The 72,089-nt window shown below is 32.7% G+C and overlaps 7 protein-coding genes across 7 annotated transcripts; 5 read left to right on the plus strand and 2 right to left on the minus strand.

Annotated features, from left to right (window-relative positions):
* Positions 1 to 2,578: 2,578 nt before the first annotated feature.
* LOC25484430 (ethylene-responsive transcription factor ERF096) lies at positions 2,579 to 2,932 on the plus strand. The gene has a single exon (XM_013613238.1). It carries the CDS (start codon positions 2,579 to 2,581, stop codon positions 2,930 to 2,932), a length of 354 nt encoding a protein of 117 aa, XP_013468692.1.
* A 4,230-nt stretch (positions 2,933 to 7,162) lies between these two features.
* On the plus strand, positions 7,163 to 7,525 carry LOC25484431 (ethylene-responsive transcription factor 14). Its single transcript, XM_013613239.1, has one exon. It carries the CDS (start codon positions 7,163 to 7,165, stop codon positions 7,523 to 7,525), a length of 363 nt encoding a protein of 120 aa, XP_013468693.1.
* A 7,697-nt stretch (positions 7,526 to 15,222) lies between these two features.
* LOC25484432 (ethylene-responsive transcription factor 14) lies at positions 15,223 to 15,585 on the plus strand. Its single transcript, XM_024775041.1, has one exon. It carries the CDS (start codon positions 15,223 to 15,225, stop codon positions 15,583 to 15,585), a length of 363 nt encoding a protein of 120 aa, XP_024630809.1.
* Positions 15,586 to 21,564: 5,979 nt separating this feature from the next.
* On the plus strand, positions 21,565 to 22,605 carry LOC25484433 (ethylene-responsive transcription factor ERF098). The gene has a single exon (XM_013613241.3). It carries the CDS (start codon positions 21,907 to 21,909, stop codon positions 22,339 to 22,341), a length of 435 nt encoding a protein of 144 aa, XP_013468695.1. The 5' UTR covers positions 21,565 to 21,906; the 3' UTR covers positions 22,342 to 22,605.
* A 2,844-nt stretch (positions 22,606 to 25,449) lies between these two features.
* Positions 25,450 to 39,811, minus strand: LOC112418613 (uncharacterized). The gene is made up of 4 exons (XM_039831056.1): positions 39,637 to 39,811; positions 26,968 to 27,210; positions 25,998 to 26,789; positions 25,450 to 25,892 (listed from the first exon to the last, which is right to left on the minus strand). The coding sequence occupies exons 1-4, from the start codon at positions 39,809 to 39,811 to the stop codon at positions 25,450 to 25,452; spliced, it is 1,653 nt and encodes a 550-aa protein (XP_039686990.1).
* Positions 39,812 to 46,043: 6,232 nt separating this feature from the next.
* LOC25484435 (ethylene-response factor C3) lies at positions 46,044 to 47,388 on the plus strand. The gene has a single exon (XM_013613243.3). It carries the CDS (start codon positions 46,176 to 46,178, stop codon positions 46,815 to 46,817), a length of 642 nt encoding a protein of 213 aa, XP_013468697.1. The 5' UTR covers positions 46,044 to 46,175; the 3' UTR covers positions 46,818 to 47,388.
* A 13,830-nt stretch (positions 47,389 to 61,218) lies between these two features.
* On the minus strand, positions 61,219 to 63,150 carry LOC25484438 (early nodulin-75-like). The gene is given in 2 exon segments (XM_013613246.3): positions 61,219 to 61,453; positions 61,456 to 63,150. Coding segments are annotated over 2 exon segments (1,704 nt in total). The 5' UTR covers positions 63,125 to 63,150; the 3' UTR covers positions 61,219 to 61,418.
* Between the last annotated feature and the right edge of the window lie 8,939 nt (positions 63,151 to 72,089).

The raw sequence follows: 72,089 nt of genomic DNA on the forward strand, positions 1-72,089 counted from the left end.
TGCAGGATAAAATTTAATTTTTTTATGATTTATGAAGCAAGTGTACATAAGCTTCCAACGATATTTCCTTAAATAAAAAAGTCATCAAATAATTTATTATTCCCCTTTAAAAAAATTATTTTTTAAAAATAATCGTTAATTTATCGATTTATAAAATAAGTATATCTGTATATTTTTATTTACATGTCTACCATAGAAACTCCCCTATTTCACATCTTGTTGCCATTCTCACCCTAAAAATATTGTCTTAACTATAATGTAATTCAATGAAATGTAGTGATTGGATTTGTAAAATAAATGTAGTGATTTGACCCGGTCAATATCTAGATTGTGCGAAAAACAGTTTCCATATAAATGTTGGTAAATAGTTTTAAATATTCTTCTCATTATTATTATGATTTTAATTTGACCATATCTCACTATTTTAATCAAAAATATAGTAATCAACTTATGATTTTAATTTCACCGAGTCAAGATCCGTTGACAGCAGATGTCAACGGATTCGTTGACACCAAATCACAACTATTTATTAAAATTGATCTAAAGGTTCATAATTATTTACTTAAACCTTAATGTGATCTCTGTTTGATTGGCTCCCATAATTAATGATTGATTTTCTCTTTCATATCTCTCGTTGCGAAAAATAAGTGATTATCCTTCATCTTCTTTAACTGATCAAGCATGTTTTCCTCACAACAAACCAAGTTCCATTTTTATTCATAACCTATTTCATTTTTCATTTTTTGACAAGATTAATAAACTATTTCATATCACCATCAATAAAAAATTAATTAATTCATTCATTCATTGAATTAAAAACTGGAATCCCATGCCAATAATGATGAAATATCATAATTCTTTCAATTATCTATTTCTAAATTAGTTTTTTTTTTTTACCAAATTTTTGAATTAGTTTTGTTATGTCAAGAACGTTCCTGTGCACATTGTAAATGCCTTTTTTTTTTTTCTTCAGAACATGAACCTACAAATTTATACTATTGGCATGTGGGTTTTTATTTGTTCAAAGAAATGGTGTAATTTTAATTTGTGGATGTCGAGAAGGTTCCTCTCCAAATTCCACTTTTAGTTGTTGTTTACCTCATTCTCTTCAATAAGCTTCCCCTTTTGATTGAATTTAATATGTAAAAAGCAAATAGACATTAAAGGAGGGACAAGAGACGATTGTAATCTGGAAACATAATCACAGTAGCGTTAAAGGAAAGATCAATACAGTGTAAAAGGAGTCCACTCAAGTTATCACGTAGATAAATCGTAGCCGCTTGATTAAAAATGTAGACGGATAGGATTTGGTGTCAAACTAAAGTTTGACACCTGGTGTCAACGGATCCTGACTCAATTTCACCGTATCTCACTATTTTGGTAAAATAGTTTTAAATATTCTTCTCATCATACATATAATTTAATTAAAAACACTAATCAACTTACTTATAAATAACCTTACCTACAAACAACAACAAAACCAAGAAAAACTAACCAAATTCCTTCAAAACAAAGAAAAACTAACCAAAACAAAATTATTAAGCTACCATGAACAACGGCGGACATGTACGGTATCGAGGCGTTGTCAGCACGCCTTGGGAAAGTTTGCAGCTGGGATTCGTGACCCTAACAGGAACGGTCGGAGGCTGTGGCTTGGATGCTTCCACACTAGTGAGGAAGCGGCTAGGGCTTATGATAGAGCTGCTTATAATATGAGTGGTTCATCAGCAATCCTCAATTTTCCAAATGAGTACAATATTTCTGCTGGTGCTGGTGCAACATCTTATAGCAATGTGTTTGAGTTTGAATACTTGGATCTAGATAGCTTGTTGGAGGTTGTTATTGATCATGCGAAGAAAAAGAATAGGGACCCTGAAAATCCAATATACCAGCTAGTAATAAACATTATATTCAATGCTACATATGTTACTTACTATACAAACTAGTAGTAATTATGCACGTCTGTGTGTGTAATTCACCTAGTTCATATGGTGATTTAAAGTGCGTAATAAAAATTGAGTTTTTGAATGTTGATGCAAATTAATGTTCATGGGACTTTTAATTATTAAGAGTGCATTCATTCAATTAATCATGGCTTGTTTGCATGTTTACCGTCACTTTTCCTTTTAACAGATCAAAGTTTTGTGTTAATGGATTAAGCATTTGTCCTCCTCTCCCTTTTCCTAATTTTTCCGCTTGTGTTGTACTTCCGTGCCAACGTGCCATTCTCGCCCTGAAAATATTGGTTAATTAAAATATATTTCATGAAATGTAGTGATTTGATTTTTCAAAAAAAAAAAAATGTAGGGATTTGACCTTATCAATATCTAGATTGTGTTACAAACAGTTTCCATATATAAATTTGGTAATTTTTTTAAAATATTCTTCTCAATATTATTATTATTCTCATTATTATTATTATTATTTTAGTTTGAACATATCTCACTGTTTTATTCAAAAGAGTAGTAAAGATACACATAGAATTTAATTAAAAACTCTAATCAACTTACTTATAAATAACCTTGCCTGCAAACAACAAAGCCAAGAAAAACTAATAAAAACAAAAAATTAAGCTACTATGAGTGAAGACGGATCAAGGGAAGGGACCAAAGACGACGGCGGATATGTCAAGTACCGAGGCGTTCGTGACTCCAATAGGAAAGGTCAGAATAAGGTGTGGCTAGGAACTTTCAACACTGCTGAGGAAGCAGCTAGAGCTTATGATAGAGATGCTTTTAATATGAGGGGTTTTTTAGCAATCCTAAATTTCCCAAATCAGTACAATATGTTTGCTGGTGCTGCTTCTGATGCCGCTTCAGGTTCTGGTTCATCATCTTCAAGGATTGCTAATGCTGGCAATGGAAGAGTGTTTGATTTTGAGTACCTGGATGATAATTTATTGGAGGATCTTCTTGATGATAATTTATTTTGACCCTGAAAATTTAATATACTAGTAATAAACATTATAATCAATTGTACTCATGAAGATAATGTTACTCAATTGTACTCATGCAAATTAATATTCATGTGACTTTTAATTATTAAGAGTGATTTCATTCAATTAGTTATGGCTTATTTGCATGTTAACAAATTAAAAGTTCTTTTTTATTTATATTTTATTTATATATATTTTTTTTTATGGTGGCCAGGGTTCGAACTGTAAACCTTGCATGTATTATACATTGTTCCTACCAATTGAAATAAGCTCACGAGGACCAATAAATTAAAAGTTTGTGTTAATTGATTAGGCATTGTCCTCTTCTCCCTCTCATTGTTTTTTTTTCATAGAAAAATTATCTGCAGATACTTCTTTCGTTTCACAATAAGGGTCATATTTATAAAAAAAAAAAATGTTTAATGTGCATAAATAAAATTGTCTTTCACAGAGAAACTTAGTTGTAGAAAATCGTGAAGAATTAATATAGAAAGAGTTGTGAGAGAAAGGCAGCAACCCTATGGCAAATGCGCTGACTGGGGGGGGGGGGGGGGGGGGGGAGGGGGGGGGGTGTCGTAGGTAGCAGGGAGGATGGTATGTGGCGAGCAGCGGATCCCGTTTAGGGCTCGGGTGGGCCATGTCCTACCCCGCCAAAAAGAATTAAATATTTATAGGAGAAATTATTGAAATATCCTTGACTTTTAAATAAAATTACTTTGTTATCCACCATCTTCTTCATCTCAATAGGTTTTACTATCACACTTTTACGTCACTCGAAATGCGTAGATAATTATTATGAATTTTCAAGGTATGTAATTTAATTTTTTTTTTTAATTTTTTGTTGGCTCTGCCATTAGTGACAAGTTTGCAAAGTCAGGAAGTATTTCAAGTGAATGGTCGAGGACATGACCGGTTTCAGGATTTCTTGAGGAAAGGAGGAAAAATCACCAGAGTTAAGATGACAACGCGATTCAGAATCAATGGTTGATGGTTATGGTTTCAAAAGGTTGAGCGGGCATGGGTTCAAGTTTAACAATGTAACACAGTCGATCACAGTGTGCCTTTAGTCTTGACTGCATCCCACCCCAGATCACGCGCTCAAACCGATCTTCCCTCACATGTTGAAATGGTTCGAAATGCGGATTTTAAGAAAACTTTGCGGGTGAATTAAGATATGGATTGTTTGGATAATGAGAATGGAGGAGTACCAGGTGTTTGTAGGAGTCAAGGATTTAAGTTATAGTTGTTAGGTAAATGGTGTTGGAGGATGTATGTGGATCCATGGGAGTTTTTGATGGGGGCGTCGGTAAAGGTGGGCAGTTATGATCTTTGTGGTGGAAGAAAATATCATCTATTCGCCGAAGAGGTGGGTTGCTTGTGGGAAGTTAGTTTGATTATAACTTAGTGCATGTTGTTGGTGGAGGGTCTAAAATGTTAATTTTGTTGGGTACATGGATGGATGAGGGAAGGGTGTGTGATAGGTTTAGGTGTATGATTTAGCGGAAATTGGTCGTTGTCTGTTGCAAAGATGTGTTCATACAACTATGTGGTTGGTGGAGAGGTTTGAAAATTGTGACACCATTTATTTTCGGCTAAAATATGGTTTTGGTCCCTGCAAATATGCCTCGTTTTGATTTTAGTCCCTGTAAAAAAAATTTGTTGTTTTTGGTCCCTGCAAAATATTATTTTTTTGGAAATAGTCCCTGCAGGGACTATTTCCAAAAACAAAATATTTTGCAGGGACCTTTTACAAAATCAAAAGATTTTGCAGGGACTATTTCTCTAATAAATGGTTCAGTCATCATGTGCCACGTGTGCAAATTATCACAAAAGTGGAGCCAGGGACCAAAACCAAAATGAGACATATTTGCAGGGACCAAAAACAACAAAAAAATTTTGCAGGGACTAAAACCAAAACGAGACATATTTGCAGGGACCAAAACCATATTTTAGCCTTTATTTTCTTGGGAGGAGGAGCACGTGGAGGAATGTAGTGGGCTTTTGAATAACCATTTATTTACATGTTGGATTGGAAGATGGATGAAGTTGGCATCTAGTGTTGGACAAAGGTTATGTTGTTTTTTGACGTCTATGTCATGTTGTCGACAAGAGATATGAATGTTCAAGCTGTTAATAATGACACGGTTTGGAATAAATCAGTTTCATTAAAATGTCTCTTTTTGCTTGATGGTTACTATGTAATCAGATTCTTATAGGAGATAAATTGGTCTAGCGAGGTTCTAACAAAATTCTAGTATGTGTGTTAGTGGTTGTGGGTCAATGGAATGTATTCATAATCCGTTTGTGTGGTGAGATTTCTTTGGGTCTATTTGGTTGTCGGTAAGGCACTAAAACAAGGTTCATTAAATGAATCCTCTCTGTTTGACTGATCATCTTTTCCATTTTATCAATCCTAGAGGCTTCCCAAAGAAATAATCGGTCTTTAATACATGTGATTTGGTTAATTTTTTGTGGGTAATTTGAAAGGAATGAAATTGACGTTTCTTTCGACAAAAGAAAGACTCAATACATCATATGTTTGATAAAGTAAAACTATTATCTTAGTTCTGATTGAAAACAAAAAACTCAATAACAACTTTTGATCTCACCATTGATCGTGGAATCCTTTTATGGGTTTGAGAATTGTTTCTTAGTGATAGCTTTCTTGTTCATGTGTTTTGTAGTATTATTTTGTAATTGAATTTGTGAACTCTTAGTTCTACCCTTGCACTCTTGTGCCCGATAGAACCTTTCATTTGGTTAATATATTTTATTTTGGCTTATTAAATAAATTGTTTTCAATCATACACAAAATATAATACCATGAAATCAACAAGTATTTCTCATTTGATCTAATAGTAAGTTGTCCACCAAATAATGAAAACCAATGTATATGATGCAATACATATATCATTTGTGTACCATAAAAATAACAACGTATTGAACGATTGTGTCAAAATAAGTGTTATTGTCTTTTTTCAATGTAATATTAAAAAAAAAAAGGTATTATTCCAGTCACAATCATGTCAAAATATAGTCATTAATGCTACACATCCGAGGCATGACCATTTTAGAGACATTTCGGAGACTTGAATATAGTCATATTTGTATTCTTATAAACTTTGTCATTTTATGCTATTAACATTGTTGATGTAAGCTTGTTTGGAGATTCATCCATTTTGTTTTTAGTGAATTTGTATTTTATCGATTTACTCTATCAATTAGAATGAGTACTTTAATAATTGTTACTTTTGTTTACATTATTGGTTTTTTTTTTTCTTTCAAACCTAGTGGCTAAAATTTCATCCTTAAAGGTTAATAAGTTGAAAATCCGCAATTTAAACCTCAATTCCTGCATATATAATGCAAAAATCTTACCAACTGAGTTATGCTTATTAGTATCCAATGACTTTTTTTTCAACAAAATATGCGTAATTATTTTATGACAATTTAGTCGGGACACTTAAAAATTCTCATAGATAAACGATTTGTTTGTAGAAAAAAATTCTATCACTTACGATTCTAATAACTAAATCTTATTTTTCTTTAAAAAAAAAAACTAGAAATCTTATTCACATGTTTATTATTTTGAATCACACCCGATCATTAATTTTTCTAAATTCTTATTATTCATCATTACACTAAAAAATATTCAATAGAGAAGACTATTTTAACAATACACTAAAATATTTAAGTGTATCGGTACACCCAATTTTCAAATTAATAGTTAAATGCTTATGAGTGTATTTTTTTTTTTTTTGTGGTGGCCGGGGTTCGAACCTCGAACTTTACATATTATTATGCATTATCTATACCAACTGAGTCAAGCTCATGTGGACAATGTTTATGAGTATATAGGTATCATAGAACGTCCCCTATTTTACACCTTGTTGCCATTCTCGCCCTAAAAATATTGTCTAATTAAAATGCATTTCAAAAAAATGTAGTGACTGGATTTGTAAGAAATTTTTTTTAGTGATTTAACTCGGTCAATATCTAGATTGTGTGCAAAATAGTTTCCGTATATAAATTTGGTAAAATAGTTATAAATATTCTTCTCATTATTATTATCATTTTAATTTGACCATATCTCACTATTTTATTCAAAAAAGTAGTAAAGATACACATATAATTTAATTATAAACTCTAATCAACTTACTTATAAATAATCTTGCCTGTATTCAACAAAACCAAGAAAAATTAACCAAAACAAAATATTAAGCTACCATGAGTGGATCAAGGGGAGGAGCCAAGAACAACGGTGGACATGTCCAATACCGAGGCGTTCTCTACACGCCTTGGGGAAAGTTTGCCGCCGGGGTTCGTGACCCCAACAGGGAGGGTCGGAAGCTGTGGTTTGGATGTTTCAACACTGCTGATGAAGCGGCTAGAGCTTATGATAGAGCTGCTTATAATATGAGTGGTTCATCTGCCATCCTCAATTTCCCAAATGAGTACAATATGGCTTCTCATGCTGGTTCAACATCTTCAAGCAATGTGTTTGCGTTTGAATACTTGGATCTTGATAACTGGTTAGACTTGTTGGAGGTGGTTGTTGATCATGCAGAGAAAAATAATAGGGGACCCTAAAAATCTAATATACCAGCTAGTAATAAAAATTATAATCAATGCTATTCATGAAATAATGTTTTTTTTTGAGAGAGAATTCATGAAATCATGTTACTTAGTTTTCTATACAAACTAGTAATTATGCGTCTGTGTGTGTAATTGACCTAGTTGATATGATGATTTAAAGTGCGTAATAAAAATGAAGTTTTTGAGTATTGTTGCAAATTAATGTTCATGTGACTTTTAATTATTGTTAGTGCATTCATTCAACTAGTTATGGTTTGTTTGCATGTTTACCGTCACTTTTCCTTTTAACAGATTAAAATTTTGTGTTAATGGATTAAGCATTTGTCATCCTCTCCCTCTCTCATTGTTCTTTTTTATTCTAAATTTGATGTTAGACTCTATTTCCTTGAAGCGTAGATAAGATAGTGCAAACAAATATTTAATGATAAATTTAATGAATAGTGTTATGAAGATGATGTTTTCAAAAATTTCTTTAACACTCACTTTTTTTTTTGAGTAAAATTCATACGATCTCCATCAACTTATATAAAACTCATTTAAAAAGTATGAGACACACATATATTTTATATGATAAAAGAGTGAGTGTTAGAAAGACGTTTTCTAACTCTCCTTAATTCGACACTTATTACTTTAAAGATATGTGTGGTATACTCCTTTCACGTCACAATTAGGGTCATATTTGTAAAAATGTTTTTTTTTTTTGCCTTTCGCACCGGTTTTCGACCCACCATTGGTGGGTGACTAATCCGGCTCGTGCGTAGAGGCATGCGCACTGGCCAAGCATTGTTTCCCCTGGAAATCGAATCCGATATTCCCCGGATACGTCCTTGGAAGGAGCTCCTCATCACTGGAGCCCAAGCAACTTGGTTATATTTGTAAAATTGTTTTGCTAAAGCGCTTAAGTAAATTGTCTTGTGTTATATTCATGTGTTTTTCACCGTTGAATGTATAAGTCATTTCATATCTCATTAGATCTAATGTCAGTTATTTATTTGATGGTAGAGACCAACTTATACATGATGCAAGACATATCTCACTTGTGCACAATCTCTTTGCAAAAAATGCTTGTCTCAAATTATGTGTTTATTTCTTTTTGAATGCTTTAAACTCTATACCTCACGTGAATTTGTCAAAAATTTGTCTATTGATAGAGGTTTTTTCTAAATTACTCTCTCTTGTTTAGGGGGTATTTACCCTCTCATAATATCAACTAATCAAAATGTAATATACATTGACAACATTAAATGTCAATAAATGAGTCAATTTTTTCTAAAAAAAAAATCAATTTTAATCAAAAGGTAACTTTTAATACTTTTAATTTTTATTTAATTATAGACAATATTACATTAGAGGTCCTTTATCTTATTTATTTTTAACACTTTTGTCTTTTATCTTTATTTTTTTCATTCAGGTCTTTTATCTCTCATAAAAGCACATATACATCTTTTTTCTCATTTTTTTATTAAAAAAATGCATAATTTTATTTTTTAAAATATATTTTTATTAAAAATGAAAAAAAAAAATCCAGAAATATGATGAAGATGTTCATCATCTTCATCTTCTTCCTTTGAATCTTCATAATCTTCATTGAATAAAAAAAATTTCTACAAAATATATCTACAAATATCACGAATTAATGTTATGTTCACCTCAAATCTTTTCTTAAACACAAAAATCAAAATCCTATGGAGAATTTAGTTTCATCACAAAAAAAAAAAAAAATTAATTATATAAATTGTCACACCGTATATTATTATTATTATTTTCTAACTCGATATTCAAACTCGGCATAAAAATAACTCAAAAATTGAGAGCAGCTTTGCACATCAATTTTGTTGTTTCCAGAACAATCTTAACTTCCGTAAAACCTAACCCTTCCGCCGGTGACAAAGCCTCCACCATCCGCCTTACAACATTTGTGAAATTAAGGTTTTGATTTTTGTGTTTAAAAGAAGATTTGAGGTGAATATAACATTATTTATGAATTTTTATGAATTTTGTTTAAAAGAAGATTTGAGCCTCCACCATCTTCATCATATTTATGAATTTTTTTCATTTTTAATAAAAATATATTTTAAAAATAAAATTATGTATTTTTTAATAAAAAATGAGAAAAAATATGTACATGTGCTTTTAAGAGAGATAAAGGACCTAAGCGGGAAAAAATAAAAATAAAGGACCAAAGTGTTACAAATAAATAAGATAATGGAACCCTAATGTAATCTTGCCTTGATTATATTTAGGTGTTCAATCATATTTAATTTAGACTACATGACTGACTTAGAACAATTAAAATTTCACATCAAATTTCTTTCATATGAATGTCCTTAAGTTTATCATTTACATTCATAAAATTTCTCATTCCCATTTCGATTGTTCAATTTTGTCGTTCCAAACTGCCGCATTTTTCAATTTTCGTGAGAAATATCGTCATCGTTCGTTTGATTTTAAATATCTTGAGAATTGTCGTTATTTCCAGAACCACATCACGTATGGTGACTTGATTTTTCTTTTTGATTTGATTTTTCTTGGTTGTGAAGTAGTTAATTATATCAATTGAGTAAGTCATCCGTTATACTTTGATGACTGCTAGCAGGTGTTGCCGCTGTGATGTTGTGGGAGTTTACTAGCTCTTTTTTTCTGTTGCTGCTGAAATGGTTATGTCATGAGGCTTTTGTTCTTTTGTTTGGACTTTAAGGCTTTGGCTGATAGTGAGGTAGGTCTATGCGTGTTAGCAGATTTAATTAGGTTGGCTGCTTAAATAAAAAAAAAAAAAAAAACTCACGATACCAGACGCGGTTCTAGAAACAACGACAATTCTCACTATAATTGGAAACTATGGCAGTTTAGAACGAAAAAATTAAACAATCAAAATGGGAAGAAGAATGAAAAAGAAACAAGAATTGATCAATAGGGAAGAATAAAGAAGAAGAAATTTGAATGAAGGATATGTTTTTGTTCTCACGTTCGGGGTTTTGAAATGGAAGAAATTTTATGAATGTAAGTGAAGAATTTGAGGACATCCAGATGAAAGAAATTTGATGCAAAATTTTATTTGTTATAAGTCATGTAGTGTAAATTAATTAAGATTGAACACCTTACAATAATTAAATAAAAATTAAAAGTATTAAAAGTTACCTAATGATTAAGATTAACTCTTTTATTTTTAGAAAAAATTGATTCATTTATTTGACATTTAATGTTGTCTATGTATATTACTTTTTGATTGGTAGATATCACGAGAGGGTAATTACCTCCTAAACAAAAGAGGATAACGTAGATTTCACCATTGATAGATGATCTCACATTTTAGTTAATTGCCTAGGATGCTACTAATAAGACATGATACATAGTGTTTCTACTCCCCCTCATTCCCATCCTTTTGGGTAAATTCCAATTTTGCATCAATTATTATGGAAAAAGTGTAATGTCCTGGATTTTGGTCCAAGACATTACGCATAAATCATTTTCATTTTTAAAAAATCACTACTACTTTTATTTCTTTAAGAAAAATAAGACTATATTTTTCTTTTCCTTCAATCGATCGGTAATAAATTCTTAATAAAACCTACACGAAATTCTTTACATAATTTAATTAAAATTCTTAAAATAAATATCCTTTAAAAATCTTTTCTAAAGATACAATTAAATCAAAAACCCAGTTTTTTAGTCCCCGCGTACACGTTCATCGCACATCAAACTTCATACATCATCTTTGATATCTACAACATTATATTAATGTAAGGGTCAATTTCCTTATCCAAATTGATTCATACTCAAAGCACCAGAAACAATGTCATAAAATAGATAATATCAAAACTTCTCAATCAAAAAGAAATAAGAAAAGTACATTTAAGTCATATCCTTTAAGAAAATTCACACACATTTTCCTTGTATTATAATAGTTTAATCACTTATCAACACACAAATATACAACTGACTCAATGCAATTATGCGTAAGATGCATGCTCTTATAACTATATGATCCGGATATAATTCCCGCCACTAAGACATCCACACATAATATAATTGCAATTCCCGCCACTAAGACATCCACACATAATATAATTGCAATTCCCGCCACTAAAGCACCACACAGATGCATATGCTATGCATGATTATGAAAATGTAGACTAAAATCCACCACGAAGACACCACATAGAATATAATTATAACCCGCAACTAAGACACTCCAATGCAATATGATATTTACCAGCCACAAAAGCACTACACACAAATAATTATATATCTCATATCACCAAAAACATAATCAATGACAACATTTTCAATAAAACTCACATTTATATCCATCAGCCCAAAAATATACCCACACATAAAAGGAGAATCTGCCTTTCATCTTTTGAGTTAATATATTAAGTCTTACCCACACATACATATTCATGAGTAATAAACAAAGTTCATTCTTATAGTTCATCAACCTAATTCTTTCTGACTATTGTAGAATACATTAACTATTGTTGGTTAGCTACAATAATTAATTAGCTATACATATACTACAAATTTAGATTGTTACTGATCTTTTTAACCGTACAGGAAGATAAAATAAAGCTTAAGCAATTTTTGCTCCAAGAAATATATATAGGCACATATATGCTAACATTGGACTTTTACTATTATATTTGACCGTAAGGAAGGAAAATAACACCACAAGTATTTTTCTCCAGGAAATAATATAGTACATATATACAAAAAAAAAAAAAAAAAAAACTGTTATTAATTTATTCAAGGATTTCAGGTACTATATCATCATTTCTAAAATTTATATCCAAGATAAAAATGAAACATATTGAGTCAATTCTTGGTAAGTGCATGTAACCAAAAAACATATTCTTGGTAAGTGCATCAATTGCTAATAATGATCCATTAAACCATCATTTTTATTTTCACGGTTATGCCAAATTCATAACCACTATAGTACTTTGTTTCTTCAAATAAATCCGCATGTTATCACAATATCTAGCCTCACACTCTTGCAAATTAATCCTTCAGTAGAATAGAAAGAAAAACCATCACCCCTTCACCTCCTTCACGTTATCTCTCTCTCCATTTTTACATTCATCAAAGTTGATTTCTTAAATATCTTTCTTCTGCGTGAGAGTACTTATTTCCCATACGTTCTTACTAAGTGCCAGGACCATGTTATGAAATGGTGGTAGAAATTCTAATCGTTTAAAAAGAGAAGTAAATATAATTAAAATATATATTAAAGTTGTAAAGATTTGAATTTATAAAGTTTATATATGAGGACATAATTTGAAGTGATGTGTATAATGAATGTTTGATTTTTTTTTATTTTTTTTTTTTGGTAATAAAAGAGGGCTGACGCCCATGTTTGATTTTACTATGTGTGTACATGATGATGTGAATTTTATGTTATTTGTGATTAATGTTTGAATCTTTAATATGTCTGAAAGTAATGATGTGGAATTGAGAAGACATGATTTGTTTCCTACCATGTAGTATATGAATTTTCTCTTTGTAGTTGCTTAAGTGGCCGGTGATATGCATTTGAACATCATTTTCATGATATAGCATATGCATTTTTTTGTAGTGCCTAAGTGGCCGGTGATCTTTACTTCTTTGTGGTGCCTTTGTGGCCGGTGATATTATATCCGAATCATGTAGTAAATAAGAGCATGTATCATATGCATAATTGTATTTCAGTTTGTTATACAATTGTGATTTAATAATTGATTAAACTCCTTTATTGTAAAACAAATTTGTATGGATTTTTATTGAAGTATATGACTTGGTTTTATTTATATTTTTTATTTTTGATCGAGTAGTTTCGATACTATCTACTTTATGACATTGTTTCTTGTGCTTTGAGCATGAACCAATTTGGATAAGAAAATTGACCCTTACATTAATAAAATATTGTAGGTGTCAAAGAAAGAAATATGAAGTTGAGGTGTGATTGAAGCGTACGCGAGGACAAAAAATGGGTTTATTAAATTGTATATGTAATTTTGAATTGTATTATTTTCTAAATTTTGAATTGTATTATTTTCTTCTGTTAGAAAATAATAAATTATAAATGGTAATTTCCTATCAATTTATTTTAATAGTTTATCTTTCTTTTATTTTCATTCCAATAGTTTATTTTAAAAAAAAGAGCATCATATTTTCTAAAGAAAACGAATAATTTTAATTAATTTCTTGGACCAAAATCCAGGGCGTTACATCACGCAACTAAAAAAATGTGGTTACACTGACCATATATTGATGGCACAAAAGGGTGTACACATTGATGGTGTCTACCTATAATTGCTATTTTTCTAAATTCTTATTATTCATTATTACACTAAAAAATATTCAATACGGAAGACAATTTTAACAATACACAAAAAATATTTAAATGCATCCGTACACCCAATTTTCAAATTAATAGTTAAATGCTTATGAGTGTATAGGTACCATAGAAGCTCCCCTATTTTACACCTTGTTGCCGTTCTCGCCCTAAAAATATTGTCTAATTAAAATGTATTTCAATGAAATGTAGTGATTTGGCCGTATCAATATCTAGATTGTGTGACAAACAGTTTCCAAATATAAATTTGGTAAAATAATTTTAAATATTATTCTCATTATTATTATTATTATTATTATTATTATTATTATTATTATTATTATTATTATTATTATTAGAGTTTTTCTATTTACACCCATGTTTTTTTGGTTACACCCAAATTTTCTTAAATTTTTTTTATAATACCAAAATTGCCCTTTTACATAAATTTTCTTAAAACCCTAATTTTATTCATTGTCAGTGAATTTCACCCTCTTTCACCCCACAAAGCGATCGATCAAACAATTTGATGTTCAATATCAATCTCCATGAAAATTAAAGAGTGAATCAAAATATTTTTCATCCATACTCAATTGGATATAAGTAAGTGAATTTCTTCTTCTATTTGCTAGTTTCAATTTTTTCCTTCAACTGCAATGATGCACTGTACGATTACGGTTTTAATTTACATTGGCAAGGTTAACTTAAATTCAGTTTAAGTAGGTTCATGTAAACTAAGTTTACATGAACCTACTTAAACTGAGTTTACATGAACCTACTTAAATTGAGTTAACATGAACCTACTTAAACTGAGTTTACATGAACCTACTTAAACTGAGTTTACATGAACCTACTTAAACTGATTTTACAAAATCACAGAACTGTGAATCGCAGAACAAGGAAAACACAAAATTAGAACTGAGAACCCATAACAAGAAAACACAATCGATTGAAGAACAACACTTGCTAACCTGATTTGCTTCGAATTTTCTTTGAAATCATGAATGGACGTGAGAAAGTATGGTTTTGAAAATCTTCGCAAAACACAATCGATCGATTGGAGAATTATGGTTTTGGAAGAAGGGTTTTGGGGTGTAACCAAAAAAGAAGGAATAGGCTTTTTGAAAATCAAATTTTATGAAAGGGTAATCTTGTCATTTTGGGGTGCAACCATGATTAACTAGGGTGCAAGTAGAAAAACTCTTATTATTATTATTATTATTATTATTTTAGTTTGACCATATCCCACTGTTTTATTCAAAAAAGTAGTAAAGATAAACATAGAATTTAATTAAAAACTCTAATCAACTTACTTATAAATAACCTTGCCTGCAAACAACAAAACCAAGAAAAACTAATCAAAACAAAATATTAAGCTACCATGAGTGGATCAAGGGGAGGAGCCAAGAACAACGGCGGACCTGTCCAGTACCGAGGTGTTCTCTACACACCTTGGGGAAAGTTTGCAGCCGGGATTCGTGACCCCAACAGGGAGGGTCGGAAGTTGTGGATTGGATGTTTCCACACTGCTGATGAAGCGGCTAGAGCTTATGATAGAGCTGCTTATAATATGAGTGGTTCATCTGCAATCCTCAATTTCCCAAATGAGTACAATATGGCTTCTCACGCTGGTTCAACATCTTCAAACAATGTGTTTAAGTTTGAATACTTGGATCTTGATAACTGGTTGGACTTGTTGGAGGTGGTTGTTGATCATGCGGAGAAAAATAATAAGGGACCCTGAAAATCTATTATACCAGCTGATAATAAACATTATAATCAATGTTTTTCATGAAATAATCTTACTTACTTACTATACAAACTAGTAGTAATAAAAATTGAGTGTGTAATTCACCTACTTGATATGATGATTTAATGTGCGTAAGAAAAATTAAGTTTTTGAATATTGTTGCAAATTAATGTTCGTGTGACTTTTAATTATTGTTAGTGCATTCATTCAACTAGTTATGGTTTCTTTGCATGTTTACCGTCACTTTTCTTTTAACAGATTAAAATTTTGTGTTAATGGATTAAGCATTTGTTATCCTCTCCCTCTTTCATTGTTGTTTTTTATTCTAACTTTGATGTTAGACTCTATTTCCTTGAAGCGTAAATAAGATAGTGCAAACAAACATTTGATGATAAATTGAATGAATAGTGTCATGCAATGGCGGAGCTAGAAAAAAATGTTAGGGTGGGCCACTAAAATTAACTATTGAAAAATTGTTTAAAGTCTCGCAAATTAGACCTATAATTGAATTATTTAAATTTTTCGGGTGGGCCACTACACCAATTTGCGGGAATTTGGATCAACCGAAACCTAAAACCGACATAAAATTGCATAAAATCTCGCAAAATAGACCTATAATTGAATTATTTAAATTTTCGGGTGGGCCACTACACCACTTTGCAGGAATTTGGATCAACCAAAACATAAAACCGACACAAAATTGCATAAAATCTCACAAAATAGACCTATAATCGTTGATTTTTTAATTTTTCCGGGTGGGCCGTGGCCCACCCCAGCCCATGAAGGGCTCCGCCATTGGTGTCATGAACATTATGTTTTCAACAATTTCTTTAACACTCATTCTTTTTTTATTAAAATTCATACGATCTCCATCACTTTATGTAGAACTCATTTACAAAGTATGAGACACATATAGATTTTATATGATAAAAGAGTTAGTGTTAGAAAGACGGTTTCTAACACTCCTTAATTCGACATTAAATACTTTAAAGATGTGTGTCGCTGGTTCCGGTTGTTCTTCGCAACCGGTGGCACAATGTGTGCTCTGTTGGTATTCAGGTTATTTCCTCGCACATTTTCCGTGAAGGGAACCGTTGTGCTGACAGGTTGGCTGCTTTGGGTCTCTCGGTTGTTGGTGCGGTTTGGTTGTCGGTTCTGCCTTCTGATTTGCAGCATGAGTTTTATGCGGACCGTTATGGTATGCCTCGATTTAGATTTCCGTAGGCGGATGTTTTTTCATATTTTTTTCTTTTGTCTGTTTCTTTTTGTTTTGTTGTTTTTCTTCGAGGTTTTGGCCTAGTCTCCCCTCTTGTTCCCCCCCTTTTTAATAAAATTTGAGATTGGCGGTATAGGATGGGAGTTCAACGAGGTGCCAACCTAGTTGGGATGTCGTTGCTTCTCCTTGATGTTTGTCCTCTCTCCTGATTTAGCGAGAAAAAAATGTGTGTGGTATGCTCCTTTCTCGTCACAATTAGGTTAAACAATTTTATTATTAAAAAAATAGACCATATATGGTTTATTTTTTTATATGGTCTAGTTTTTATATTCTTCTCATTATTATTTTTTTGAGTAAATATTCTTCTCATTATTATTAGTCTTATTATTACTTTATTAAGTAAAAAAATAGTATTACATTCATTTGACCATATCTCACTATTTTAATTAAAAACATTATTATTAGTCTTATTTTTTTTAGTATAATTATTATCAGTCTTATTATTATCACTTTTATGCGTCAAAAAATATTATTACTTTTTTTTGGTCAAGTAGCCTAATAATTAGATTTACACACATTATGTGTGAAGAAAAAATATTATTACTTTAATTTGACCATATCTCACAATTATAATTTTTTTTTTTCATTTAACCGTTTCTCACTATTTTAATAATTAATAGAATTTGTGCTACAATTGATTCATTGAAAGCATTATAATAAGTTCATGTTCTTGAGAAATAAAAGCATCGTAGAGATGAAAAGGGAGAAGAGTAAAAGAACATAAAAAGGGTTTATGAGGGCAAGGGTTTGATTTTGAAAATTTAATTTCACAATAAGGGTATTTTAGCCATTTTAAGATGTAACTAGATCATTATGGGGTGTTACTAGAAAAACTCATAATTAAATTGCGAGATACACATAGTATTTAGTTAAAACCCTAATAACTTTACTTGTATAAAAACAATTTATGAAATAAGTAGTGCATATGAGGCTCGAGTTTTTTCTTTCTTCAAACAAGGCAAAATGAGATGTATATAAACATCAAAACAGTAATCCCTCTAGTACAAGGTGTGTTAGAGAGATCACTAGAAGTTTACAACATTACAAGTAAAATAAAAGGAAAAATCAACCAATGCTCAAACAAGCAAAGGAGCTTCGCCACCACATATGATAGCCAAAAGGAAAATTAGCATACTTAGTCTTCAGCCATCAAAAAGATATCATTTTTACTTTATCTAATAGTTGCATGATTGACTTTTTATTAAACTTAAAAAGCCTATTATTTCTTTCATATCACAAAACCCACACCGAAGTGAGCCATAGTATCTGTAAGAAATTATGGCGAGCAAGATGACCTCCTGTTGAGTGAGGAAACTAAATAAAATGATCCAAAATAAGTTATGGTTCGGTCGAGGAAAAGCCAATCCAAGACCAAACTAGCCACCAAAGAGAACTGAATACTTCGCAGTGAAGGAATAAGTGTTAAGCTGATTCAACTTGACCACATCCATTCATGCAATAATTATTTTCTTGAGGAATAATGTCGCATCTGACCAAATTATCCTTTGTCTGCAACCTGTTGCGAAGGAGACACCAAGCACAAATAGAAACCTTCAAAGGAACCTGTTTATGTCAAACACTATCCAAAACAACATCCAAATTATGATCTTCCTGACTTGTGAGCATTTGATAGACCCCACAAACAATATAAACGTCCCCTTGATTTGGAAGCCACATTCATTCATCCGGATTATTAACCTGTAAAGATACATCAAGTAAGACAGCTCTACACTCCTCTACCAACTCTTTCTCCAATGCAAACAACTGACACCACCATTTCCAAGCTCCTCCCCCTTCACCCCAACCTAAGGACAACATTTCCGCCACCGACTTCCCTTTAAAATCAAACAAAAGGTAGAGCCGACTAAATTTCACACTCAAAGTAACCTCTCCTACCCACCTATCAGTCCAAAAAAGTGTATGGACATCATTACCCACCTTCCTTCTCACATTCTCCCCAAACCAACTAATTCTCTCTACTCCCATCCATCACGAATGCGCCCCACCTCCCTCCACCAAGACGAGCATAAACTACTCTCTGATTCAGACGCCCTTCTGTCATACCATATCGGGCTGCCAACACCGTAAACCATAACTCATATCTATCAACCAACAACCTGCAACATCATTTCCCTATCATAGAAATATTAAAATACTTCATCCGCCCAACTCGAAAACCACCATACACCTTATTCTTACAAATAGACTCTCAATCAACCCAAGTAATTTTCTTATGATCCTCACACCCACTCCCAATTTATTTTTATTTTTTTTATGAAAAATAGATTTTATAGAGGAGATGATGTGCCCGTTTGTTTTAGATTCTAAGAAAAAGGATTTTTCTTTGTATTTCTATAAATATATTTTTTTGGAAATTTAGTCGAAAATAGTACAAGTTATTTCAAACTTATTTGGTATAAGTTAAAAAACAGATTTTGACATTCATTAACTTAAATGTTCATTGTTCGAGATTTTGCATAGTAAAAATCACATATTTTTGCAAAATGACATTTTCCAAAAATGATTTTTATGAAAAGTTATTTGAAATAGCCTTTTTTTTTTTAGAGATTTTTTCAAAATTTAGTATTAAAAAAAATTATAACAAAATGATGAAATACTTAGAATGACATTTTAAGATAAGTTGTTCAAACGGATTTTTCATGTGTACCTTTCCTTGAAAATTTCTTTGTTAAAAAAATTCTAACAAAAACATATTACACTACAAAAATTTATTTTAAAAAAAGCTATAACAAACGAGCTCGATATCTAACAGAACTTTGAAGAATGAAAGAGCATACACAGACAGAGAAGATATGACAAACTTCAAGAAACAACCGTGAGTTTTGTCGAAGGTGCTAGTCTTTTATAACACAATGCAAGACAGTCTAGTATGCTTATGTCATATGAGGCTAATAATGTCGAATTGCTTATTTGAGTGTGATAAACATCCTTGCTTTGTATGAATTCATAATTTTAATTATTTAGTAATAACAATCTTAATAAGTTAAGGATGTATGTGTGTTTCTTTGTGTATTTCTTTAAGATATAGGTCAAATCTAACCTTGTTTTAATTTTGAAGTAGATAGTAGCACGACGAAAGTAAATGAGAAGCCATGCTATGCTATTGACCACCCTTTGCTGACACAAACACCTCCGTTCATTGCCACCGTCACTTTTTTTAGGATAACAAGCTTATATCATATCTTTCATAATAGTCAAAAAATACAATCAGGTATCAACTCAAATACTTGAGGATTAGGGGTATATGTAACCTTCCTAGTTAATTCATAGGCTATTACATTGCCTTCTATAAAAAATTCTACCGAGGAGTTTGGACATAGTTATTGCATAAAGCAATACAATCTATTAAAATGAAACAAAAATAAGTTAAATCAACAAAAATAAGTTTAAATGAAACTTGATGGGCCAAAAACACAATTAAGCAACTTATTAAAAAAAATCTACCATTATTTTCGCACCTAACTCAAAAATAACATTATTCAACCTCAACTCTGATGTTCACTTGATAGCTTGTACTTTTGGCTTATTAAAATTTCCATGATGGTCCTGAGACACATACCGAAACCCACTTTATTAGATGAACACCCTCACCGTAATTAAATTCTTTTAGTAATCACTAATTACTAATTAGGGTGCATATTGCTAAAAAATAAATGGCTTGACCATCTACAATGGTAGGTGCTTAACTTATTTAGCACCACATTAAATAGGCACCTCCATTTTGGAGTAAAATATATGGGTGCTTATGGAGAAAGGATGGAAGCACCCTCTCTCTCTTCATTTTGTTGTTGGTCCTATTTAATAAATCTTAGTAAATTAAATAAATTTTGTTGAAATTCAATGATATAAAATTATTTGTGGAACCTATTTAATAATTTCTTTTGAGGTGTTGGGTTGGAGAAAATTGATATTTATCAAATATTATCATAAAATTAATGATGTAGACACAAGGGATCCATTTAAACACCCAATTTAAGGTGCTCTCTTGTGATGTCAGCACAACTTCAAATATATTGTGTTTGATTTACTTAAAAATTATTCATGAGACTTGACAAAATGGGGGATAAGATAAGAGATTGAACAAAATGGGGGATAAGATAATCTTGTCTCTCATTAAATTATTAGAGAAATTTTTGTCCAAGAACGATCTTAAGTACTAAAATGTCATCTTATTTTCTAATCAAACAATACTCTCCCTCCCGCCCTCCCTTCTCATTGTTTCCTATTAATATTTACATTCATAAAAAAATTGTAGTAAATTTCATCTTATTTTGTTTATAGTGTCCATTGTCCACTAAACATCGTAGTAAATAAAAAGTTGTCTAACACATAAAAGGCATGTTATGTGTTTTTTTCATTTTGACAAAACATGTTATGTGGTTTTGTCTTGTAGTTACTATTTTGCAAATTAAACGACGTTAAATATTTTATCTAATCTGCATGTAGGATATATCTATACATCTTTTTGCAGAATTTATGGATTCTATAAAATCTGTGGGGGCATAAAGATGTCCACATCGTTTCAAGAAAAAAATAAAGATGTCCACATACCTTGAGATACTCCTTCACGAAAAGTGTTGTGGTTAAAAGCAAAAATGGAGTGTTGCTAATGGGTGAACTATATATGGATACAATGTCGATCTGAAAATCTATTTGATTCTCTAGTCTTAGTGTTTGAAAAGATTTTGCCCTAGTTGCATATTGTTAAGAATCATTTGTACCTGCTCACATGCATAGTTTGCTGCAGTTCACGTGATCAAAACTTAAACATTGTCGAAAGAATCGAATTTTATTTTACAGACAAACACTACTCTTTCAATAGAGAACTTTCTTTGAAAACAAATCTTGGTCAATGTAGCTTTCTAGATTGAAATAGAGAATCACTATTCACCTTATAGATTCCACACTTTTTAGCGTATAGATGATAGACTACTTATCTATATATAAGCATCTTAGCAACCACAAAATCAAAAAGCATATCAAAAGTTAGACAATTTGCACACACAAGAAGAAACTATATGGAGGATCACCAGAAGGGAAAGCATGGAAAGGAGGAGAAGGGAAAGGAAGAGGTTCGGTTCCGAGGCGTGAGGAGGAGGCCGTGGGGGAAGTACGCGGCGGAGATAAGGGATCCATCTAAGCAAGGGACAAGGATGTGGTTAGGGACATTTGATACGGCTGAAGAAGCAGCAAGGGCTTATGATCGAGCAGCTTTTAATTTGAGGGGTCATCTTGCAATTTTAAATTTTCCTAGTGAGTATTATTCTAAAATAAGAGGGTCACCACCATATCCACCTCATTTAGCACCACCACCCTACACCTCTTCATCATCTCATCATGCTGGTGGTAGTTCTTCTGGGCCACAGCATAGGCCCATTTTTGAGTTTGAGTGTTTGGATGATAAGATATTGGAGGAACTTCTTGGGTCAGAGGAGGTGAAGAAGAAAAAGTAGGGAGAGTGATTAGTACAAAATCATTTCTCTGAGTATGTTTTATTTAATGCTTTGACTTTTCTCCTTAATTACTATCTCCTCTGATGCTATTTATAAGAAACATTTGATTTTTTAAATTCATTGCATAATTGATGTAAATGATCTGATCATATGCATCAATTATTCAATGAATTAAAAAAATCAAATATTTTTTATAAATATGATCAAAGGGGGTAAAGTGTAATAACTGAATCTATATTCTGCTTTAAGTATTAAAGGTTTAAAAAATGCTTACAAGAGCCGCAAGGCGAAAAGCATATATGTTAAAAAATTGAATATATAAATATTATTTTGGAAGTGCTGGATTCAATATTTTTTTTACTAGAACTGCTTTATAGCATTTCATTAGAAATCAAAGAGTAAAATGCACGGGGATAAATCAATATGAGTGTGAGTTAGCCGATAATATGGCTACGTGCCCTACATCGTGAGTGACATTATTTGTAAATATAAATTTAATAATTTTTACATGCTTTCAGAATGTTTTCAAATTATGTGATGTCATGACGATCTCTATGAAAATAGTCCGCCACTTTCTTTGAATCAAGTTCAAAATCAACATTATGCAGTTGTTAATCATGTAATAGCATGATTAGTTATAGATGTGGAGGGTTTTTATATTTTTTTATTAGTTATATAAATATTATACCAATTTTTGTCTATTACTTTCTCTCTATTTCTAAATTCACGTCGTATTTTTACAGTGTACATTATTCACGTAATTTATTATGACTATATTTTTAATTAATATATGAATATAAATATTAACATGTAAGATATTGTTCGATTTATCTCAATAAATATTTTAAAACTATCAAATTTTTATGAACTTTTATTATAGATAATTAAAGATATTAATGATTAAAGTTGTACATTGAAGTGGTCGAGTGCGACATATTTATAAGAACGGAGGGAGTACGTGTCATTCTTTTTCTGTTGTTTTCTAAATCCTTTGATTTTTAGGAAAGTGGTCCTTATAATATGAATCTAAATCAAAGCAAATAAAGTCTGTACAAAAATGTCATTATGACCATAGTTAGGGATATTGGAATATATAGGGATTGAGATTCAAACGTGAAATTCAATATTGTCGTTTTGGTGTTGTTTTCGATTGGCTCGTCGTTTATTTTGGGTTGCTTTCAAAGTTAGGTGTTTCGGTATTGGATTGTGTTCAAGTTGTGTCCTTTTTCGGGCTAGTTATGTTTGCGCTACAACTCTACATGAGGTTTTTGTCTTGATTCTTGTGGGCTGATCATTTTTGCTTCGAGATCGAAAATTAGTGTTTAGTTTCAAGTTTTTGGGCAGGTTGTGGTGTATTCTCCGGTGTGCTGTGAGTTTTAAAGGATGCCTTAGTGATTTGTTTATGGATTCTGGTAGGCTGATCGTTTGTTATTCGAGATCAAGAGTCAGTTTCTAGACTCGAGTTGTTGGATTTGTTTGGTGTATTGTACGATGGACCAGAGGTCGATTTGTAGGGGCTCAACCGAAGAAGAGAATGTAAGGTGTTGATGTAGGGTTTTGGTGGGTTGATTATTTCTTTTGGATGAGTTTTGATGCGAGTAATAAGAGATAGGAGTTTGGATCTCATTTTGATGGTCATCCACGATGGAAGTCGAGAATTTGGCAAAAGCTTAGACCTTGTTGTTGTGAGGGGTTAGGCTTTGTTTTTGGTGTTGGTTGTTACTTTTTGTATAGTTTTGGTGGTAAACCTTGGTTGTTTTATTGGTGTTTAATATCTGAGGTGTATGAGTTTCATTTGGGTGTTCCACCTTCATACGACACCATTTGCTTGTTGTTTTTAAGTCATGTGGGTCTTTTTTTTTTTTGTGGTGGCTGGGGTTTGAACCTCAGACCTTGCATATATTATGCATTGTCCCTACCAGTTGAGCTAAGCTCACGAGGACAGTCATGTCGGTCTCTATTTATCTTGTGTTGTGATTTGATTATTAATAAATTTTGCCGTTAAAAAAAAAATGAAATATTGCCTACAAAAAAAAAGTACTCCCTCCATTCCTTTTCTTTTGATGTTTTAGAGCTTAAACTTTTTTCCAAAACTTTTGATGTTTTAGAATTTTTAATACTTTTTATCCAATTTTACCCTTGTGGAAAAACACACTTTAATAATTAAATAAATTGAGACTATTGACTTATCACAATTGAATTAAAAAATGGGTTAAAAAATTCACAAAGAATACAACCGCCGAGGAGTACTACTTCAACTACCCATGCACTATTTAAAACTCACCATCACTCCATATACATGCATGGAACTATAAAAGACAACATGGGTAAAATTACTCCATATTCATTCCCATTTTAAATCAGCCATGGAAGCAACTCAAAAAGAAACCTATGCAACAGAGAGAGAAAAATTGTTGGAGATGGTAGTTGAGGATTCACTTGAAGGGAAAGTTGATTATGAGTTTGATACTGCAGACACAGCGGGGTCCAAACTGCACCCACAAGCAGTGGAGATGGTAGTTGAAGATTTAGTGGAAGAGGCAGTTGAAGAACCACCTCAAGGGCAAATAGTGTTGGATATTGATCTAAATCTTCTTGCTGATATTGGATTTGATTTAAACAAGTTTGCTGATGATGAAAATCTAACTCCCAAAGAAGAAGAAGCAAGAGATTGTTTGAAAATATATCTTCCCCGTTTCTACTAAATCCCATTGCAATCTATGTTCCCTTTACTACCCAAAAGTGCATGAAATACATGTAGGAATGAAGTCAATTTTTATTTTCCTTGTCTTTTATGCTTTCAGTTTTAATTTTGGATTGTTGGATTTAAACATTATTGAAAAATTCTAATGAAAATGGTTGGATTTAATTATGTGTTGCATTTTTATGTTCCATTTTTTTTTTTTTGGGTTAGAAGCATATAAGTGCTCATGTTCCATATGTGTGAGTACTTGATTCACACGTTCATGATATTCATATTATCCCACAAAATAAATTTTTAAATTGAAGAGACAACAATTGCTGGAATTAAAATGAAAAGAAGTACACAAAGTGAAATTATTTGCTCAAGGACCTAAGACGCAACAATTGTCTTTCTTGGAACAAAATCTAGTTTAAGAAATTGAGAACCTCTTGCACCAAATTAAAATCACAACTGACATTTGTTGGTAGTTGTCCTTGTCTTTCCAACACCTTCTTTTTCATGTGTGAAATTCTAAACCTGTTTGATCCTTTTGCTTTCATGATCTCATCCATGCACATTTGTAAAGTCAAGAATATATGATTTGACTTAATCGGTGAAAATTCATCAAACGACATCTCCACGGCATTAACAAGTTCATCAATAGTTTGAGATACCTTTTTTTGTTGTAAGGACTGAATAGCACGAAAAAATCCTAGATCAAGAACATTTAATTCAGGCGAATTCGGAGGCTGACACATTAAACGAATATCAAATCTATTTTTCTTAGCAGCTTCACAAAATTCTTCATCATCGATATCAATATGTGTCCTAGCGTTGTCTTGTTGAATAAAAATCGGATTTCCAATATCTTAAATCGGCCATTTGTCCATGACAGAGGGTAATACTTTGTTTATATAAAATGATCTTATAATAGCTCTAGTGACTGAAAGGATTGGTTTAGTCTCCATTATACCAGCCACTCTATTAACACTAGTCCTTTTAGCAGGCTCTCTTATGACAAAAGGAAAGACGCCAATTTTTCCATCGAATGTTACATTTCTATGTGAATCAAATCTTGGGCGAGCTACGGCAGCCAAAAACATGACCTTTGGGAGAAAAATTTTACTAACACAACTACGTATCGGATCATCTTCATCTTGCAACAAGTAATAGTTCTCATTTTTTTTTGTCATAGAGAACCACTTCTCATCAATATGAATAATGTTGTACATTTCCACAAAAGTTGGATTGTTTGGTATGCTATTGGCATCAATCATTTTAATGCAAAATTGTAATCTTGCTCTTTTGTTTTCTTCCTTCAAGAAAGGCTTTATAGCATTTGAATGCTTCCGTATTTTCCCGGACTTTATTAGCCGAAAAAACGTAGTCTTTTTGACATCTAAGACATGTGCTAAAGATTCAATCGTTGTCCTTTTATGCAACGGCACATCACGAATTTTTTCCAAATCAATTTCTACTCTCTTTCGACCACCTCTTGACATTTTGTGGGATACATCAACATGAGCACCACAATCTTTTGCTCGTTTCCAAATGCGTTGAACGGATAATATAGGAACCGAAAAATGTGATGACACCTCTCGTGTTGCATTTCTGCCCAACTTCCCATCAACACTCTTTTTCAATAACATCTCATATATGTCTCTTCTTGTATCGTTGGACATGTTTTTTCCTCTCTTATTGATAGTAACCACTTGTGGTAGTGGCAGGTCCTCATTAGCTTCCTCATGATTATCAATAGCATCACCTAAAAGAAAAATAATGAATTTGGATATATAACAACACATGCAATAGGTTTTCAATTTTGATATAAGGAAATAATATTATAAAAATTTATGATACAAGTAAATAACGTGAAGATGGTAGTAGTAATAAGATAGAGATTGGTGCAAGAAAAATAAAATAAAAACTGAAATTGTAGATACCATCAATTGAGTTTTCTTGTTCCACATCCCACTGGTTATTGAGAAAGTCTTCAAACTCTTCATCCGACTGTGTATATTCTTCTTCAGTTGGATCACTAGATAGAAATAGAGGAACATCATCTTCATTAAGAGGTGGTTCATTCAAGTCTAGTGAATTTGGAGAATTTGCCTCATAGTTGAAAAAAGGAAAATTTAAATCTATTGCAACTAACGGAACATTTATGTCAATATTTGCATCCATAACTGAAATGTCAACATATGAAGTTCAATTTTATAAGCATATTTGAGGGATTTGAAATTTTGGATTCTAAAAATGAGCGGAAAAATTTAAAAACCTCAAAAGTATAAAGTATATGGTGGGAAATACTAAATGTATTGGTGGAAAAAAAAAATGGAAGGAAATACCGGAAAGAAAAAAAAAACAATTGCACAACTTCCACGTTGGATTTAAGGTGTTTGTGATAAGTTTGAGAAAATTGGAAGTTTAAATAATAAATGCAGTTTGTGTGGTGAGTTTCAATAATTAAGGAAATTAGAATTTTGAGAAAAAAAAATCATGGAGTAAAATAAGGGTATTTTAGTATAAACCATACAATTATTCCTATAATTTAATGATTCCTTAATATTTATGCAATCACCTAAAACGTCAAAAGAAAAGGAATGGAGGGAGTATAAATTTTAGGTCCTTCAAAAAAAAAAGGTATATTTTAGGTCCTTCAAAAAAAAAAAGTATACTTGAGGTAACTTTTGACAAACTGTTGCCTTTTAGGCCACGATTTTTTGTGATTATATTTTCTTTTGCGTTGTAAAGTAAAAAAAAATGTTTCGGTGAATGGGGAAACAATATCAGTTGTAGATTGATACCCATACTCTTAAGAAAAATATTATAATGATTCAAAAATATATTTCCACCACAATGCTAATTTGTAGGATCAATTGACACTTATAGCTGAAATAGCTGAATATATTGTAAGCTGTCAAAACGTACATTAGCCATATAAAGCAGCATTTGGTCCACATCTTTATTGTCGTTAGGATCTTGAAAGAGCATTTGGTCCACATGTCTAATATATAATGATTTAAGCCTTGAAAATCAGAACATGTAATAAAATTGAAAAACAATGCTAAAACAAACACTTACATAATTTCTTTAGAGGTTTAATCTCTATTACAAGATAGAAACTATCGTTTTTATATTAGTTTTTCAAAGGGTACAACTTATTTTTCTACTTTTGAGTATTTATTTCTAACCAGTTAAAGCTTGGTTCCTAGTTAGCTTAGACTTGTTAGTTTGCAATTCTGCTTGATATGATTATCCCTATTTATTTTACTCGTATAATTATATTAGTTATATTATAATTTTTGTTTAACAAATTATATCTTTTGAACTTGGCCACTTTCTGGCTCCGCCCTTGGACTAGACCATCCAAATCTTCCAAGGTTTTGGAAGAACATATAGAATATATATTTATTTGTTTTGACACAAGAACATATAGAATATATTGATTGATATATTCTCGTATTAATCTATACCAATTTATCTTTAAATGAGATCGGAACATAAAGGAACATTTTCGTGTTTTGTAGATATTCCGGATCTCCTAAACCAGTATACATTTTGGCTTTAGCTATATATGGAAAATTCGTAACGCGTCGTTCATATGAAAAAGATGAGTGTTATTTGAACAATCAATTTGGTGACAACTTATTTGACAACCATATTTTACAAAGAAAAAAGTGATATTGGCACGGAAACCATAGCAATAGAGAGATAAAGAAAAAAATAATGTGAGTATGAGAGAGAAAGTTGTTGCAAAAGTTGTCACTAAATAGATGTTCAAATATCATTTCTCTATGAAAAATGTTCGACCCATATACAAGATTATTAGAATATAAAATATTCATTGTATAAATTAATTAATATATTGAATACAGTTAGAGATAATTGAGGTTCAAATCAGAGATATTTGATGTTGTTTTGGATCTCAAATATCTCTAACTAATATACAATATACTAATTAATTTATACAATCAATATTTTTATATTCTAATAAAATATATGAGATTTATCTATCAAAAATATATATATATATATATGAGATTTAAGATCATTTTGAGATTAGTGGGTCCATATATCTATGATCAACTAAATCGATTCGAAAGACAAATTTTCAAAGCATCTTATATATTCTAACAGGATCTATCACTTTTAGTCATCGAGGAACATTAGATACCATTATATATTTAGAATCTTGCAGTTTAAAACTTTTTTAATTCTTTCCTTCAAAAAAAAAAAAACTTTTTTTAATTCTTAATCCAGCTTACAAAGAAATCAAGATTTTATTAGATGAAAGATTTAGCTATAAGTTAAGTACGTTGATGGTGTGTTCACTTGAAAATGTTATTTTCAATGTTTTAGGTTTGATTTTTTCCTAATTATGGGACTCCTCAAATTAGTCGATCATTCGATCAGATACTGAGTTTTTAGAAAGAAAAAAAAAATTGGTTGTTGTTTCCATAACTCTTACGTACATTTTGATATAATTAATTCTTTCATTATTAATATTCTTGTCTTGCGTACCTTTTAATACTATAATCTTAGGGGGGGTGTATTGGATCATGATTCTAAGAGAATTTAAAAGACTTTTTTATCATGAAAAAATCTTGTGGTATTCAATCAAAAAATTTTCCAATTTAAAAAAAGTTTTGTCTTATTCAATCAAGATTCTTTGACATTTTTAAAAATTCTTGTGGTATTCAATCAAAAACTCTTAATCACTTAAAAAAAGTCTTGTGGTATTCAAAATCATTCAAATTTTGAAGGATTGTTTAATACATCAGATTTTGTGGGATTTTCTAATAAAATTTTAGCATGAAAAAGTCTTTCATGAAAACATGAGATTTCTTATGATTGTGTTTTCTTTTAAGATTTTACTATCTCTTCCCTTCCCTTCCCCTCTCTCTCTCTCTCCTCTCTCTCTCTCTCTCTCTCTCTCTCTCTCTCTCTCTCTCTCTCTCTCTCTCTCTCTCTTCTCTCTCTCTCTCTCTCTCTCTCTCTCTCTCTCTCTCTCTCTCTCTCTCTTCTCTCTCTCTCTCTCTCTCTCTCTTCTCTCTCTCTCTCTCTCTCTCTCTCTCTCTCTCTCTTCTCTCTCTCTCTCTCTCTCTCTATATATATATATATATATTATATATTGAGATTTTTGTGAAAGAGAGTGTTTTTTGATCATTTTTTTTTAATTATTTCTTAAAATCATTTAAATCCTTTAAAATTTTTTGAATTAAATCCATTGAAATCGTGGATAGTCTTTTAAAATCATCAAAATCCTGCAAAAATTTTAAAATTCTCAAAAAAATTTTAAACAAAAATTGTCCTTTAAAATCCTAATCCAATACAGCCTCCTTAAAGAGTGGAACGTGGAATTTTTTGGTAATAGTCCTCTTTGCAAGAAACGTGTTCTGAAAATATTAGAAGGCATAAAAAATGCTATATCGAATCAGCTTCTCAAAGACTTTGAGTTGCGTAATGAGCTTTGGAATAAATATAGTACTATTGTGTAGTCGGAGGAAAATTGATCTCAACACTTTTTTCACCTTTCCACCTTGAAGAGAAAACACATGAATTAAATAAGTGCTCTTCAGAATCTTGATGACTCTTGAATATGTGATGATAATGAGCTTCAGGACCTTATGTTTCATTTCTTTCAAATAGTACCTTGAGCACCGATGTTGCTCCACCGCATTACAAAGGAGTCTTATTCCTACATTCTTGCTAGAATGAAAGAAAAAAATATCTAACCATAACACTTCATATTTTTCTTTTGTAGGTGTAATTACTTTAGCTCTATATATCATGTCTTGCTAGTATTCTTGGGTACATAATGCAAATCGTAGAGATTGCGATGATGTGAAACTGTTTTGGGAACTTTTGCTTGGCTCAAATGGAATCTATCATCTAATGATATTGAAAATATAGTTTTGCTTTGAAAGCTTTTGTTTGGGGTAGTCGTTAATATGTTGTGAAAAGACCATAGCTCTCTTATATTTGAGAAACACTCTCGAAATACTCTTTGGTCCAAAGTCATTAATCAAGTGGAAGACATACATGATTCTTTCAATTCATACAAAAAGATTAGAATGAATCCCACCCCAATATCTTTTTGATGGTTGATTTTCTAGCAAGTGTACTAATGTGTCAACAATTAGTAAAATTTATATAAGTTTGTCTCCATGGGGATTGCATGATTTCAACTTAACAACTCAACTTAACTATACTGTGGTGATGATTTAGGAAATATGTAACAAAAAGGGGGTTTCACTTGGCAATTGGATATGGTTTGATTTACTTAAGAGAGATATTAAAAGGCGACTAAGTCATGTCAGATTGCCTTTATCATTGAACTATCTGGGAAACTACAAACTATGAATACAACATTGATTGATTACTCAATTTTAAGACATTTGATCAAAGTAGTTAGGCCAATGTCTTGGTCACTAACACTCTTCAATTATTTCTCCTCTCTAATGTCTTAGGTGAGCCCATAACTCTTGAAGGTAAGAATACCAAATTAATTACACAAATTATTCTTAGAATGTCTAAATCTAATAACAAGCGAACAATTAAATAAGGTCAAACCCCAAAGTTATGGTTAATAATCATTGATACTTGTTCCATTTATGCTTATTCGTAAACGCATAAAAACCATTACGAATAAAATTATTATAATAAAATACAAAAGTAATCAAATGAAGTCATAAAATGGTTTAAATTTAATGATCAAACAATAAGTGAAGTTTTTCTTTGATGACCTAACCTAGAATTAACCATTAATTGTGGTTCATAAACATAAACTAATGAATATGAATAAAGAAAAAAAAGAAAATGATCACCGATTGATGATTCCTTGACTCTCGAACGGCTCTTGTCGCTCATATTCTACTAAAATTTTATTTTTTTTCCTTCGGTTGCTAGTCAAAATGTGTTTTTTTTTTTTTGTGATATAGGGGTCTGCCTTATATGCGCGTGCATTTCCCTAAAAATTAGGGAAAGTTGACCCACGATGCAAGGTAAGCAAAATGCAAACCCCTAGCCTTTCACTCAACTCGCGATGTGGGGCTAATAGCTCACGATGAGAGTTAGACACTAGCGAACACCTTACTTGTCCCTCACATCTCGTGATGCGGGGCTCATAGCCCACGACACGATATAGGAAGTATCTATTTCTTCTGGTTTTTTCACTCCTTGCTCCATTTCTTTTCACTAGAACATTCGCAACGACTATGCCCTAGGGATCATAAGTGATAAACTTGTAAAAAAGACATAGCACGGTCAAAAAGTTGCGTGGTTTGGGCGAATTTCCATCATTCCAAGACTATTTTACCACGTTTGCTTTTCATGACTTCTTAACAATTCATTTACAAAACTCAACTAACATACATTTAAACTACCTACTTTAATTCTAAAATGACTTTAAATACGGACTAAAAATCGTATATGATTTTCTGTAAGATCAGAATCGAGATTTTATGAAAGGGTTTTACTATAAAGTTAACTCAAGTAGTTCAAAGATTGTCGAATCTTAAGCTTTCTCACATCTATTTATCTTACTTGTGACATAGGTTTCAAGGACATCATTTTTGAGACCGACACTCTCTTGCTATTTTTTCATGTGGTCATGAAAGGTTATACTACCTACACACATTTGATTATGTTGGTCAATGAGATCATCACTTTTCTTGATAGTAGAGATTAGCTTTTCTCCAATAGATTCTAATCGGTGTGCCCGCATGCTTTCTCATTGTGGGAATTCTAATCCTTTTCCTATTACTCTAGTTCGTTATGTTCCTAATTTTTTGCAAACTTTTGTAATACGTATGTTGGTGGTATTTCGCCTCAGCAATTGAGTTAATAAAGGATTCTCTTTTATAAATATATAAAAAGCTGTTTTCATTCTTGATAGAACACATTAATTGTAGAAAAGTAGAAAGAAAAAAATAGTAGTGTAATAATAATGAGAGAATATATCGGGGAGAAAAAAATTAAGTCCCACATAGAATAAAAGGTTAATCTTCTTGACAAAAAAAAAATGTTAATCATTGAAATTGACTATGTGTAACCGTTAGAGAGATTATTGCGAGAACGTACATAGAGACGTTGTGGTTTGTTTTGAACCGGTCCCGCTTGCTCCGTTCACCCCCTCACGGGGAAGGGGTGTGTCGCAAGTAATATAGTCAAACGTGGTGTTTGGGCTTTGGATTATATTGTGCCTAAGTAATTGAGCCAAAACTCATTTTGGCCGGTCCAGAACAATTTGCATAGACATCTATAAAAACACATAAAAATGATTTGTAAAGTTGCTAAAAAGATTATGATATGCTAGAAAGGATTATAAAAATATCCACACTCTTCAATCGAATAAGATATCTTTTATAAATGACAAAATTGTGGAGGCTTACGCAAGGCCTAAAATGAAAAATACCTCAAAATTGTGGTCGGATCAAAGCTATAATGTCGTTGAGGCTAATATTAAAAAAAATAGGAATATTTGCCACGAAATAATTGATGTGAATGCAAAATTTCTATAAAACAATAAAAGGATGTTCTGAAAGAAATAGAAACGTCACTTTGGCTCTGTTAAAAAAATAATAATAATAAACGTCACTTTGGCCTTGTTTTATTGCCTAACACGCCTGTTGCATGCTCCACATTTTAAAGTTAGGGCTTTGCTTCATTTGCGAAGGGCATGTCCATGTTTTAATTTTACGTAAAGTTGTTCCCGCATTTTACAAATACGTTTTATCAGGAATTTCCCTGGTTTTACCGTTCAGAAGTTCCCTGACAAATCGCAGGATTTCTTGTAGTAAATGTGGTACTTTGAAATTTTGCCTTAATTTTTCAGCGTTAATGAGGATTTTTGTTGGGTAGATAATGACTTTTTTTTTTGTTATCATAATATTGGTTCAAAGTTTCCACCGTCCTTTAGCGGTAACTAATCTCCGCTAGGAAACATCTGGGACATATAAGGCATGTTCTTTCCTTCCAACTAAATTTTTTTCATACGTGTGAGTCAGAAATCGAACCCCCGACCACATGCTTCAGGGATTCAAGTTTCTTACCATTTGAACCAATCTATTGTATGATAATGAGGTTTTTTTAACCCAGCATAAAAGAATATACAATTTTGTTGGACCGTCCAAAAAGTTTTGTATGTGCATCCATAAGTATATAAATTTGATCATGGTTATTAAGTATCTTTTTCTTATAAATTGGATGGTTAGCACAACACACCATATGTGCAGCTGATTTTCTGATAAAAGAATGATACTAGTCTTGTTATTTTGCATAAAACATCTTCAAATAAGGACTCTGTCCTCTTAGCTGATTTTCAAAAAAAAATTCTGATAAAAGAATGATACTAGTCTTGTTAATTTTTTTTTTTAATGTTGAGAATAAGAGAGAAAGCTGTTAAAATGTTGTCACGAAATGCGTGTACAAATATTCATTTATCATTCTAGATAGGCTTAAATAGGTCTTTTGTCCCTGCAAATATAGGTCATTTGAATTTTCGTCCCTGAAGTTACTAATTCTTCCAATCTGCCACTGCAAATATGAATCATTTGAAAAATGATCCTAATTACATCTGATTAGTAACTTCAGAAACGAAAATTCAAATGATCTATATTTGCAGGGACGAAAAACCTATTTAAGTCAACCACTCTGTCCAATCATCACTTACCACATGGGCACCAAGTTGCTAATGATAGTCCACCTCTGCAAAAAAAAACTAATTAGAACCAAAAGTCAAATGATTAATATTTGCAGTGGCAGATTGAAAGGATTAGTAATTTCATGGACGAAAATTCAAATGATCTATATTTGCAGGAACGAAAGACTATTTAAGCCTTCTAGATATATAAGTAGCATGTGTAGTAAGAGTGATAAAGAAGGAGTTTTGATGTTCGATAAGGTTAGTCCAGTTTGGTAGGAAGGGCACGGGAGTGTGTGTGGGTCATAGTAACTCATAACAATTGAAAAGTTTGGTGGAGTAAATAAAAGGACTTGTCGTAGGAATAGAAAATATGGCAATTGTTCCATGAACCTGTAACATCATCCTGCCTAACGAATTAGTCAAATGGCTGGGACGTTTATTGATTGAGTTCTATATCATCTCCTAGGTCACACGTGATTTTGGAGCCTTCTCACTATCTTGTTATTAATTAGAGCCAAAAAAAACGTTATTGGTCATAAATATTTGAGTTTTTATTTGGACACACTTACATATTTAAAATAAATTAGAAAGAGAAAAAAATTAAAATAATTGAAGACTATTTTTTTGTTGACAAGAATAATTGAAGACTATATATATCTGTGAGTATGAGACTCCACATTATATATTTAAAAATACTCGTTATTGTGAAAGACTTTCTCATGAAACTCCTTTAACTAATTCACAAACGATTAAATTAAATTCTCGAAAATAAATAGTTTTTCGTAAGTGATCTAAACGTCTCTTTATTTGTACAAATGAGTTTTTCATGTTATGCCAATTTTCCTTGTTCAAAGAGAAGTTTGGTTTTATAGCTTCTAAAAAATCATAGTGGAAGAATGGGTGGCACGGATTAAAGTGTGTAACGTGCAAACATATCATAAGGCATGTTTTATACTTCCTCAAGTCTCCATTATAAAAATAAAAAATAAAAAAAAATCACTTTTTAATGTGTTTTCCAGATCCATTGAAATATGTAGGTGTTAAGGTTCAGGGGCGGATCTGAGATTGAATTATTAGTGGGAATAAAAAAAAAAAATTAAAGGAAGTAAGACTGAATTTTTGTGGAGAAATAAAATAGAAAATTGACAACATATGTATTAATCATAATAAATCGTCAATCATTTATAGATAATGCACACCATAAGTTACAAAATCTTAATATACATTTATATATCTTAAAGGGCACGCACGCACGCGTGCAGACACACACATACACACACACACACATATATATATATCAAAGTTGCAACAAAAAAAATTAATATCAAGCATTATAGCTTAGTGGAAGATAATCAAGTCAATGTGTTTGGAGTTCACAAGTTCGACTCTCACTTAGTTTATTTTTACAAGTAAATTTATTTATGTATGTTGTTTATATTATCATACAAAATTATAAAAAACGCAAAAGTTAATAGTTGAACCGGCAACCACCAGACACAAACACAAATGCCGCGCCACTAGATCAAAGAGTAATGTAACATTATATTTCGAAATATAACATATATATTGTATAATTATGCTATGTATAAAATTAAATAAAAAAAAAGTATAGGTTGGACTGATGCGGCAATGGCCACACTCAGCCTTAAACAGATCTGCCCCTGATTGTACTCTATTGGGAGCATGTGATGATATTTTGAGTTGGCCGAATGTGATATCGATGATATACGGAGGAATGAATTTTTTTGCACTTTTTGATTTATGCATATCTAACAACCTGGCTAATTTTTTTGCTCATAATTTATTATATATATATATATATATATATATATATATATATATATATATATATATAGTTATAACTACCGCATAAAAGCAATTTTGATAGATAAATAAGGAGAAATAAGTAAGAAAAAATTGAAATTACGATGGTTTTTTTTGTTAGTTAATAAGATTTTTTATTGCTAAATTTCAATTTATTTTATTTTTGAAAATATATATTATTATCTCTTTTCTATCAATGAAAACTTGAAACCACAAATTAGTAGCATTATGGAGGGTCAAACAACAAAATATGTAGCATTTAGAATTTCCATATTCCCATTTAATCCAAAATGGGAATATGATAAGATTTATCTAAAAAAATACATTGCTAAAAAAATCAGTTGAGAAACTATGATAAGATTTATCTAAAACAAGAATTTTTTTTTCTTCATAAAATTATGTATGAATAGCATTTATAAAAGTGAATATAGTTGAGAAACTCTTACACCTGTTTGTTTCATCTCCTCTACTCCTTTACTTCAAATACTTGCTCACATCAAATGGCTTCTTCAAGTGCAAGGCCAGAGTATAAAATTAAAGGAGAAATTATGAGAAAACTGCAGATGCTAGAAGTGTAAATAATCTTGAAGAGTATGAGATTTCATCGAATAAAATAAGAGTAGACCAGTCAATCGGAACAGGTATGAATCCCACAAAAACATTTTGATTCCAGTTTCTAACAAACTAACTATTGTAAGTCGAGAATTAAGAATGCAATTATTATGAAGAATGAAAATGAAAATAAGTATTCGCCATACTAAAATAAAGTAATCACCGTGAGCTTAATTCAGTTGGTAGGGATATTGCATATTATATGCAGGGACCGGGGTTCGAACCCTAGACACCCCATTTCTCCACAATTAAAATGTGTGAGCTCTAACCACTAGACTACTTGACCAAAAAATAAATAAAGTATGAAATATTTTGACTATATGCACTATTAATATAATATATTTTAAGCATATTATTCTATTAATATAAAAAGATAAATAATAACATATAAGATATTATTGAGTTTATTTTGATTAATATTTTTATTATGTAAATTTTCTATCGTTTTTGCTAATGAATAAATAAATAAATATATTGAAGATCAAGATTGTGCATTAACATATATAAAAGAGACAACCAAGTGACTCATTTTAAAAATGGGAGAGTCTCCTTCAAAAAAAAGGGAGAGTAGTTTTAAAAAAAACTTTGGCCATGGTTATTTTTTTCTCTCTCTCTCTCTCGGTACATTTTCCTCTTCCATGCAAGTGAGTGCATGATACCTACCTTAAAAAGAGCTATAAAAGGCATAACAATACAAGCAATTCCTCAAAGGTGTGTATCCATAAATAGCATGTCTTATGAGAGCAACGAATAGTCAAAACCTTAATCATAAGTTCTTTTGAATTGATCATGGTAGTAGGAGGAATTCATTTAAAATAAATAATTGCTTTGTAATAGCAATGGGACCCTTGTCGCCATGCAGGACGAAATTAAGGTACCTTCCTTCAACTTTTTTACTTTCCTCGCATAATTCAGCTCTAATGACCAATAGAACCGTTACTAAGGTATATGGTGCAACATCTTTGGCTTCAATAAGCTTTATGGTCACGAATTAAGAAGACACGGGTGACATTTGAGCTGCCTTGAAATAAAAAACAGGAACATTTAATTATTCCCTCTATCTTGTATTAGATGACTTATTTGACAATTTGTACTTTTGATATGACATACTTTAACTTTGTTTTTCTACTAATATACATAGATAAATATTATCACATAAGATGTTGGATTTGTTTCGATAAATATTTTCAGAATATTAAATTTTCATAATTTTTTTTTCTAACAGATAGTTAAAGATATTAAAGATAAAAAAATATGCATTGGTATGTGTGACAGAGTCAACCGTGTCACTTAATATGGGATGGAGAGAGTATTAGATTGAACACTGAAAAGAAACACCATAACAACACCAATAGAGACACCTCGTATCTTGAGAACTACCTCCACACCAATAAGAAATCTAACCATCGAAATCAAATTCAACACCTAAATCAAAGTTAAACCCCCCACAATTCATCGCGAGTGATATCAGAAAATAAAATTCAACCATTTATCGACTGTTGCGCACCAAAACTCCTCCAAAAACCATCCAATCGATCAAAACCCCATAAAAGTGAAAACAAAACCTCAACTTCACATTACCACGGATGAAACCAATTGAACACCCAAACAATGACGTATTCCAACACTCCTTTGGGATCCACCACCCCCCGACCCCCAGTCCGTCGGAGAAGACACCATAACAAACCCAAAAACTTAAGTCAAAGAAACTGACTTTCGATCTCGAATCAGAAGTGATCGACCCACCAGACTCCATAAGAAAATCTCTAAGGCACCCTTAAACTCTCGAACTACTGGAGAAAACACCATAACAAACAAACAAAATACTGAAGTAGACACTAACTTCCGATCTTGAATCTAACGCGATCGACCCACCATAATTCAAGGAACAAATCCCTGAGAGAGTTGACAGATGGAGCGGTAGCGCAGACAAAGTAGATTGGAAAAAGGCTTAGCTTGAAAATATCCCAAAACTAAGCCAGAAGCCAATTGAAGACCCCAAACTTGCACAAGATAGCGAAAGCGGAGATGGATCCTTATCTAAGATCACCATGAGCAAGCAGTGGAAGAAAAGCAGGAAAAACCTAAAAAAAAATAACACCTACCCACACACTACTCATTCAACCAAACCCACACCACCACAAAAAAAAAAAAAAAAAAAAACCGTTAACAACCAACACCCTTTATGGGACCGTTCATTCTTCAACCACCCATTAAATAAAATTAACACACTCAATCCCAATCTCCTCCCTTTCAATACTCTCAAAAGAGCAGCAACCACTTCCACCACTAATTGTATAGAGACCAACGAAAGACAGCGGAAGAAATCACCTAGCAAGCCCAACCATTGATGAACACCAAACCAGCACTTTCGTCAAAGAAGCAACCACGAGAATTGAGCATAAACCAAACCCACACAGATCTAAACATCCACAACGAACCAAATGACAACGACATCATCAGAAAAGGAACACTAATGAGCCGAATGAAAGCAGCCTCGAGGGGTTTAGAGCCCAACTAGATTCACCGTGTTGTGACGGCAAACCACCACTAGTTTCACTACCAGAACCAACACCAACACCACAAAAATCGCCCACCACGATATGCAAAAGTATAAGATTCAATCGTGAGAGTTTGAAGAGCGAACCAGATATTTCCTTACCACGTCCTCTACCGCTAAAGCCACCAAAAAGGATAGACATGTCCTTAGAAACCTCCAAAACAACCAAATCCAACGGTTCATGGCCGCTCACTAGAAAAATCTACATAAAGGGTGGTGCGGAGGACCCTTGTCACAACAATACTTAGATGGTTTATGAAATCTATATATGTGAGTGTCCGCTAGAATCCGTACTGAATTTAACCTGGAAAATATGAATTGGTTGGTTTCAGGTTTAAGACTATGTTTTCTCTGATTTCTAAAGACGAGGGTAGAGCGGAAAATGAAGACATTAATATTAACCTCAAACTTTTCTCGAACTCGTCCGCTTGTAGCAAAATTTCATTTTTCTTACATCTATTAAATTACAATTCCTTAAACAACCCCTAAAAATTCATTCATATATATGTTTATTTTTATTTTTAAGATGAGTCTGAAACATTCGTCTATTTTTTTATTTTTTTGTTTAAAAAATAGCATATGTGAGCCTTAAAATGCTTATTCTTAAAGTTTCTAAAATCACAAATATGAATGATTGTAAACTGTGTTAATATTGTAAAACTTTTTTAAATTGACAAGTGAATCAAAATTAAATATCTTATTTAACAAAGTTGATCTTTTTTGAGATAGTCTTCCATACACACAAGTTTGAGATGAAACTCTTGATAAAATGGGCTTCTAGTGTATAATTCAAAACATGGACCACCCTCCTTAAGGCACGATGTGGTTATAACCAACCTAAAATTATAAAAGAAAGATACTAAACTTTTATGATTGCAGGAGCTCAACACCAAGTTTGATGAAGATAATATTGAACTTTTACTACGCGTTGAATGCTTGAGTCCAACATTATCATTTTTCGGATTTTGACGCCGACAAATTTTTCAAGAATGGTAAAGCTTTATACAAATTTTTTTTTTTATAGTATAATTCACTTCGTTAATTTTTTTGAAGTTCATTGACAACATATTCCTGAGTTGGTCTATGATTCAAAACCTTGGTCCTCTATTATCTTTTTCTTTACAAACCTTAGTACTCTATTTCAACTACTACAAGCCACTTTTCCAAAATAGAAATAAAAGTTACTACTTGCCAAACTAAAGTTTGATTTAAATTTTGATCGTCCTGTTTAGTGAATACGACATTAAAATTATTAAACCAAATATGAGCTTTCGTAGAAGCTGCAGTATATAGGGAAACTCTTGAATTCCAAAGATGCGTATTGACGGCTTAATTAATTAATATTGGTGATTTGGGAAAGTCTTAATCAAAATTATAGTGTCCATTCTTTTTGGAGGACTTTCGAAACATTTAGCCAAAATTTTAGTTTTGGTGAATTGGAAACAAGTTCAAAGGGGCATGCATCTTGAGACCATTCAATGCACCAATTTCTAACTTTGATAGAAAAGCTTTTGTATGCAAAGGATGGTGACTTCACTCTTGGCACACTCAAACAATTCCTGAAGAAAATTCAACCATATGGATTGGTGAAATATAAGATAAAATAAATTAATTAAAGGTCATTTTCATTTTGGTATTCACTAATCAATCACTAAGGAAGTTCAAATCAATTTGCAGCAATATGCGATCTTTATGAAAACCTTTCACATGAAAACGTAAGGTGAATCCTCTTTCAACCAAGCAAAACGTAGGAGGCCTACAAATATGCACATCAAAACAACTACTTAATTTAACGTACATATGTTCGGTTTTGCGGTGACAATAATTTAGTTTGAATGAATTGATTATGTGAAATTGATTCCGCCTGAAAGGAAGTTGAAGATAAATCGTTTATGTTTGAATCAGTTATAAGATAAAAAACTAAATCACCTAACTTCAAATATAATCAATTGGTAAGGAGAAATAAATTTTACTCTAAAAAAAATCGAACATGTTAAAATCAATTTGATATAAGGGTAAATAGTCATTTTCGTCTCTGTGTAACGAGTAGACACAGTAGTTTTTAGATGTGACGAAATTAGAAAATAGTTCCCCGAGCTAATTTGTTGTTCAAAATAATCCTTGACAAAGTCAAAATAGACAAGTCATACTAAGTGATTATTTTGACGAAGGACTCTTTGATGAGTAAAAAAAACTCTTTTGATTAACAAAGTACACAATCAAATATTACCTTATAATTTCGCTAGATTAATAACTATTGTGACTACTTGATACGAATTCAATGACTTAAGTGATTATTTACCCTTCTAAAATCAACTTTGATATCTCTAAAAGTGAAACGAAAGATTGACTTAGGTATAAAAGAGTAAAATCTCATTTATAAAAATTGAATGAATTCTTATTTGAGTTAGGGGACAAAAGCCTATTTAAGATTTATTTTTTTTTATTTATGCAGACATAAAGCAACACAAAGATACGTACAAAAAAAACTTAAGCAATGCAAAATGACAAAAGTGACGTAAAATGATGAAGTCACCCACGACCTTTGAGAATGCACTTCTGACCTGGCCGCCATCCTGATCCACCTATTTGACCCACGTGTGTTACCAATTATCAACTCTAATTCGTGGTCCCCACTCCTCTCTTTGTTTTTTTTTATTTTATTTTTTTTTTTTTTTTTTATAGAGAAAAAAAGGGAAGCACTTCTCTTTTTTCTCATAGTACATTATCGCAATGTTATTTACTTAATTAATTTTGTTGAAAAAATATATGTAATCGATGACATGAAAAATACAACTTATCGTATTAATGTTATGATATGAAAATTGCTCTTCTCACAATAGAAATTGCTCACTTTCAACTGAACTTTCAAAAATACCTTCATGTGACTTAAAGTCATGTAAGTGTTAAATCCAACTTGACTTAAATCATGTTCGTTATATTGGTACTTCCCACATAAGTTAACTTATATAAAATTTGGACAGCATTCTTTTTGTTTTATTTAATGTTTCTCTTGTAATTTTTTCTGCCTATGTTTGGTTTATCCCCCAACTTTAGTTTTTTACTACTACTGTTTTCTGTTCTGATAATAATGTTGTGCGCATTGTTTGTCAGCTTAGACCAACGGTGTCAAGTATCAACATAAGACAATCCTTAAATTCAATGAAATAATAAGTGAGTTAAGTTCTCGATAAACTTGGTCAAACTTTTTATTTGTTCTTTTGAGAAAAAACTTGGTCAATCTTAAACTCCACTTCTTCTAAACGATTTAACTCAAGAACAGTTAAAGGAAAGTCTTTCTTTGGGATGATTTCTATAAATTGAACAATTCACTTTAGCAAATTAAAATAAATAATAAAATTTAAATTTTAATAATCAAAACAAGATTCGAGAATTATTCTTGTAAACCTTTAAAAAAATTAAGAGTTGTCTTAACGATTAGATTATATATAGTTACCATTACATAGCACATTTTCAATATTAAAATATATCCTTAATTTTTTTATTGTTATTTACTTCGTTAAGAAAAATAAAAAAAATTCACGTAAAAAAAATCAAATTATTATTTTTTTCATAGATTTTCTTGTTGACGATGAAGTATTTGAAGTGTGTTAGACATTAAATATAAATATTTTTCTTATTTGAATCTTAATTTCCCAATAGTCAAATATTTCTGTTATGTGGATGTAAAGAGTTTGTCTCATGCCACAACTACTCCTTTGAACTTTGTACACCGGGCGTTGTATATGCAAGCTTATGATTTGTTACCGCAATAGTGAGGTTTATATATATGTTTGATTCTGGCACACATCAAAGCATATTCTCATATAGGTGACACGAATTAATAGTAAAAAAATAGTCTCTTTCAAAGGACTATCATACCAAACTTTTGCAAACTATATGTAAAACCCCGATACTTTAAAATGGATAACATATTGTATCCCTTGCGTATCCTGCACCGATACCTGTTCAATACTCCCCGATATATATCAAGAGAGTATCCGAAAATTAAATTATATTTAAAAAAAAATAATTATCCGATACTTCCCGATACGTATGAGGAGAGTATCCGATAATTATCATGCGCAGTTGCCCCAATATATTTCCCAATTAATGTTAACTAAAATAACTTAACTCTTGAGTACTGATGTGTTCTTTTTTGGAATATAGTGTTTTTTTTTTTTTATCGATAAAGTATAGCACTAATGGATATAGTAGAGCACTGATGGTGCTCTTTTTGGGATATATTGTCAGCGGCGGATCTTCTCGGGAGCGGAAGGGAGCTGCGGCACCCCCCATTTTTTTTATTTTTTTATTTTTATATATACTCCAACTGCAGTGCTCACCCTGTGATTGTGAGCATCTTCTCTCTCACGGCACCCCACAGCTTTACTTCCTAAACCGTCCACACCAATTCCTTCCGCCGCCGATCTCAAATTTCCGATCGCCGCAGATTCCAATTTCAATTCCTTTTCGTCCTTAAGCTCTCGTGGCTTCTCTCTTTCGTTATCGTATCAGTTACCGGTGTCGGGATTGCGATTTAGTTTGCAGCAGTCACAATTGCGACTTGATTAAGAGAATCAAATTGAACCTTTTGCATATTCAAAGAATCAAATTGAGTGTTTGGAGAAAAGGAGGTGAAGAAGACGATGCTTCTATCTACCTGCAAAAAGCACAAATGTAGTGTTGTGTTGTGGTTGTGGGTTCTCTGTAGTGGCTTGCTGGCTGCTACGACGGTGGGAACTTGTTAGTACTCATCCCTTGTATACATATTTTTATTTTGTTTTGTGTTAATATTATTTTGATTTTTTATAAAATTATATATGCCTCTAATAAATTTCAATTATAATATTTTAGGTAGTATTTACGGCTCCCCCTAACATTTTGAGCAAGATCCGCCACTGTATATTGTGTATGTATTGAATAATAATCACTCTCTTAATCGTCAATATTATTTATATTTATGTTGATATGCTACAAACCTATGACTCGTTTCTTTTGTTTGTTAATATATTTGCATATTAAAAATTGGTTATAATTATATTGTACATTTAATTATATAAATTTTTTTATTAACGTATCCCAGCCGTATCGTATCTTAATTTTTGAAATTTTTCCGCATAGACGTATCGGTTCAGTATCATATCCGCATCGTATCTCGTATCCGGCTTCACAACAACCTACTAAAGGGAATTGAATTTATGCAAAAAAGGTTAATCCTCTAAAAAAAAAACATGACGAAGTAAAGTTTAAATTACACGTTCAATGTCAAAAAGACCGTTAAAATAATTGACTTATATTATTTTTTTTAAGGAAAAAAGTATATATTATTTAGGAAGAGAAGAAAAATTTAGTCAAAAAAAAGGAAGAGAAGAATCGGATTGTGATATTAATTATCACTTAATTAAATATGTAAAGGACTAGTCTTCCGGGTACTAAAAATTCATTTAAAAGGCTATCTCTCCCGATAGAGCTCGAGCATATAGGCCAACTAGAAATCAAACAAAGATTATTCTAAAGTGTTAAACATTTAAGATCTGATACTTATTAGGTATTCTATTAGGAAGAAAAAATTTGGGGTCTTATAGAACAAGGGTTTCGCTGACCCTCATTTTTAAGTGAGATCCACCATATTTTAATATTAAAATATTGATATGTAATGATATAAAATTATTGATAGTTAATTAGTGAGTCTCGTTTAAAATTTTTGTGTGAGATGCTGCATTGGAGAGATCAAATGTTTTTTCCTTTAAAAAAAATTACTTTTAGGTACTACTACTAAAAAAATTATAAATAAATGATGTGTACACGTGAGAAATATTTTAGTACTAAAAATGGTATCTTCATTGTGGATGCTCTTATAACCACTTATTTAAGAGATTCGATTATACATCAAATGTGACCCATTATTATGATCAACATTTTAAAAAACGGTTCGTTACTGAGAAAAAGGCCGCGACTGATGTTACTGTTTTTACAAGGTGAACAAAAATCACGACGAAATGCCCACCGTGTGGGGTACAAAGTTCTGTATGAACTTACCATCGAAATTGACTATCGAACTTGAGATCTCGAGAGGAGTAAACTTCAAGGTACTTGGAATATAATACATTTTTGTTTTGTTGGCAAATAGGTAGCAAAGCCCCCCAAAAATATATCTATCTTTTTTAAAATAATACCAATGGATAGATACTTAGAATATACATGATGATTCATGAAAAAAGAATACTTAGAATATACATGAGGACTGATGTAACAAAAATAAAAATAAAAAGACTATGCAGCACTATAAGCTTTCACTATCTAGTCTACTATTGCATTCACCTTGAGATTTTTCACTTCTGTCTATCCCCTTAGCTTTTGTGGCGACTCTTACAGTTTTACTGGCACCTGAGAATTTGAATATATAAAAGGAGAGTAGGGTTTACAATTACAAGAATAACTAGAAAAAACAGAGCAACACCATTCTCCATAGAAAACAGAACATAACCTCTGTTTTTTACAAAATGGATTCAAGTTCAACCTCAATTCCAAACTCTTCCACTTCAGATTTTTCATCAGAATCCTCCTCCTATGAATTCAACTATCTTCCTTTCAACGAGAACGATCCTGAAGAGATGCTTCTCTACGGCATGATCAACGACGCTAACAACCTCAACAAAACTACAGTGAAGGAAGAAGAGGTAAGTTCAGAAGAGAACGAACCAAGGAAGGAGAAGTCGTACCGAGGTGTAAGGAGAAGACCATGGGGGAAATTTGCAGCAGAGATAAGAGATTCGACGAGGAATGGAATGAGGGTGTGGCTAGGAACCTTTGATAGTGCAGAAGCTGCTGCTTTGGCTTATGATCAAGCAGCTTTTTCCATGAGAGGTTCTTCTGCAATACTCAATTTTCCTGTTGAGATTGTTAGAGAATCGCTTAGTGATATGAATTGTGATGATGGTTCTGAAGATGGGTGTTCCCCTGTTGTTGCTCTTAAGAGAAAACATTCTTTGAGAAGAAAGATTGGTTTCAAGAAGAACAAAGAGAGAGATTTTAGGAGCAATAAAAGTAGTGTTGATAATGCTGTTGTGTTTGAAGATCTTGGTGCTGATTATTTGGAACAATTGTTGATTTCATCTGATGAGTTTCCATATCCTCCTCAGTGATTCATCAATTCAAAAAAAAAAAAAAAAAAAATGTAAACTCCAATCCACCAAATTAAATTTATCTTTTTGTTTCATCAATTTTTCTTGAATCGCGATCGCTCGCAGTCAAGGTTCACGCAGTACTCAATCTTGACAATTGATTTTGGTTCGGATGGTTAATATCACACAATTAGGTTCTTGCAGTGAAATGATCTTAGTCGTTGATCTAGATCAGATGACAATGGGGGTGACAATTACATCAGAAAATCCAATTCCATTTTTTCTTTCCTCCTTAGTATATTTTATTTAATGTTTTTACTTTTTTAGGGTTATGAAAGCCTTGGTTGTGTTTGAATGATCAAAATTTGAAGATCATTTGAGTTTGTATTATGTTTCTTTTTGGGAGTCTATAGGAGAATTTTCTTCCAAATACTTTTTCTTTTCTATGTAAAGTTTATAGATAAGGATTAAGGAATGCAATTGTGACCTTTGTGGGGTACAGTTTTTGTCGTTACTAATTGAGGTGACTGTTGTTTTAGCTTTCTTTGAGTGTATAAGTCAACATGCATAGAACAGTTTTGTACATTGTGAACCGCACGCGTGGACAAACATACAATACAAGGAGTTTCTTAACCATTTTGGCTACCCTGTAATTTTGTTTTGAGTGTGTCCAAATCTAAGATTTTTTGCAATTAGATCTTCATGTGACAGCGCATTAACAACTTCTTTTGTTCTTTATGTAGTTTTCAAGTTTAATAAACTAACTTCTTTAAGATTCTATATAATCTCGTTGAGCATGATTCATAATTACTAATACTCGAACAAGTGTTTGAGCGAAATTAGAATGGTTACTACAATTGCTCTACAATCAGAGATGTATGCAAAATTGATCGAACTTTGATGCCAAATGCGGCCCGTGTTTCTTTGCTTGTGTTTTCATACCTATATTCTTTTGAATTATAAGATTGATGTTCTAACACATACTTAAAGGTTGCCCCTATTAAACGATGAATTTCCATATGCACAAAACAAAAAATAATTACATGCGTAAGAAAAATGGGCTGCTTCTTACTAGGAACACATCAAACTTACACGATGTTAATGTTTGATTGGTGAAGCAAGATTTGGTCTCGTTAAGGTGACATTTTTCTGATTAATAACGTGGGGCATTTGATCTCGTTAAGGGGACATTTTTCTGATTAATAACGTGGGGGCATGCATGACATTGGATATGCTTCTTTTTGTAAATTAAAAAAATGATAAATATATTAGTTATCAAATTGTGTTCAAAACAAGTGTGTGGCGGGGCTAGTTTGCCGCCAGGTTTGGCTAAGCTATTTGTCTTGTGACCACACAGTTGCATCTACGAAACATAGACTTTAACAGCACATTGGTAGTAATAGGTTAAGTTTTTCAACAATGAAGCATGATACAAATGATTGGTGTACATCCATCCATATGACTGTAGATAAATAAAAGAAGGTTATGTAATAATAGATGCGAGATTTTTTTAAAAAGAATGATAGACGTTAAAATTTGATGACGTGATAGAGATAAAATAGGATGTTGATGTTGATTTTTTTTTTGTAGAAAATATTGAATTAGTGTGTGAAAAAATGGAACGATGTTAGGATTTATGCCTATGTTGATACGAGAGTCAAATCTAAATGACTAGTTCATTGGTGTGAGAGCTCCATGACTTCTAACATTGTCATATTCTTTAAGAGTCGATGTTCACAACGACATTTATTCTAACGATATTGATATGATGGTAGCCTTTTTCTTTTTGGCGGCTTCACTCACTTATTAATATTCGATGGAGCATCTTAATCCAACATATAGCCCTTTCCGAGTTTCAAGTATCAACGAAAGCATCGATTGTTAGGATTTAAACTCATGAGGAAAGCCCAATTCAAAAAGAAAATGGCTACTATAAGATCGGTGTCAATAGTGTGAAAGTCGTCGTGGACGTCAGCTCTTAAAAGCATTACAATGTTACGAGTCCCATATACATAAAAATGCTTGATGTGGTATTTACGTGTGTCTGTATATACATTGTATCTCACTCATATCAGCGCTTAGCATGCAGCTTTCATAGGGTTTAAAATACAATATTTTACATGGTCAAAAGGTAACTAAAATAATAGATAAAGATTTACATGATTAGCATATAGCAGTTTAGCATTTAGCAGCAGTATTTTATATATGGGGGAAATAAGATCGAGGAAAGAGGAAGGAAATGACCTAAGGAAGTTGGTATGATTTCTAGAAATTTACCGAACTGTTGGAGTAGAAAACCGCACATCACCATTGTCATCAACTGTTTGAGTCCAACTTTGAATTGAACTGGTTGGACACTTAGACCAACATCTTCAGTCATGACTTGTTTGGATTATTATATTCACGTGTGCTTTTTATTTAGGCTAAAATTTGGTTTTGGTCCCTGCAAATATGCCTAGTTTTGGTTTTAGTCCCTGTAAAAAAATTTTTGTTGTTTTTGGTCCCTGCAAATATGCATCATTTTGGTTTTGGTCCATGGCTCCACTTTTGTGATGATTTGCACACGTGGCACATGATGAGTGAACCCATTTATTAGAGAAATAGTCCCTGCAAAATCTTTTGATTTTGAAAAAGGTCCCTGCAAAATATTTTGTTTTTGAAAATAGTCCCTGCAGGGACTAAAAACAACAAAAAAAATTTACAGGGACTAAAACCAAAACGAGGCATATTTGCAGGGACCAAAACCATATTTTAGCCTTTTATTTATTTATATGTATTCATTTTTCAATTTCTACTATTAGGTTATCACATATTAATTACTCTTATGTATGCTTGAAAAATAAATTTCTTCTATTATAAAGTCTTATTCACAATAAACTAAACCTCAAGGAGAATTGGGCTGCATATATATAATGTTCCCTTAGCTTTTCCTTCATTGGATAATGAGATTTTTAACTAACACGGACATATATATGTTTGCAACCTACATGATGTTCTTGTGGGGCATTCCATTACATTTTACACAATTTAATTGTGAGCCATCACAGTTTACATGGTGTTCTTGTCGAAAATGAAATTTTAAAGAGAAACATATTTCAATATTTCAAGTCAATACCAACAGAAAAACTCAGGTGAGTTTTTAACCAACACAGACATATATTGGCAACATACATGATGTTCTTGTGGGGCATTCCATTACATTTTACACAATTTAATTGTGAGCCATCACAGTTTACATGGTGTTCTTGTCGAAAATGAAATTTTAAAGAGAAACATATTTCAATATTTCAAGTCAATACCAACAGAAAAACTCAGGTGAGTTTTTAACCAACACAGACATATATTGGCAACATACATGATGTTCTTGTGGGGCATTCCATTACATTTTACACAATTTAATTGCGAGCCATTACAGTTTACATGGTGTTCTTGTCGAAAATGAAATTTTAAAGAGAAACATATTTCAATATTTCAAGTCAATACCAACATGAAAACTCAGGTGAATTTTTAACAAACACAGAAATATATGTTGGCAACATACATGGTGTTTTTGTCGGGCATCCCATTACAGTTTACACAATTTAATTGTCACGTGTGTATCATATGACTAGGGGTCCAATGGAAGCAAATTTTCTACTATAACAGCAGGTGTTGTAATGCATGTGAGCCATTCGATCAAATTTTAGCGACTGAGATCAAAGTGTGTTAAAACTGACAGAACAATCTAAACCGTTGGATCAATGTTCAATGACTGAGATCAACCATCGTGAAACTGCGTAAAACAGTTACAACAGGAGATCCAGGTCTAGGGTTCAATATTGTCCCAAGAGAGAACATTTTTGTACCTTTGGAAACTAGGCCTTCTTGGATAAGGAAGTCCCCACTACAACTTATTGGACAAAGGACCATTCAAATTGTAGATATATTTTCCAAGAAAAATATTGTAGAATTATTTGTGAGATTCATTTAGAAATTTTTTAGAGGTGTTGAATTGAAGTGGTTGAATGTTTACTAAAAAAACCTATTTAAGTATTTAAAAGCAGGTATTACCATTGTAGATACTACTATGGGTATGGTCGTCTCCACGTAGTTTGCAGTATAAGATTTTATATTAGAGAATATTTGGTATCGATTCTTATGTTGATAATCCAATAATCAAGTTTGTATAGGTGGAGGAAAATGAGGGATGTGGCTTTTTCAAATGACAAGATAGTGAAGTCAACGATTGTGAAAACAAGATTACTGATTTACTGTGGGTTTTACCGAGTTAGATTGATGTGATTAAGATAAGGAAGGAAGAGTTTTAGTGGGTGGGATATATGATGTCATATTAGTATGTTATTTTGGTACAAGTTGTTGTCATTTGAAACAATAGGTTTATACTAGGCCTTTTGAGGAAAGACCTATAACTATTTTTAAAGGGATTTGAATTCAGTATATTGATGTTACAAGATTAAACTCATACTATTACTGCTGAATCTCTTGAAATAAGTTTTACAAAATTAAAATTGTTAATGATTATGATTAAATTATTAATTGTTTTGTTAAACAATTACAAGTCCAGCCTGATCTATCACAGTCAAACACACCCCTAACAATCCAATAGTTACGTGTGTACAAAATCAAAATAATCCAATAGTTACTTGATGCCATGCCCAATAAATGTCAAGGTCAAAACTTGATGATAGGTCAAGGTAGTTTTGAAAGACCAGTCCAAATTAAAAAGGTATTCAATCATTCATATCAGGGATGCTATGGATATTATAATAGTATATTGGTTCCCCTCATGGTTCAGTGAACTTGGCAACTAAGTTAAACGATCGGAAAATCATGTTAGTCTAATAAAAAAAGTTGCCAAACGACCAATCAAACTTTTTGAATATAGAGAAATAGGATTTAGGTGAAGTCTAAGGAGATATTAAACATTGTGCTCAACATTCTAACAAAAAAAAAAAAAAAAACAATGTGCTCAACATACATTATTTCAAGGCAAGTTGCCATATTCATATCTAGTGTAAGAAATAAAAAGAAAATATTAATCTTTTTTTTGAAAGAAAAAAGAAATATTAATAAAAAGTTAACTTTATGTTATGTAAAAATGATTTCTCAAGAGTCACTTGATTTCATTTACTCATTCCCGATCTAACGTATTAAGAGGTCTAATGTAAATCTAAAGAGGATGACGTTTTTAATGTGCATGATGAACTTCATAAAACTAAGTTTTTATTTGAATATTCTTATTTAAACATTTTAGATATAATATAATCATTTGATAAGTTAATATAATTGATTTTGTTTGATATATATTTTTTTAATTAATAACGAGTTCAATTAATCTCATGGTCTCCACCTCGTTCAAGGTTCTTACAATGAGTTTTTCTATGATGTGAAAATTTACACATATTAAGAAGTTTAAAATAGTAAATTTGTATATTTTATATTAAATATATAACTTTTTAATAAATAATTGTTATTTTTTAATAAAAATTATTACTCTCAATTCTCATGATGACGGGAGTTGATAAATGGCGTGACCAATCCCCCTGACTTTATGAACTACATATGTGTATCCTGAAAATGAGTTGGTTCGCGCTATGAATTATTTTCTCTAAGCTTATCCCGCTTGCACTGAAGTTAACCGCATAGAATGCTACCACTATAAATAGATTACTTGTAACTACTTTGTAACCAGGTCAATTCATTCTATAGATTCAGTTTTCTCTCATTTTCTCCTTGCCTTTGATCTCATAATACTTGTCACTTCATGAATTGGAAGGACATGGTGGAGTGGAGGATACTACATGGGATTGTTCTTGGGCGAGGAGGCACTTGGTGGTTTGCACAACTTGTTTGGTGGCCCTAGTGGGTGTTAGAGGGTGATGGGCAGGACCATTCATTGGCATGCGCAAGGAGCTCTATGGAGCCGAGCCTCCAATCAGGGCCGTTCCTAGAGTTTTACGGGTCTTAGGCATAGTATGAAAAAGGGTCCTTTATATTTTATCATATTTTTTTCTTCTGATAAATGATGAATGATACATGCATTAGTTATGACATTTGACTTCTCAGCTATGTTGGCGCCCAAAACACCGTGTGTCAAATACACATCATATATAATATTAATAAAAAGGAAGAAAAAAATTTGGAGGGGGGGGGGGGGGGGGGGTGTAACGCCCACTTTCGTTTAATTAATTATTTAATCGAGTTTAGACGATTATATTATATTTATATAATATATGTGTGAATTTTTTTGATTTATGATGATTTTGATGATTTTGATGTGTTTTGATGATTTTGTTGAGATATGAGACTTACTTTATTGTTAAATAAAATAAAATTTGAAAATAAAATAAAATATTTAGTTGAGGGCTGTTTTGAGATTTTAGAGAGTTTTGGGGGAGAAAGTGAGATAAGATAAGATATTAGGAAGAGATATAAAAGAGAAAACCTAGTTTTAGAAAAACACTTGTACGTACGATCAAAACTTTGGAAAAGGAGGAAAAAGCCATAGAAGGGAGAAGACCAAGAGGGAGAGCTGCGATTCTGCAAAACAAGGTAAGGGTGAGACTAATGATTCAGTAATGTTAATTAGTATAATTCTGATGATTAGTTAGCAAGAATTAGGATTGAATTGGAGGAATCAAAAACTAGGTCAAATCCCTAAAATTGATGATCAAACGGTGAAAATTGATTAGATTGATGTAGAAACTGTCCCTTGACCTTAGAATACGTTTAGAATGAATTATGGAATCGAAATTAGGCTTTTAACCGTGAGTTTAGGTGAATTTTTGAAGAAAACTGCATTCTGCCCGAGCCAACATTCATCGCTCGCCCTGGCGAACGATGATCCTCGCCTCGCGAGGGATGAAGTTCATCGCTCGCCACGCGAGCCAAAACCCCTCGCCTCGCAAGTTACAAGTCGTAGCTCGCCACAACGAGCAACCCTACTCGCCATAGCGAGCATGACCAGAGAGCTTGTCGAATTTGTGATTTTGGACTTTTTAGTTGAACCTTAGATGCTTTTGAGTACCCTTAGATGTTTACTAAAGATTAGAGGATGATTTAGAATAAGATTGAACCTGGAACAACCTTAGTTGGAAATCTGGCAAGTACTCGCCATGGCGAGCAGATGCTCTCGCCTCGCGAGCACTTCCAGAACTGAATGCTTTTGATAATGTCGTAACCTGAGTTGAATGAATTGATTAGGAATGAACATTAGGTAGTAATGAAACCTATTTAACGATTAAATGCATTACTTGAATTATTCTTGAATAAACTAGATGTTGATGAAATGGATTGTTATTATGAAATTATGAAGTTGTTGTGATCTGATTATGCTGCTGCTGTTATTTAACTAAGTTGCATGAGTTTATACATGATGAATAAGATGTTGTTGAGCTCCAAATTATTGGATGCATATTGAGAGATTGTTTTAGATTGATTGAGTCCATGTATTAGCATACTTGTTGGGGGCTCATGCCCTGGAGCTTTGTCATCACCACGAATTGTGCTTTGTCCTCACCACGATGCCTTAATAGTATATTAATACTATGATTGTTGGGGGCTCACTGCCCTGATTGGTACCACATGCATAAAGAGGTTTAGATTGCATTGTCGCATTTGTCGAGTCAAAAGATGTTTTGTTATTGATGATGATTGAAATGATGTGATTACTTAATAATTGTTTATTGAAGATGCAATGATGCTTAAGATTGTTTATGTTGTTAATTATGATTTTGAATTATATTGATTAATATTATTGTGTTATGAAATCTCACCTCTTCTGCTTGAAAATGTTGCTCTTCGTATGAGTAACTTGCAGGTGATCGTGCTTAGTGTGCAGTTTGCTGTCGTGAGTGGCCTTGCCTCATTGAGTCGTCTAGGTCGCTCTGATACGTAACGGGATGAGGTTTTGATATGCATGCTTCATTGCCTTACGTGATTATTTATGATGTTGATTAACTGTTTTGAGATATTTTGATGGGGCTTACGTGCCAAAACGATTTATGAATTTCGAATTAATTTCCGCTGCAGTGCTTAAGATATTTTTGTTGAAAGTTAAATTGTTATTTAACTGATTTTTGGATTATGTTTAAATGTGATATCCCGTTTATGATGTTTACTCTGATAATTGTTTAGAAATTTTCATATTGGGAAAACGGGGTGTTATAGGGGGGGGGGGGGGGGGAATTTAACCCAACAAAGTTAAGTAAAATTATAGTTATGGATACCAATTAATCTCTAGAGAAATCAACTCTAATAAAACTGTGACATATAGATATAGACCATCATTGAGAATATACAATAGTTTCACAAAATATTCAAAAAAACTTCTCTTTTTCTCGTGAAGTCAAAAGTGATTTTTTCGAGTTTTTTGAAATGCAAAATCATTTATAATGTTACTCTTCATTTCGCTATATTTTTTGCTTCTCAATAAATGTTTTTTAGGCAACATCTTAAAATAAATCAAACACTCAATAGAAACCAATAAAAATAAACAAACAAAAAATAACCATAGATATACTGAAGTAGAGAACAATAGCACCTTAAAAGTAGACGAAATTTTAACACCTAAAATTAAAAGTTCAAAAATAGAAAACAAATATATCAACACTTAATTAATAATAATTTACATTAAGAATTTAACGTCTGAAATTAAAAGTGCAAAAAAAAAAAAGTGTATCAACATTTAATTAATAAGAATTAAGAATTCACTTTAAGAAAAAAATATTGAATTCAGATAGAAAAAAAGGAAGATATCTTATGGATATATGGAATAGGGGTAAAAAAACGAATTTTAGGGGGCCTAAAAAGAAACCTCCTTTTTTTTGGGCCTTTCCAATTGCAAAAAAAGCTTTTTTTTGCTTTCTATTTTTTACAAGTTGCGCCAAAATAATGATTTTAATCTAGCCCTGCTAATAAGAATTGCTATATGCACCCTCGGTATTCCTTAATTTTCCTATATGCACCTCCCCCTATAATTTTTTTTTCGGCCCCTACGGGCAAGGGCCCTAGGCTGTCGCACTCCCGACCTATGCCTAGGGCCGGCTCTGCCTCCAATTTATGGAGGCCTCAATTTTTTATAGGGGTATGAGTATAATTGTTGGGATGTAGGATAATATTTTCTTTTGTTTTGTAGGTCTAAATTAAACACTTACTATTTGACAAAAATTCAACAAAACAAATTAAAATCAAAATAATGCTTATTGTTAATTTACAATTGTTTAAATTATCATAATTATTTTTATTAGGAGTCATTTTTAATATTAGAGCTGAGCTTCCAATTTTATTGGAACGGCCCTGATGATGAGAATCACATTTTTGCGATGACGTGGGCCGTGGCTGGATTGTCTTGTGTTGTGCATCTGTCATTCGAGCGTTGCAGTTGCAGCTGATGTGTGGGACACTTAAACACCGTGCACTTGAGTTTCGTGGACAGCATGATGATGATAGTGTGGAGAATGTAGCGGGGCATGCAAATCGTCATGCTATATCCATTGATAATATGCTAGATCCATTGATAACACTTAATATAAAATTTTTCAAATGCATAACATATAAAAGAAATCTAAGATATAATTAGATATCTCTAAAGTTAATATTGGCAAACAAATAGAGGTTTTATTTTTAATGACAAATTACCATATTAATTTATTATTAAAGAATGGTCTTAATATCATATTAGAGGCAGTGGCGTCTCCAGGACACCCAGGATCAAGAGGTTCAAAATTTTAAATTTTAATTTATAATAATATATATCCAAAAATTACATTGTATTCAATTTGCAATGTACTAAAAAAACTTCATCCATTCTTTACAAATGTCTCCTACGCGGTTGCATGTTCTGAAATAGTTGAATAATCAACTCATCATCAATCTTGTCCACCACATCTCTCTCAATATAAAGAGATAACAACATAAACAAAGTGTAGTGTCTTTTTTGATACTATACTCTAACCAATTACCAAATTCATTAAACCAAGAGGGACAAAATCTTCTCATTGAATTTCCAATTTTTCTTTGAGGAAATTATGTTGATTAGGTTGGCATGGTCCTCCTTGTAGATATGCTCGGCATATTATCTCTTGATCATTTGGATGGTATGTTGACATTTTAGGCCGCTTTCCCGGATCCGATGGTAACTCTTTCAAATTACATGAAACATGTTGAGAACTAGATCCTTGCTCATGGGATGGTAATTTTCTTTTAAAAAAATTCTCCATAACTCCTGCAATCACCAACACAATAACAAACTTTAAGATTCAATGAGTATGAAATAAAAAACAACATTCTTTCACATTTTCATCTAGTGCTACTACTCCTTTCTTACCATCCATCCTCATTAGAGTAAAACAATGTCACAGTACTATGACTGAAACAAAAGAGCAAGACAGCTAGTGCTACTACTCCTTTCTTACCATCCATCCCCATTAGAGTAAAACAATGTCACACAGAAGCTCACTCACTATTATAATGAAACATGATAAATTAGAAGCCTTGATAAATTAATAGGATTCAAACAAAGTAGAATAACATGATTCAAACAAATTAGTAGGATTCATATTAGTTTCTTGGTTCAAAAATCAAAACAGAAGCTCATTCACCATGATTCAAACAAAGTAACATGGAAATGAAACACACAAGTTGAACAAATAGAATAACATGATAAATTAGTAGGATTCATATGTTTTTTGCATTTTGAACAAATTGAACAGGAAACTAAAAAATCTAAAGCGAACCATTTACAACAAAAAAAAAACTTGAGTGTTATATTGTCACTTTAAAACAATTCTCCAATCAATTTCACAACACAGACATATCATTAGGACCCTCAATTGCATATTCAATCAACCAATTTATCACAATGGAAGTTATCTAAAAAAAAAATCCAAATTTCAAAACCTTAAACCAAAGATTTTTAATTGATTACCTTGGTGGTTGGTTCAATGTCTTTGAAGGCTTTTGAATACCCCTTTGTGGTTGCACGACGTCGGAGGACGGCGAAATACGGTGGAGACGGTGGTGGTTTATTGCAACTGATTTTTGAGATGGAGAGAGAACTAAAACGTGATTGTAGATGGTAGTGGATAGGTCACGAGAGTGAAGATGGAATGGGTTGGGTGGTGGCGTGGTGGGGTTTGGTGGTGGTGCTGCCGTCGGAGTGGATGAGAGTGGAGGAAGAAGGGTTTTCTATGTTAAGAGAGGATAGTTTAGGAGGAGTGTTATTTGAACAACCTTTAATTGACAATTTATGGGGACAACCATAAATTGTCAATTTGTAAAGAAAGAATAGGTATTTGCACAAAAATCAAAGCCATAGAGAGATAAAGTAAAAAATAATGTGAGTATGAGAGAGAAAGTTGTAGCAAAAGTTGTCACAAAATGAATGTTCAAATATCATTTCTATAGTTTCGAGAGAAGTTAAAATGTGTAAATGAGAGTGAGTGAGGGTGGTTTGGGTCAGCTAGTGCAAAAAAATAATATGAGGAGGTTTAAAGTGCAAAAAACATAAGGGTATATGTGAAATTTTTTAATTTTGAGGGTTGGTTGGCAAGTGCATCCCCTCAGTACTATGTGCCTCCGCCACTGATTAGAGGCTGTTATTTCTCGAACGATTATTTACGGTGCATGATACTTAATCGAACAGGTGAATTGGACTGTTTTATCCCGGAGGTGCACGGTTGATAGTCTACCTTGCACAAACTCGAGTAGTGTCGTGATTAATCTTAAAGAAAGCGACATGTTCATGACTCAACCCGGTAGGACTTCAAGAAGACTCAACATGGTAATATCTTCGGTGGTGATTTCGATTTTATTAAAAAGTTACGTTTCTGAACATGAACTCCTTATAATCCCTGCTAGTCCTCCTTCTAGCTCTGTCCCTGGCTTTATCTGGTTTCACTAACAATGTGGTTTTTACTACATATTCTACTTCTGCTGCTACTTTTTGTATTGTATACTGTTCTTCTTCTATTGTTCTGGTGTTTACTTGTGTTCTGCTTCTGTTACTAGTGGTATGTTGCTTGTGCATTGTATGATTGATAAATGTTTTTGATTATTCCAGGGAACATGGTCCTTTGTTGGCATTGAATCTCATATTAAAGGTGCTTGGAAGTTGCAAGGAGAGGAACACAACAACAAGGTTAGACAAAGGCTCTCACTCTCACCTTATAATGTGAATAAAATGTTGTTGTTTTTCGGGTTCAGAAATGTACCTTTTTAATAAAATTGAAATCACTATCGAAGATATTACCATGTTGAGTCTTCTTGAAATCGTACCAGGTTGAGTCACAACCATGTCGCTTTCTTTAAGACTAATCACGGCACTACCCGAGTTTGTGCAAGGTAGACTATCAACCGTGCGCCTCCAGGATAAAACAGCCCAGTTCACCTGTTCGATTAAGTACTGCATCGTAAATAATTGTTCGAGAAATAACACCCTCTAATATGGTACTAATGCCACTCTTTAATACTAAAACTAATATGGTATTGTGACCACTCTACTATGGTGTTGAGACCACTCAAATATGGTGTTATCACCATTCTAATTTTTAACTTCTCCAAATATCAATATCGTACTTTCAACCACTCAAATATGGTGCTACGACCATTCTAACATTTTACTTCTTCATGAATAGAAGAAGAATATATATATGTTTAAGATCATTCTTATTGTACCGAAAAAGGACTATGATCTTAAAATATTATTTATTCTAAAGAGACATAAACAATTGAAGGGACTATCCTCTTAACACCATTCTTATGTCCGAAAGGACAATAAACCGAATATGTACTATGGTCTTAAGAACACTCTAAATTTCGAAGGGACAGTAGAAAAAGGAGAAGGACTTTTAAACACAAGTCGAAGGAGGGAGAAGAGAAGAAAAACACAAGAATCATCAACTGTGAATTTTGGTGTATAGAATGCACTGTGTGAACTCTCTATTTATAGAGAAAGTTCACAACTAATTTCGGTGTATAATGTTTAAATTAATCATTTCATTTATCATTTCCTAATAATAAAATATATATCAATATATATTTTTTCTAGTGCTTAATTCGTTCACTTAATTATGTATCCCCATTAATTACAGGTACACCTCCACTATATAAACACTACTAATGTGTGATCCATCCGATGTGGGACTTCCATTTTTTTCAATTCACACTGCACTAGGTCTACCCATTGTGGGAATTTGTGCTTAGTCAATTACACAATTTTCACATATGTTCCAACAAATACATTCATCAATAATGGTCTCAATAGATTATAGTGTTAAATATGTTTTTAGTCCCTATAAATATACCAACTTTTTGTTTTAGTTCCTCTAAAATTTTCCTTCAACTTTTAGTCCCTCAAAAATTTTCCATTTTCACTTTTGGTCCCTCTTTTAAAGTAAACTCATATGTAGAATTCATATTTTTGAATAAAATTTTTCAGAAAAATTCATAATATTATAAGAATCTCTTTCAAAAAAATTTAGAATTTTTTAACAAAACATGAATTTAATATGAATTTTTATGGTTAAAAATTCATATTAAATTTATGTTATGTTAAAAATTTCTAATATTTTTTGGGAAATATTTTTATAATATTCTACATATTTCTGCACTATTTCATTAAAAAGTACTAAAATTAACTTTAAAATAGGAACCAAAAGTAGTGATTGAAAATTTTATAGGAACTAAAAGTTGAAGGAAAATTTTAGAGGGAGTAAAACGAAAAGTTTGTATATTTGTAGAGATCAAAAACATATTTAACCACGGTGGTTGTATTTCAAATCACTGCATGAATTATGAATTGGTTTATTTTTCTGATGCTGCTAGGCTAGGGGAGGGACTATTTTATGAGCGTTGCTATTCATAGCGACGCAATTGCACGAAAGCCTCCTAAACAAATTATCACCTTTTGATGTTTCTCTGACATTATACATGATGGGTTGATTAAGGATGCTTAATAAAAAGTAGCTCAACCTTTACTTTTTTAGGTGTGTGTGCAGTCATCCTGTGTATATGAGTGTGAAATCCGAGATAGTTATCGATATACAAATTATTCTAGCTTCTGAAAATCGTCTATGGTTGACAATATATAGATATATCTAGTCTTTTGGATGCAACTGTTTTACATCGACCTTCGTAGCATTTGCCACGACGGTGACGAAAAACCAACACTTATTACCTTTTAGCGTTTGTTTACCTCGTTTAGAGTCCGATTTTGGCCGACACTCCAACACAATTTTATTGTAGTATTTATGCTATCTTCTTTATTTTATTAGTTTCACGGCTAAAATTTTCCCTACAATATATCTTAGTTTGATCAAATTATGAACTAATCAGTTCTTTTTGTGCATAGTGTTTTTTAACGTGCCATAATTTTCTATCTAGTTGATCTTTCTTCTGACGGTGCTTGTAAACAAGATAGAGGTTGTAGCCAATATATAAAACTTGTTGCATTTGTATTATACATAGGCATATATATATATATAAGCCTTTATTTGCAGAAAGGGCACATCGTGCTTTACAAGAGCTTTTAAAACAGAAAAGGAAAAAAGAAAATAAAGAACATAAAAACATCATATGACAAACTTAACAAACAACGACTCTTACTTTTTTACTTTGCCAAATTTAATACGCCACATTCTTCAGTGGTGTCATTATTGATTCTTCTTATATGGTGGATAATGGCCAAAAGGTCGAGTATTGTAGCGTGTTGGTTTCTTCATTTGTGGTACCTTAGCTAGAGGTGTCTCGTAGACAGGTGGTTTCACATGAGGAGGTGGGTGAAAGGGTGGATGATGGTAAATTGGTGGGGGTGGATGATATGCTTGTGGTGGAGGTGTTTTCACATAAGGCGATTTATACACTGGTGGTAGTTTTTCATGAGGAGGTTGATACTTTGGCATTGGCTTTTCATGACGCGGTGGGTTATAATTTGGTGGTAATTTCTTATGAGGTGGCGCAAACTCTGGTGGTGGATTTTCATGTGGTGATTTTTCGTGAGGAGGTTGATACTTTGTTGATGGAGGTGGTGGTTGGTACTCTGGCAACGAGATTTCTTGTGGTGGTTTTTCATGAGGTGGGTGATGCGTAGGTGGTGTATTTTCATGAGGTGGTTTCTCATGTGGAGGTTTGTACTCTGGAGGTGGATTTTCTTGTGGTGGTTGGTACTCTGGAGGGGGATGTTCATGTGGTGGTTTTTCATGAGGTGGTTTGTATTCTGGTGGTGGATGCACATGTGGTGGTTGGTTCTCTGGAGGCGGATGTTCATAATGAGGTGGTTTTTCATGAGGTGGTTGATACTCTGGTGGTGGATTTTCATGAGGTGGGTTCTCATGCGGAGGTTGGTGCTCTGGTGGTGGATGCACATGAGGTGGTTGATATTCTGGTGGTGGATGTTCATGTGGTGGCTTTTCATGAGGTGGTTGGTACTCTGATGGTGGCTTCATTTGTGGTGGTTTCTCATGAGGTGGTTGGTACTCTTGTGGTGGTGGTTCATATGGTGATTTTTCATGAGGTGGTTTTAGATAAGGAGGTTGGTACTCAGGTGGTGGATGCACATGTGGCGGTTTTTCGTGAGGTGGTTGGTACTCCGGCGGTGGATGTTCATGAGGTGGTTGATACTCTGGTGGTGGATGCACATGTGGTGGTTTCTCATGAGGTGGTTGATACTCAGGTGGTGGATGCTCATGTGGTGGTTTCTCGTGAGGTGGTTGGTACTCTGGAGGTGGATGTTCATGCGGTGGTTTTTCATGAGGTGGTTGATACTCTGGTGGTGAACTTTCATGTGGTGGTTTTTCGTGAGGTGGTTGGTATTCTGGCGGCGGCTTCTCATAAGGTGGTGTATACTCAGGTGGTGGCTTTTCATGAGGTGGCTGGTACTCAGGCGGTGGTTTTTCATGATGAGGTGGTTGATACTCTGGTGGTGGTTTCTCATAAGGTGGTTTGTATTCTGGCGGTGGGTTCTCATATGGTGGTTTTCCATGATGAGGTGGCTCATATTCTGGTGATGGATTCTCACGAGGTGGTTGATATTCTCGTGGTGGCTCTTCATGTGGTGGTTTCTCATATGGTGGCTCGTACACCGGAGGTGGCTTCTCATGTGGAGGATGGTATATTGGTGGTGTGTGGGCCGGAGGTTTATAATTTGGTGGTGGATGAATTATTGGAGGCTTATAAACTGGTGGTGGTTCCTCGGTTGGTGGAGGCTCATAGATGGGTGGTTTCTCGATGGGAGGTTCATAAGTGGGTGGTTTGTAATATTCAGCTAACACTGGAGTAGTGAGCATCACTACTCCAAGCAGGAGTATTGCTAGTGAGTGCATAGAGGCCATGCCTCGGGTTGTGATGAACAAAAATGGAATGGAGGAACAAGTATTTATAAGTAAAAACACGTAAAATTTTAGTGTGAAGTCATCTTCAATTCTTTGGCATTTCATTATGCATACAAAGTATTAATTATTAAAGTATCCAAATGAGGTCAAAAGAAGGTAGCATCTTTTAATTTGATAACAACAATCTATGCATTGGCTAGGATTATATTTTTGTATAATATAGCTAGGAATTTTTTTCTCTGATATAATAAGTAAAGTAACCATTTCCTCTAAAAAAAATAAAGTAAACCATTTGTTAATCTATTGAAGTGCAGCGGAAGGAAATTTCCTTCATGTTCGAAATCCTATTTTCTGATTATTATGGTTCTTTTTTTAATTTTATTTTTACGAGGTAACCTAATGGCTATAATTCATCTTATAAGGTGAATAAGTAAGGTGTCCGGGATTCGAACTTCGGTTCTGCATATAATAATGCATTATCCTACCAACTGAGCTATGTTCACAGGACTATGAGTTTAATTTGTTTATGCAACACATACACATTTTTACGGTCACACACATTTATTATTATTTTTTTCTTTTCGACCAAACATTTATTATTCTTATTTCTTTATTGGGTGTAAACTGGATATCCTCTGTGCATGCAGCTGTAGAGACTAATTCCTCAAACCTTGTGGGACCCAAATGGGCGGCAAACTCTCCTTAAGAGTTTTAACGTTGCTGCTCAAAACTAGATTTGAACCCATGATCTTGGTTAAACTAGAAGATACCAGTACCATCTCATCTCATCTTATTTTTAATATGAATAGTACTAGCAATACTCTCTTTTGAACACTTTTTCTAGTACCCACTCTCTTATTGGTTTAAAACATTGTGAGTGTACACTTTAAAAATTAAACCCACAGAGAGTGGTGGACATGCTTTAATTTCATCCAATAAAAGAGTGACTGTTAAAGAATGTATAGAAAAGTGAGTATTGCTAGCATTCTTCTTTTTTAAGAAACATTTATGATTCTTATAGAATTTAAAGTAATGGATGTGCATCTAAAATAAGAAAAATGAGACACAAATATCAACTTGAATTTTCATCCCACGAAAACAATTATTTTGTACCTTGAAATACTTTTTGCACCTCCACACCACTCAAATATGGTGTGCCATTTTCTTTTCTATTAAAGAAATAGAGATCCCCACAACAAAAAAAATAGAGAAGAAATGGTATAAAATTTTAGACGTGTAAAAATATATAAAAAATGCTCTCACAAGTCACAACAGCTAAAGTCAGTGCTGCGCATAACTGCCTCTTGCGGCTTAAGAGAACACCATGGAATGGAAACTTCAACGGAGATTGAGCATGATATTGAAATTTAAAATCAAATTTTCTACTGAGGATAGTTCTAATATGGATCACGGTCCACCGTTGACCAATACTTGAAAATGTTTAAAACTTTGATGATGACAAAAGTTGTGTCTTGAAAGTAGAGGTTAATGGTCTTTTAAATTTTTATGGTTGAATAATAACTTAATTGATATCAATTTGATCAAAACGACAAAAGATAAATATGTAACTTGTTTTAAAGAACCGACATGAATAAGATCTTTGTATTATCGATAAAGACGAGTAGGGTAAAGTGTTTTTATTTATGAAAAACATTGTTCACCGTCTTTATAATATATGTTGATTTTTATACACTCGTCTACATGTAGATTACTTATGAAGGTGGTCCAGTGCAAAACTCATATTTCTTCTAATACTTGAATAAATGTATTTTGCAAGTGTGTGTGCTTGCTAAAATTTCAAGAACAGCTTGAAAATACAGTTGTTAAAGTATCAACAAAGTCACACAACATAAGACGGCGGGGTTATCAGCAGAATCTCTAACCAGTATCAGCTATCGATGCAGTTTTTCTACTCTTAAAAAGAAAGAATGTGTGCAACATTAATCTCTTTGGGCTCGAGTAGATTTAACGTGTTTCTTGTCAATGTACTCAACTAATAGGTCATCTATATTCCATTACATTATTTTTATTATCAAACCAATGGCCATTTTTCGAGTTCACCATAATAATGGCTCAATCTATCAAATTTCCCTTGCTAACTTTCACCTATAACTTCCTTTAAAAAAAAAACTCTCACATATCACACATCAAATGCTCACTCACACCTCCCAATCTCTCTGGAACTAGGGACAGACCTACATCAATGACTATGGGGACAAGAATTTACATTTTTGTTTAGTCAAAGAACTTGTGAATAATATATAAATCTAATATAATATATTAGTAAAAAACCTAAAGTTAGGGGAAATATTAATATTTTTTTCTCAACAACAAAGGATGGAGAGAAAAATATGATGTTAGTTTTTACTAAAAAAGATCATGTTATGTTTCTAATATTATTCATTCATAAAAATGTTTTTAAGATTACAAAGTTATATTGAATTTTTCCCCACGTAGAAAGATCATCCTTTTTGGATGAAATCTAATGAATATTTTTTAAAAAGATAAAATAAATTTATATTTTTTTAAGCTGAAAAACATCATTAGATAATAGATATTTTTTTATTTTGGCTTTTTAATGTTTTTAAAAATATATTTTTATAAAAATAAAAAATTTATTATTATCTTTTAAAAGAATTTTTTATATTTATAAAAAACTATGAGTTCATCTCATCGACCACTACCATCTTTGTCAAAGCCTCGCCTTCGATCACATCCGTTGTAGCTGCGTCGCCAACGCCACGTTGCAGGATCAACATTGGTGGCCATCGTGGACCACCATATTTATAAATATTAATTATTATTAAAGTTACTAATATAAAATTGTTTTAATAAAATATGTTATTAAATATTTTTAAGCTAATAAAAATGTTTAAAATAATTTGTTTTGGGTAAGAACCATGTAAAACTATTTTTTAAAAATTGTTTAATAGAAAACAGCAACAAAATTTGTTCAAAAAAATATGTAATATTAATAATAATAATTTAATGGGTGGAGTAGATGAATTCTATGCTAAATGAACGTGTTAAGAGTCCCACATTTAATGTAAGATGACCTGAATTAGTGTTTATAAGTGGGGATAATTTTAACCTTACAAACCGATTTTGCGTGGTTGTGCGTTTGACCAAACTATGTGAAATTCTGGCACGTTAGACTTAAGATGTTCTACGCGATGTTCCAACACCAATTACACAGAAAAATAGATGTTGAATAAAAAGATCAGAACATTAAGCTAACAGATAACAAGGATAACAAAAATAACAGACATGAAAGAAAATGGCATAGTGAGTTTGTTAACCCAGTTCGGTGCAACGTCACCTACTCTGGGGGCTACCAAGCCAGAAAGGAAATCCACTAGTGTAGTCCTTATTCAATAGCTCTTAGCAAACTCCTCGTTTGCACTATATGACCTAGGACCTACCCTTACTGACTTCAACCTAGGAACTCCTAGATCTGAGACCCCATCTCATTCCCGTACTTGATCACAACCCCTGTGATTCTCAAAATACAAATACAATCAAATGAAGTTACCTTCAAACAAAAACAACTAAACACCGTACTTCATAGCTTTGGTGCAGTTTACAAACTACCTAACTCTTTGCTTAAAAGCTTCAGAGTAGTGCACAGCTTATAACTCAAACACAGTCCTAAACATGCATCAAGGTGATACACGAAAGGCTCACAAATAACAAACTCAAACCCCTAGATGATCTATTCTTCAAAATGACGGCTTGAATGATTCTCTAGATCTTCCAGTCTTGTTTAAATACTGAAGCAATACGGGTCAGTAAACTTGTTGGGCTTCAGAACAATTCGGTGATCAATCTCACGAACAACATAACCAGAAAAGGAAACTCCTAATATGTAGGCACATTATTTGGAACATTCTGGTCACCTCTAAACTTTCCTAAGTAGATAACACAATCTTAGGAAATCACAAACGATATGATCCTGTGCTAAAATCACGCAGCTTGACCAACAAGAATAAAGGCGTGGATTTCTTAAATAAAATAGCGCGTGCGTAAAACAAGGCAAGGTGCAGGTCAACTGAACCATGCCAGGATGTTGGCACATCGTGTTCAACATCTCACATGAATATTTGTTTTAGACAAAAGTGAAGCTAATATACAAATATCCAACACTATGATTTCTAAAATGATATCAAAGCCTCCTTAATGATCTGTTGGTTGATAGACTATTATATTTCCGCTGTCGAACCACTCACCATATACATCGATTGAGAGATAGGGAAATCATCACCTTACAAACTGGTGTTATGGGGTTTTGTTAAGAGAATGTGTATTGTATTAAATTTTGTTAAAGAGTTTTTAGTGAATACTTGATTGATGGATTGTTTTAATCTATTCATTATCATCTAAATTCAAATTTAATAAATCCAGCTATTTTGTCACCTCTTAGTCCGTCTCTAATCTAGGATATGTATGATTGGAGATTCATCAACTCTATATGATCACTTAAGGAATGAGGATCTTTCTCATCCTCATTTAGAGGAGAAATGACTTTCAATCATGTATATCACAAATTTTGCGACTTTCCAAGTCTCAAGATGCATTCATCCTCATAAAATGTATTTCTAAGTTTTATCATTTACATAGAAATTATCATTTATTTACCAACTAAGTTGAAATCAATTGTTGTATCTTCACATATTCATTTTAACTTCAACTTGTCTGGTTCATTTTCATCCGACTCTTGATTCGTGATAGTAAGCACCACATGATGACCCCAAATTAAACACGTAACAATATTAATTTATCTATTTTTCGATATGCTTTCTGTTAGATATGGATGATTGGCTAACAAGTGTTTAATTTGATCTTTCGCATATAACAAACACGATTACATATAATTATAAATGCTCCTATATATGATTTTAAAAGATTAGTTCATATATCACTTTCTCCGACAAAACACACATGCATAAACTAAGGTTAAATTTTGTAGTTTCGAAGAGGATAGTGGAGTGGTTTATGGAACAGGATGATCCTTACACATCAACTTTATTGCGTTGGATATACTGTTTACAATTGTAAAAAAGAAAACAAAAATATTTACTGTTTTCGAACATGGAAAAGATTAAATGGACTACAAACTTATCAAATCCAAATTTGGCCAACACAGCAAGGGCTTGTGGTATATTAGTTTATTTATGTTGAAATATAGAGTTTTCGAGAGAATAATTAACAAACAAATGAGACTACTTGAGTTTATGACTAGTAATTTAGAAAACTAAATAGCATAGACCCAATAATTTCTTATCAAACATCTTCCCTCAAACTCACGATACATCTAGAGTTTGTAAAACAAAAACAAAAAAACTTGATAATATTAACCCTAAGAAAAACTAAACCAACTAAATGTATAGCCAAAAAAGAAGTGAAATCAAAGAAGAAACAACAACCGAAACGATGAAACCATATCAAACCAAATGGAAATAGAACAAAAAAAACTATAAAAGTGGTTTAATATCATTTGTGTATTAGTTTGTTAGTCTATTTAAAAATGATATAATTACTTATTTAAATATATTCATACGAAATATACATTGAAACAGACTAACAAGTCATATCACAAATGAGTAATCATATTTATGCGATTTTAGTTGAATGTCATTAATCCTGATGAGTCTCAATAACATAAATTATGTGATGTTATTGAACATCATTAATCATGACGAGTCTTTTTTTTTTTTTTTTGCTAAGCCAGGAGATTGGACAGGCATCAAGGGGAAGCAACGACATCCCAACTAGGTTGGCACCCCGCAGAACCCCCATCCTATACCGCCAATCTCAGAGAAAATTTTATTAAAAAAAGGGGGAAAAGGTACAAAAGGGAGGACTAGGCCAAAACCCTCAAAAAACAAAGAAAAAACAGCAAAAAAAGAATAGAAAAAAGTAACAGCAAACAGGAAAAAAAAAAAAAGGAAACACCTGACTACAGGAACCGAGAGCGAGGGAACCCACTCCGGTCCAAAAAGAAGTCAGTATGAAGAGTCTGAGGCAACACCGAGAACCAAGTTGTGCCTTTTATCAAATGACCCATATTAGCAAGTAAATAAGCGTAACAGTTTCCTTCCCTAAAGAGCAAAACCGGAACCAATGACCAGTTTTTAAAAGACCACCAAAGCACTCGTCGAGTCATTCCCAACAAAGAAAATTCATTGACCACCTGAAGTGGATCCTCCCTGAGAGCGGGTTTTATAAGGCGGTTGCTTACCAATTTGAAGATTTTTCCTAACCTGTTGTTTTTGTTTCCGAGATAAGACCGGAGTGAAAGGTCTATCTGCATTAGCTTTGTCATATTCACGATCACGCATCCAGAGGTCTAGGTCGTGCTGCACATTCGGATTGCTATGTGGTTCATAAACAGTCAAAATTCTGTCGCCATTCTCATCACTCCCCAAATGTTCAACCGTGTAATTGGTGTTCTGAGCAAGGTGCTCCATTTCCAAAAAAATGGCGGTGTCGTCAGGGATGGATCTAACAACAAGGGGACCATCTTGGGGACTGGTTTGCACGTCATCGTGCGCTACATCATGTTGAGTTTGTGACATCTCCCTAGCAGAAGAGGAGGCCTCCAAATCAACAGTAAAAGAATGCTCATCATCATGGGAATCTGAGGACGGATGCATCACAGTTGCATTCTGAATCCGGGGTATCACAAACTCCTCCTGCGATTCAGAGTTTACTTGTTCCACGGCATCCGAAAGCACGTCAGCGTGCACATCATCAGGGGAAGCTAACTCCGACACTGGGCGCGAAGGCAAAGATCCTTGGGGGATCTCCTCAGACACGCAGGGGGGGGTGTCTGAGCTAGTGTTGGAGCCGTCGAAGTAGAATCATCAGCAACAGTCGAATTGATTTGTGGCTCGGTAGGTTTAGGTGCTGCAACTTTATCCTTAGACATGTCTTCCTTCCTTGGGTACAACCAACGACAGTTTGTAACATCATGTCCAAGTGTCTGACAATGCGAACAAAAATCCGGAATCCGTTCATAAACAACTTCCACAGGATAAGAACCACATTCCCGTTTGACGAGAATTTCGTGAAAAATCTTTTTGGAAAATCAATGTCGACTAATATACGTGCATAGTGTCCAAAAAGTCTTTACAAGGTTGCATTGTCAACAACGAGCGGCGTGCCAACCACACTAGCAATTTCACGTAGAGTACGTTCCATCCAATATTCTTGTGGCAGTGCCATCAATCGAATCCGTACTTGCGTATGTGTATCTCTATGATTATGCATATCAAAATCCACTGACCATTCAAATAAACGTAACACCCCCGGCTTCAAGTTCACGGTTCCCATTGCCCAAACAATTTGCAAATCAGATTCAGTGGCAAAAAAGAATTCATAAAAGCCCCTACCTAAAGATAGCAACGACCAAGGTGCAATAGTCTTCCATTGTTTCCGAAGTTTGTCTTCAATTTCCTTCTACGCATAGGGTTTATGTCCTTTGTTTAGAACCAACCTTCCACGAATGTTTCTCTTACACACATTGACCCCTGTTCATAAATTGGCTGAGTAATACGAATAGAGAGAGTCTCCCCACAGATTGTAGGTTGTGGCATATTGTCATTGGTAGCTTTGTCGTGCGATGCAACAAGTGCTTGTGCAAAGGACCGCGGCGGTGGTTGTGGTGATGGAACCGCCGTTGTGGAGGGTTGTGCCATGAGAAATGACGCAGCTTTGGAGGGTGCAGCTGTCGGCAATAACAACTCTGCCTGCCAGTCGAACGACATAGTAGAAAGTATGTCCGTAAGTGATCAATCAAATCACCCAATCGTTGATCACAAATAAATTGTAACAGTGAGATAGTGGTTCGGTGCAAGGAAGCAGCACAAATCAATTTACCCACTCCAATCCAATTGAGGGGTGGAATCTTACAATCAATGAATGGATCCCCAAAAGCAACACAAATCAATTGAATTGAAGAGGAACAACACAAAAGTGAATCACGTAATATTCAATGTGAATTCAATTGAAATTAGCAATAATGGGGAACGACGCTAGTAAGACCTAGCGGAGCTCCATCAATTGAAATTTCTGCGAGTCTCAATAATATATCAAAAATGATTTTAGATTTATTTAAAATTTTATATGGATGATCTATATAATATAAACTTACATTTCAACAATCAACTTTAAAAAATATGTATCGAGTAAAACGATATTGAGCAGTGTAATGATGGTTGATTTTAGCAAGTGTATTATATCATTGTCAAGCAATAATATTTAGGCTAAAATATGGTTTTAGTCCTTGCAAATATGTCTCGTTTTGGTTTTGGTCCTGTAAAAAAAAATTGTAGAAAAAGGTCCATGCAAAATATTTTATTTTTTAAAATAGTCTCTCAGGGACTATTTGAAAAAACAAAAGGGACTAATTTTAAAAAACAAAATATTTTGCAGGGACATTTTAAAAAACAAAATATTTTGTAGGGACTTTTTTCTACAAAATGGGTTCAGTCATCATGTGCCACGTATGCAAATCATCACAAAGGTGGGGTCAGGGACTATTTTAAAAAAGTAAAATATTTTCTAGGGACCTTTTTCTACAATTTTTTACAGGAATTAAAACCAAAACGAGACATATTTGCAAGGACTAAAACGATATTTTAGCTTAATATTTATACGTTCGTATCTACAAAAATTGTGAAAACAGATACAATAGCAATGGTTTAATTAATTGAACTTTAAGAAAACAAACAAAATAGTGATTAGTCAAGGTATATTTCCTTCTCTTCATTGCTAGGTAACTCAAACCTATGTTCACAAACCCTCTTCTCTGGTTAAGACACCCCTAGTCATCGAGACCAAACCGAAGCCTCAAACCAAATAAACTAGTAGAGCCTATAATTAGGAAGCCCTAAATACAATTGGGTGAAAGATCGTCAAGTATATTCATTTAAAGTTAATCTTAAGTTGACTAATCTATCTGCAT

This window comes from Medicago truncatula, chromosome 1, assembly GCF_003473485.1.
Source record: "Medicago truncatula cultivar Jemalong A17 chromosome 1, MtrunA17r5.0-ANR, whole genome shotgun sequence".
Lineage (NCBI taxonomy): Eukaryota > Viridiplantae > Streptophyta > Magnoliopsida > Fabales > Fabaceae > Medicago > Medicago truncatula.

Bases quoted from the DNA above. Each gene is read 5' to 3' on its own strand.
- LOC25484430 (XM_013613238.1), top strand. From the start codon at position 2,579: ATGAGTGAAGACGGATCAAGGGAAGGGACCAAAGACGACGGCGGATAT.
- LOC25484431 (XM_013613239.1), top strand. From the start codon at position 7,163: ATGAGTGGATCAAGGGGAGGAGCCAAGAACAACGGTGGACATGTCCAA.
- LOC25484432 (XM_024775041.1), top strand. From the start codon at position 15,223: ATGAGTGGATCAAGGGGAGGAGCCAAGAACAACGGCGGACCTGTCCAG.
- LOC25484433 (XM_013613241.3), top strand. From the start codon at position 21,907: ATGGAGGATCACCAGAAGGGAAAGCATGGAAAGGAGGAGAAGGGAAAG.
- LOC112418613 (XM_039831056.1), bottom strand. From the start codon at position 39,811: ATGTCTATCCTTTTTGGTGGCTTTAGCGGTAGAGGACGTGGTAAGGAA. The intron at 27,211-39,636 runs GTGAATCTAGTT...TTGACATTTCAG, and splicing joins TGGTTTGCCGTCACAACACG to TTATGGATGCAAATATTGAC. The intron at 26,790-26,967 runs GTATCTACAATT...TTTTTCTTTTAG, and splicing joins ACAAGAAAACTCAATTGATG to GTGATGCTATTGATAATCAT.
- LOC25484435 (XM_013613243.3), top strand. From the start codon at position 46,176: ATGGATTCAAGTTCAACCTCAATTCCAAACTCTTCCACTTCAGATTTT.